Below are 72089 nucleotides of genomic sequence, written 5' to 3'. Positions count from 1 at the left end.
ATCGGAAGGGAGGGAGAAAAAGGTTGGTAGCATCTGAGGATAGGGGAAGGTTGGGGTGTTCGGGAACGGTCGGGTCAGAGGAAGTTAGAGTCTCCGAGGACCCGAGAGCTAGCGGTGGGATCTGAGAGACACGGGATTTCAGAGTGGTGGTGGGGGAAGGGTAGAGTGGGGTTCCAGCGGCAGCACATAAAGACCCAACCTGGAGGTGCTGTATCCAAGGTCTAAGCTGGAGTTGTGGTTGGAGGTTATGCAGTCAGCACTTCGAAGGTGTCCAGGGTTGTTGGAGCCTGCATTGATAGCGGTGGAGACTGGGCTCTGAATCAGCTCGGGATTGTTAAAACCGTTGAGGTCGGCAGCAGGAATCGTGATCTGAGGACATCCATGGCTGTGGCGTTGGAGACTGCAGGACCTGTAGTCTACGGACAGGCGATCTACCGATCCGCCGAGCACCAGAAAAAGCGGGATCTCCTGGTGGTCACCCATTTCAATACCACTTCCCATTCCGACATTCCAGTCTACTGCCGCGATGAGGCCACCACTCAAGTTGGAACAGCAACGCCTTATATTCCGTCTGGCTAGCCTCCAATCTGATGGAATGAACAGCGATTTCTTGAACTGCCGGTAATTATGCTCCCCCCTCTTCACCATAACCCTCTCTCACGTTATCGCCCTACCTGCCCAGAACCTCCCTTTGATGCTGTTCCCTCTTCCATTTCTTCTGTGGTCTTCTTTTCCTTTCCTATAAGATTTCTCCTGTATCTCTTTTACTATTCAACTTCTTTCCTCTTTGCTTTAGCCCTCCCCTTCTCCCGGACTCACCAATCACCTTGTATTTCTTCCTCTCCTCCTCTAACTTTCTTACTTTTACTTCTCTTCCTTTTTTTCTCCTGATGAAGGGTCTTGGCCCGACACATCGACTGATTACACTTTTCCATAGATGCTACCTGGCTTGTTGAGTTCTTCCAGCGTTTTTTGTGTATTGCTTGGATTTCCAGCATCTACATATGTTCTCCTGTTATAAATTAGGCTGAAGTTACCTTGTGTTTATATGCTTATTACTAAAGCTCCTGGACACTCAGATTGTTTAGGTCTGATCAATCCATCCATTACAGCTGCTAACATATCAGAGGATCTGTCTTGGGACCAGTGTAGAAGCACAAAGAAATTTGCTTAGATTTGGCATGTCAGCAAAGATTTGCTAGACATAATTCCTACAAAGCAAAACCCAATAGCATGAATGGCAGTGATGCTTCACTACCAAATGAGTTCAACGCCTTCTATGCCTGTTTTGAAAGAGAGAATATAACGACAGCTGTGAAGATCCCTGCTGCACCCCATGACCCTGTGATCTTTGTCTCAGAGGCTGATGTTATGCTGCCTTTAAAGAGGGTGATCCTCACAAGGCAGAAGGTCTGAATGGAGTACCTGGTAATATTCTGAATACCTGTGGCAACCAACTGGCAGGATTATTCAAGGATGTTTTCAACCTCTTACTTCTATGGGCGGAAGTTCCCACTTGCTTCAAGTAGGTAACAATTATACTGGTACTTAAGAAGAATAATGTGAGCTGCCTTAATGAGTATCCAGTAGCACTCACATCTAGAGTGATGAAATGCTTTGACAGGTTGGTCATGACTAGACTGAACTCTTGCCTCAGTGACGACCTGGACCCACTGCAATTTGTCTATCACCACAATAGGTCAACGGCAGATGCAGTGTCAATGGCTCCCTACATGGCTTTAGACCACCTGGACAATGCAAACACCTACGTTGATATCAGCATTTAATACCATCATTCCCACAATCCTGATTGAGAAGTTACAGAACCTGGGCCTCTATACATCCCTCTGCAATTGGATCCTCAACTTCCTAACCAGAAGACCACAATCTGTGCCGATTGGTGATAACATCTCCTCCTCTCTGATGATCAACACTGGTGCAGGAGTGTGTGCTTAGCCCACTGCTCTACTCTCTCTATACCCCTGACTGAGTGGCTAGGCATAGTTCAAATACAATCCATAAATCTGCTGATGATACAACCATTGTTGGTATCTCAGATGGAGTCAAGAAGGCATACAGGAGCGAGATATGCCAACTATTGGAGTGGTGTCACAGCAACATCCTTGCACTCAAAAGTCAGTAAGACAAAAGAGCTGGTTGTGGAAGGGTAAGAACATATATCAATCCTTATAGTGAGATCAGACGCGGAGAGAGTGAGCAGTTTCAAGTTCCTGGGTGTCAAGATCTCAGGAGCTAACCTTGTTCCAACATATCGATGCAGTTATAAAGAAGACAAGACAGTGACTATACTTCATTAGGAGTTTGAAGAGATTTCGTATGTCAACAAATACACTCAAAAATGTCTATAGATGTACCATGGAGAGCATTCTGACAGGCTGCATCACTGTCTGATAAGGGGGGTGGGGGGTTACTGCACAGGACAGAAAAAAGCTGCAGAGGGTTGTAAATTTAGTTGGTTCCATCTTGGGTACTAGCCTACAAAGTACCCAGGACATCTTCAAGGAGCAGTGTCTCAGAAAGGCAGCGTCCATTATTAAGGACCTCCAGCATCCAGGGCATGCCCTTTTCTCACTGTTACCATCAAGTTGGAGGTACAGAAGCCTAAAGGCACACACTCAGCGATTCAGGAACAGCTTCTTCCCATTTGCCATCTGATTCCTAAATGGGCATTGAACCCGTGAGCACTACCTCACTTTAAATATATATTATTTCTGTTTTTTGCATGATTTTTAATCAATTCAATATATATATACTGTAATTGATTTCCTATCAATTATTATTGTTATTTTATTTTTTTCTTCTTCTTCTTCTACATTATGTATTACATTGAACTGCTGCTGCTAAGTTAACAAATTTCACAACACATGCCAGTGATAATGAACCTGATTCTGATTTTTATCAGGCTCCCGATACAGAAAATAAAACTGTTTAAACCAAGTTACCTCCTTGTGTTTTTGAGGAAATTGGCAATTTATGCTTTTTACTTCTGGAAACATTACTTCAGATTCTATGCAATTTTTGTTTTACAACTGGATAAAACATCTCAGGCATCAGTGACACTATCAAATATATTGTATAGTAATCAGGACTGCAAAATACACAAAATAAACTTATTTACAAGTTATAGAATTTTGAGAAAAGTGGAAATGTATGCTCTGGTCTGGTACAATACCCTCATTTAGTTTACAGAATGAGCAGTTATGTTGTACAACTGCATGGAACCACAAAGATTTAAGATGCACATTCAAATAACTAAATCCAAAACACTCTACAGCATACATAAATTAAATCAAATTACCATTTTGTGATTTGAAAGCATTGGAAATATATGCTTATATGTTCTGAATATAATTAGATTAGATTATGAGGACACTCAGTCCTCATTTATTGTCATTTGGAAATGCTTGCATTAAAAAATGATACAACGTCCCTCCAGAATGATATCACAAGAAAACATGGGACAAACCAAGACTAAACTGACAAAACCACATAATTATAACATATAGTTACAACGGTGCAAAGATATACCGTAATTTGATAAAGAGCAGACCAGGGGCACGGTAAAAAAAAGTCTCAAAGTCCCGATAGACTCATCATCTCACACAGGTGGTAGAAGGGAGAAACTCTCCCCGCCATGAATCTCCAAGCACCACCAACTTGCTGATGCAGTACCATTGGAAGCACCCGACCGCAGCAGACTCTGAGTCCGTCTGAAAACTTCGAGCCTCCAACCAGCTCCTCCGACACAGCCTCTCCGAGCACCATCTTCTGCCGAGCGCTTCGACCCCACCCCGGCCGCCGAGCAACAAGCAAAGCCGAGGACTCAGGGCCTTCTCCTCCGGAGATTCCGGACCACACAGTAGCAGTAGCAGCAAAGCAGGCATTTCAGAAGTTTCACCAGATGTTCCTCCGTGCTCTCACGTCCGTCTCCATCAAATCAGGATTGTGCATGGTACCCTACTTGACAAATAACAGGCATCACCACTGGAGTGGCCGCTGCGAGCTGCATCGCACTGCCATCTTCTCCTCCCGTCAATACATTAAATTCTATACTTTTTTTGTTATGCAACTACATATACCTTCTCAGATACAAGTGCTACTATCACATCAATGGTTGCGGAATAATCAAGACCAGGGAATACATAAAATTTTTATAACAAGTTATCATATAGCATATTTGACAAAAGTGGCAATAAATGCGTTTTGCACTGAGAACACTAAATGTTCAATTTTGTGATACCATAAGACCACAAGGAGCAAAATTAGGCCATTCAGCCTATCAAGTCTGCTCCACCATTCCATCATGGCTGACCCCAGATCCCACTCCAACCCATACACCTGCCTCTTGCCGTATCGTTCGATACACTGACCAATCAGGAAACATCAACTTCCAGCTTAAATATACCCAAGGACTTGGCCTTCACCACAGTCTGTGGCAGAGCATTCCACAGATTCACCACTGTCTGGCTAAAAGCATTACTTCTTACCTCTTCTCTAAAACGCCACCCCTCAATGTTGATGTGTCCAAGGGTTGTGAATAGCCCTACCATAGAGGACATCATCTCCACATTGACCCTAGGTTGTCCTTTCAACATTCAGCAGGCTTCAATGAGACTCCCATGCATTCTTTGAAACTCCAGTGAATACAGGCCTAAAGCTGCCAAATGCTCCTTATCTGTTAACCTTTTCATTCCTGGAATCATCCTTGTGAACCTCCTCTGGACTCCCTCCAAAGACAACACATCCTCTCTGAGATATGGGGCCCAAAACTGTTGACAATACTCCAAGTGCAGCCTGACTAGTGTCTTATAAAGGCGCAGCATTATCTCCTTGCCTTTATACTCTATTCCTCTTGAATTAAATGTCAACATTACATTTGCCTTTTTTTTTACCATAAACTCAACCTGTAAGTTAACCTTCTTGGAGTCTTGCACAAGGACTCCAAAGTCTCTCTGCACCTCTGATGTTTGAACCTCTTCCCCATTGTTACAAGAATCACCCCCTGTATTAATGATCAGTGAGGTACAGAGAATCTGTATTTACTGAAAAGTAACTTTTAACTAAAAGCACGTGGGTTCACAAACTGTCTCTGTGTGCGCCCTACTAGAATTCCCTGACAGTCCACAAACGGTCAATGAAGGGAAAAGGTATTACCTGGGAAGGGAGTCTACGCTAGCCAGGCGTGACTCGTGGCCCCCGGTCTCCATATGTCCGTGGGATCCTCCTTATCCATGGTGGTTGGTCCCTGCCTGCTGGAGTGTTATTGCCTCTGTGAATTTGGAGCTCATGAGTCTTATAGCATTCCTGATCAATTAAACCATTGGATCTCCATCCCATTGGCTCAAGGTCACCTGAGCTACCTGTGTCACCTTCTTACTGGTCATTGTACAGGGCTACGACCAACATTGTTTCATGGTTCTGCCCGTCCCAGCCTTGTGTATTTGTGCCCTTACACTCTGACTGGTCCAAAACATGTACAGGTACTTAATTGGGGAATGGCAGGTCAGGTGGCAATTGGGAGCAGATGTTCTCAGAAAAATGCACAGCAGAAATGTAGAAGTTGTGTAGCGAACACTTATACAGCCTTCTAGATAGGTCTGTCCCACTGAGCGAGTGTAGCTAAATGATCAAGGGAAGTGGAACAGTTAGTCAAGAGGAAGAAGGAAGTATATTTAATGTTTAAAAGAAATAAAAATTAGACAGGGCTTTTGAGAATTATACATTGGTCAATAAAATATTTATGAGAGATAATTGAATTGAATTTATTTCTTACATCCTTCGCATACATGAGTAAAAGTCGTTATGGTACGTCTCCATCTAAATATGCCATGTGCAATCAAGGCAATTTATCATAATTTATAATAAATAGAACAGTCAATCTACTATAGAGTACACTCAAACCAGCGTGAGTTCATCAGTCTGATGGCCTGGTGGAAGAAGCTGTCCTGGAGCCTGTTGGTCCTGGCTTTTATGCTGTGGTACCGCTTCCCGGATGGTAGTAGCTGAAATAGATTGTGGTTGGGATGACATGGGTCTCCAGTGATCCTAAGGGCCCTTTTTTACACACCTGTCCTTGTCATGAAGCATGGGAAGTTCACAACGACAGATGTGCTAGGCTGTCCGCATCACTCTCTGCAGAGTCCTGCGATTAAGGGAGGTACAATTCCCATACCAGGCAGTAATGCAGCCAGTCAGGATGCTCTCAACTGTGCCCCTGTAGAACGTACTTAGGATTTGGGGGTGCATACCAAACTTCCTCAACTGTCTGAGGTGAAAGAGGCTCTGTTTGCCTTTTTCACTACACAGCTGGTGTGTACAGACCACATGAGGTCCTTGATAATGTGGATGCCGAGGAACTTGAAGCTGTTTACTCTCTGAACCACAGATCCATTGATTAGGGATTAGCTCATTTCCATTCCTCCTGTAATCCGCAACCAGTTGCTTTGTTTTTGCTACTTCGAGGGAGAGGTTGTCTTCTTGACACCACTGTGTCAGAGAGATGACTTCTTCCCCATAGGTTATCTTATTATTGTTTCAGATAAGGCCAATCAATGTAGCGTTGTTGGCAAATTTAATTAGCAGATTGGAGCTGTGGGTGGCGACACAGTCATGGGTATACAGGGGGTAAAGGAGTGGACTCAGTACGCAGCCCTGAGGGGCTCCTGTATTGAGAGGCAGAGGGTTGGAGGTAAGGGAACCCACTCTTACAAGCTGCTGACGATCTGACAGGAAGTCCAGGACCCAGATGCAGAAGGCAGGGTCAAGGCAGAGGTTTCTGAGCTTCTTGTCGAGCCCCGATGGAACTATGATGTTGAATGCTGAACTGTAGTCCAAGAGCAGCATTCACACATAAGCAACTTGCTTCACCATACGTGTAAGGACGGTATGTAGAGCTGTGGCTATTGTGTCATCTGTTGATCGGTTGCGAATTGTAGTGCGTCAGTTTGGGTGGTAGCAAGCTGCAGATGTAATCCTTGACCAGCCTCTCAAAGCATTTGATTATTATTAAGGTGAGTGAGGCAGGATGCCAGTTATTCAGGCATGTTACCTTGGTCTTTTTGGTACAGGTACAATGGTGGGTAATTCGAATCAGGAAGGCACTCTACATTGGGAGAGGGAGGGATTAAAAATATCAGTAAACACACCTGCCAGTTGTGCTGCGCACATTCTGAGTACTCGCCCTGGGATACTGACCGGTCCCACAGCCTTGCGACTGTCCACTCATTGGAAACATCTGTGTACCTCAGCCTCAGAGATGACCAGGTTGCAGGTTGTAGCATTGGCTTTCCTCGGAGCCTCAGACATTGAACCAAACATAAAAATGATTGAGCTCATCTGGGAGAGAGGCCACGATGTTGGTGGCCCCACAATGTTTGGCTTTGAAGTCTGCGATGGCATGCAGACCTCGCCACAAGTCACGCCTGCTATTCGTTGTGAATCTTGACGCAATCTTCTCCCTATATTGTTGATTTACAGCCTTCATAGCTTTGTGCAGATAATAGTTGCTTTTCTTGAGCTCTAGTTGATTGCCAGCTTGATGTCGCGCTGTAAGTGCTGTTCACACGGAACTATTGATCCAGGGTTTCTAGTTCAGGATAGACCCTGCTCGACTTCTGGAAAACAACATTGTCGATGCATTTCCGGAAGAAGCACATGACTCCATCAGTGAATTTGGAGACATCCTCATCATGGAAGATATTCCAGTCAATGTAATTGAAGCAGTCCTGCAGCGTGGAGGCATAATACAGCATAGGTTCAAGCCTTTCAGCCTAACTAGTCCATGCCAACCACATTCTCCAACCAGCTGGCTCAAATTTCCTACATTCAGCCCATTTCCCTCTATGTTAGTGGTTCTGAAAAGATGCTGTAGTAACTTCCTCAACCACTTCCTCTAGCAGCTTGTTTCGTATACTCACCATGTTCTATGTTCTATGTGAAAAAGATACTCCTCTGGTCCTTTTAGATCTTTCCCCTTGCACCTGAAACCTATGTCCCCTAGGGCTAGTCTCCCCAATCCCAGAGAAAAGATTATTACCATCCACATTATCTATACCTCTTATCCATGAAAACCTTTCTATAAAGTCACTCCTCATTCTCCCACATCCCAAGGAACAAAGACCTAGCCTGGCCAAGCCCTCCTTATAACTAGCAGCAACCTCACTCTTCCTGCATTCTTTCCAGTTTAACCCTGTCATTCTAAAAGAGGGTGCCAAAACTGTACTCTTTCTGAATTAATGATGTCTTTTCTTTCTGTAATGCAACAACCAAAGCTGAACACAATACTCGAAGTAATGTCTCACTAATATCTTGTACAACAGCAATATAACCTCTCAATTTCTATATGAAGTGACCTGACTAATGACTAATAGCCAGCTGGTTGTGTAGTGGCATCTGCAGTCAACTTCGAGGCGAGTGGTCCCAGGTTGATTCCGACCGGCTTGCACACTTACCATTCATGATGGGTTCAGCATTGAGCTAACAGCATGGCCCCATAAAAAGCAGACAAATGGTAAAGAAATGGCAAGATTGCCGCCTGATGCACCACAAGGTTGCAGAGAGGAAAAAAAAACTAATTCCAGAAGCCAGCTTCACCAACCAGTCTATCGGTGACCCCACACTCAGTGAACTATGTACCTGTGCCCCAAGGTTCCTATATTCTACGACACTCTCCAGAGTTCTGCTGTTCACTGTGAAAGTCACACCCTGGTTTGACTTCCCAAAATGCAACACTTATCCAAGTTGAAAGACATTTGTCATTGTTCGACCCAGCTGTTCAAGATGCCACTGTAATTTTTGATAACCTTTCTCACTCTCTACGATATTAGCTATTTTACTGTCATCCACAAACTTACTGATTGTGCCTTGGACGTTCACATCTATATCGTTTATATAAATAATGAAACACAGATGTCCCAGCACCAATCCGTGAGGAGCACCACTACTGACAGGCCTCTAATAGGAGAAACAACCTTTGACCATTTAGCCAATTACAAATTCAATTAGCTATCTATCCCTGGATTGTATGCAATCGAACCCCCCAGACTTGACTGACTTGCGGGACATTGTCAAGTGCTGTGCTAAACTGCTTTGAGATAATGTTCACTGCCCTATCCTCATCTATCCTCTTGCTTAACTTGAAAACTCCAAGACATTTGTCAGTCCCTACTTCCCATGCACAAAGTTGTACTCACTGTCCCTAATTAGACATTGCCTGTCCGAAAGCATCTTGTCCCTCAGAATCCCCTCAAGTACCTTACCTACTACTGATGTCACACTCATCTGTCTATACCTCTTGTCTTTGCTGCCATTCTTAAGTAACAGTACAACATTAGCCAGTCTCCAGTCTTCTTGTGACTACAGTCGAAGCAAGCATCTCTGAAAGGGCCTTCTCAATTTCATTTTAAGCTTTCCACAAGGTCCAAGGATACACTTGGTCAAGCTCTGGGGTTTATCCATTTTAATGCACCCCAAGGACTCCAATATCTACTCCTCAATAATTCAACTGTTGTCCAAGACATCAACATGCATATTCCTCATTTATTTCACACCAAACATTTTCTCCACAGTAAAAACTGTGATAAATATTAAATCTCATCAATTTCCTCTGGCTTCACACATACACAGCCATGATAATCCTCAAGAAGACCTATTCTCTCCCTAGCCACCCTTTTACTCTTAATATACCTTTTCAATCTCCTGGAATTTTCCTTAACCTTACCTTCCAGATTTATCTCATACCCTATTTTTGCCATCCCTATTTCCATCTAAAGTGTACTCCCAAACTTCTTATCGCTGAGGGATTTGCTTGTTTCCAATTGCCTAAGCGCAATGTATAACCAGAGCCTCAAGACCTCTTGTCATTTAGGGTTTTCTCAATAGTTCAGCCTTGCCCTGGATCTTGATATTGCAATTTTAAAAGCTTGCCACGTGCCAGTCATTCCTTTATCAGAAAACAGCCTCACCCAAGCAGATTCTGAAACAACTTGTGTAACAGCTCCAAAATTAGCCCCGTCCCAGGTTAATTTTAGCAGCATGCAAGGAATAGGGATCTGGTGACATAAGCCTATAGATCCCTCAAATTTGCTGCACAAGTTTGATTGGGTGGCTAAGAAGCCCTATGGTGTGTTGGTCTTCATTATTAGGTGGTCTGAGTTCAAACACTGAGTTCGACAAGGTAATTTTGCAGTCTTATAGAACTGTGGTTGGACCACAATTGCAGATATAGAATCATAAATCACTTCATTCCATTTAGTCCATGCTGGCCTGGTCTTTTGCATTGTCTCATTTACCTGCACCCAGACCATATCTCTCCATACTTCTCTCTCTTCCATGTACCTAATCAAACCTCTCTTCAATTTTAAAATTGAACCTTCATATACTTGCTGCTCGTTACATACTCACACCACCCTCTGAGTGAGGGAGATCCCCCTCACATTCCCTTTAAATATTTCACCTTTCACCCTAAACCTGTGACATCTAGTTCTAGTCTGATCCAACCAAAGGGGAAAATGCCCCCAAGCATTCAACCTATCTGTACCTCTCATAATTTTGTATTTCTCAAAATTTGAGATTGTTTAATTTTAATTTTTTCTCAGGTACACAGGTGTAAAGGGATATCATGATCCTCCCTCATCTTCCTCTCCCGCAAGTGCAAGAGAACGGAATAATTGTTACTCTAGATCTGATGCAACCCAAAAAGAACACAATAACGAATCGAATAATATATGAAAAGACACAATAAATATAAATACATCAGATAGCTTATATAAATAGCGCCCATAAAGAGATACTAGGCACAGGAGTGTCTGCACATCAGGTGATTCTGACAAAAAATGATAAAGTATTAGTGGTGGTGGGTGTGGAGGGGTGGATTAGTGGTTTGGTCATCTTTACTGCATGGGAAAAGTAACTGTTTTTGAATCTGATGGTCCTGGTGAAGATGCTACATATCCTCCTCCCTGATGGAACTGGGACAAACAGTCCATGAGCAGGGTTGGTGGGATCCTTCATAAAGTTATTGGCCCTTTGCCAGTACCTTTCTGTATGTATGTTCTTGTTGGCAGGTAGACTGGTGCCAATGATATGTTCAGGAGTTTTGACTATCCATTGTAGAGGCTTTCTGTCCACCACGGTACAGTTTCTGTACTATGTAGTGATGAAGCATGTTAGGATGCTTTCTATTGCACAACTGTAAAAGTCCGCAAGTGTACATGTGAATAGTCCAGCTCCCTTAAGTTTCCTCAGAAAGTAGAGGCATTATAATATGATCTGTCATCATTCTGTTGTCCCTCATGGAATAAAATCTGAACCCTTTCAACCTTTCCTTATAACTTGGGTCCTGAAGTCCCTGCAACATCCAAAGATTCAAAGGTTTAAAGTAAATTTATTATCAAAGTATGCATTCAATATAGAATCCTGAGATTTATCTTCCCACAGATGGCCTTGGGAAAAAAAACCCTTGAACCTGTTCAAAGAAAAACATCAAACCACACCCTCCATGTGAAAAAAAACAAATTGTGTGAACAGCAAAATCAGAAAATAAAAATGAGCAAAAAACACAGAATATAAAACACAAAATTGAAAAAGTCCAGGCAAATTCCATTCAGCTTCATTCGTCACCTGCAGGCCATCCCGATCAAAGTCACCCAAAACAGCAACAGGAAAGGAGTGACCAGAAACTAGAAATATATCATAACATGAACTACAGAGTCCAATCCACAACAGATCGATTAAATCTTGCCCAGGACCATGGTCTTCAGCAGAGTCCTTCAGCAGCATGAGAGGGAGAAATAAACCATTCGAACACAGGGACCTTCCGCCAACAGCAGTGAGCGAGAAGTTAGTAGAGGATGCTGGCCACCTTCGCCTTCTGCTCTTGTCCTCGACGTTTTCAATCTTTCTCAATGCTTTAGTCGATGAGAAATGGAGTCGATCATGAACTCTCATCCCGACTCTGGGCTTCGGGCCCTCAAGGCCACACACCTCACTGAAATCCCTCAATGACACCAAAGTGCCAGGTCACTCGATTGGCCCAAAACATGCCAGCAACATGCAGATGACAGGCTCCAGCAAAGTAGAACCACATTTGAAAGAAAAAGAAGACATAAAGAAGTGAAAGAAGCAGTTTCATGAACCTTCTGGAGATGTCGTCTTTGGTCATGATGTTCACTGGTGCCATCTTCTTCTTTGTAAATTTTCTCTATATTCTTTCAATCTTATTGATATCTTTCAAGTAGATAGGTGAAGAGAACTGCACAATTTACTCCAAATTCAACTTCACCAGCATCTTAAATACTGTAACATCATTACATTTGTTTTGTGTTGTTTCAATATAGGAAGGATGGGGAAGTTTCAGTGAGGGTGCAGAGGAAATGCTGCCTGGATTAGACAACAAGTCTTCTGAGTAATTTAGGGCTTTTCACTGGAGTGAAGGAAAATGAGAGGAAATTTGATATAGATGGAAAATATTATGAGAGGAATAGATAGAGTGGACAACCAGCATCTTTTTCTCAGGTCAGCAATGGTCAATGGAAGAGGACCCCCATTTAAGGTGAGTGGAGAAAGGTTTAAGGCAGATGTCAGAGAGAGGTATTTTTCACAGAGTGCGGTGCACATTGCTGGGGACAATGGTAGAGCCTGATACAATATGGATATTTCAGAGGCTCTTAGGCAAATCAATGTAAGAGAAATGGAGATGCCTGCATAAGCATGAACGTGACCTCAAATCTAGAGGGGATTAACATTGATTTTGAGTGTCTGGAGTGTGAAAGTGAAGAATGAGGGTGTTTGAATCTGTATGTAATGTAAAAGAGACATTGTAGGTACATTGTAACTATAGAATTATCCTGCTGTTACCTTTGATCATTAGTATAATAAATGTCATATAATATTACATCGAGCAGGCCTCTTCTTGCAAGAGTGTCTGAATACGATGCCTATTGTGTGATTTTGCTGAATAAAACTCTTCTATACCCATTAGCCAGTAGCTTCAGTGTCTCTCCAGGAACTGTTCACACGACAACATATGAAGACTCATTCAGGATACGCCCGTAACCCATCGTGTAGCCAGCAATTTCAGCAGTCAATGTGGGTGAGTATTTTTAAAGTTAGCACTCGCACTTGGATCCGTTCGGGTCAGTCACTATGGGGTCACAAAGTACCACCAACGTGTCAGAGAGCTGAACTGGTTATAATAGTAGTGTGAGTGTTTGCATGCATTTGTTGGTCAAATATCTGGAACAATCTCTGCTTAGAGTTTTCTAGGTAGCCATTAGAGATGATGGTGAAGATGTAGATCCACCATAGGGAAATGATAGGTAAATGGAGAAAGGGTTCCAAACTACAGGGCATTTTTGATGCCCAACTTGATTAGATCCTCCTTAAAGTTTGGCCTTTCCTGGGACAAGTTATTTTTTTCCAGGAAGGACAAGAAGGGACTGTTAGGAAGTTTTCTGGAGGTTTGTTCTACTGCCACCTTTCATGCCTGCTGCTCATTTTTGTTGAATAAAACACTTCTGTATTCACTAGTTTCAGTGTCTCTCTGGTGACATTGTCAACAATACCTCACCTCTATTTTGAGGCCATGCCATCTGGTCCTAGACTTTCTCCACCAAGGGAAATCTGTTCTAACTAGGCCTTCCAACATTGGATATATTTCAAAGAGATTCCCCCTACATTCTTCTAAATTCCAGCAAGTCCAGCCCAGTGCTTTCAATCACTGATCATATGTTAACTTTTTCATTTCTGGAATCGTTTTCATGAACTTCTCTGAACCCACTCCAATGTCAGTGCATCCTTTCTTAAACAAAGGCCCCAGAATTGCTCACAATATTCCAAGTAAGGCTTCACCAATGCCTTATACAGCCTCAGCATTACATCTCTGCTTTTATATTCTAATCCTCTTAAAATGAATGCTAACATTGCATTCCCCTTCCTCACCAGCATATCAAGCTGCAAATTAACCTTTCAGGAATCTTAACCATAACCATTTTAATCTTAACCATCCTATCCTTCTCAATATCTATTCAAAAATAAAAACTGAGTAATGGTCCCCATCCCAAAATGATCCCAAATGACACTTTAGTTACTTGTCCCATATCATTCCTTAAGAGGGATCCAGTATTGCACCCTCTCTGTATATTCATTAAGATTTCTGAGATAAATTTCACAAACTCCACCCATCCAAGCTCTTTGCACTTTGAGTTTTTTATTCCATGTGGCATCTGCCCTCATAATTCTTTCTGATACCAAACTCATAGTTGGCCAAAAAGGTGGCAAGCGAGGCAGGATTCAAACCAGGCTGAAGCGAAGGGGATGAGGCCTCCTCTTCCGAGCATCTTGTTGGAGAATGTAGTGTCACTTGAAAATAGGATTGACGATCTCAGGGCAAGACTGCTGTATCAGAGGCAGATCTCAGTTGTTTGTTGCATTGAGACTTGGTTAACGGCAAACACACCGGACGCAGCAATCCGACCAGAAGGTTTTACCATCTTCAGAATGGATCGAACCTCGAGTACTGGTAAGGAAATAGATGGCGGGAGGGCTTTTTAGTTAATTCTAGTTGGTGCACAGATGTTGGGGTTATGTCAGCTTCTTGTTCTCCTGATTAAATGTAGACCATTCTACTTGCCTCGGGAGTTCACATCCGAGATCCTGACCGCAGCTTACATCCCACCAGCGGCTGACCATAAGCAGGCATTCGTGAAACTGCTCGATGCTGTCTATAAACAAGAAATAGCCCATCCCAACGCATTTCAAACTATAGTCGGCGAATTTCACCAGGCCTGTTTGAAGAAAACCCTGCACATTTATCACCAGCACGTAACCTGTTGCAGCAGAGGTCCCAACACATTAGTGTACTGTTTTACACTACGATAAGGAAAGCGCATCGTTTCTTCCTGAGACCGCATTTCAGCATGTTGGATCGGTTGGCTGGATTCCTGATACCTGTATACAGACAGAGCCTAAAAAAGCAAGGCTCCAGATATGAAGTCGACTAATAGGTGGTCGTGGGAGACTGAGGAACAGTTACAGGATTGCTTGGGGTTAGTGGACTGAGCAATATTCAAGAACTCATCCTAGAATTTGAACCTTGATGACTACAATAGGGTCATTACAGACTTCATTAAAACTGATGTGGCTGAGTGTGTCCTCATGAAATTGTTCAGGGTTTTCCCCAGTCAGAAGCCCCGGATGAACAATGAAATCCAGAACTTGCTGAGAGCCAGATCAGAGGCATTCAAATCTGCAAATCAAGAATGCTACAAGAGGCGCAGATATAATCTCTGGAAAGTCCTCTCTCAGGTGAAGTGGATGTGTGCTTAGCTCCTGGCTCTACTAACTTTACACCTACGACAGCTCCAACGCCGAATACAAGTTTGCTGATGACACCACTGTCGTGGACTGTATCAAAGGGGGTGATGAATCAGCACACAGAAGGGAGATTGAAAACTTGACTGAGTGGTGTAATTACAACAACCTCTCATTCAATGTCAGTAAAAGCAAGGAAATGATTGTTGACTTCAGGAGAGGAAAACCAGAGGTCCATAAGCCAGTACTTAGCAGAGGATCAGAGGTGGGGAGAGTCAGTAACCTTAAATTGCTGGGTGTCACTACCTGAGAGGACTTGTCCTGGACCCATAATGTAAATATTATTTCGAAGAAAACACAACAGCACCTCTACTTCCTCAAGAGTCTGTGGATGTTGGGCATGTCACTGAAAACCGCTGCAAACTTGTATGGATGTATAGTGGAAAGTGAGCTGTCTGGCTGCATTACAGCCTGGTATGAGAACACCAATGGCTTTGAGCAGAAAATTCTACTCAAAAGGTAGTTGGTTCGGCCCAAGACATCACAGGCAAAATCCTCCCAACCATTGAGCACTTCTACATGAAATGTGGCTGTAGAAAAGCAGCATCCATCATCAAAGATCCTCACCACCCAGGCCATGCTCTTTTCTCGCTGCTGCCATCAGGCAGAAGGTACAGGTGCCTCAGGACTTGCACCACCATGTTGAAGAACAGTTACAACCCTGAACCGTCAAGGCCTTCACCAAAAGGGGATAGCTACACTCATTTAAGAACTCTATTATATTGTTATTTCATGTCTGTTATGTATTGCTATCTATTTATACCTGCATTTGCACAGTTTGTTTACAGTTAACAGCTCCTGATCTTTACAGTTTACAGTTACTGTTCTATAGATTAGCTATGTATGTCCGCAGCAAAATAATCTTGGGGTTGTATGTGATGACATGTATGTACCCTGATCATAAATTTTACTTTGAACTATCCTGATTAGTTTCTCTGTCCATTAACTAAACTGTCAAAATCTCTCAGCAATTAAATGTTTGTCTCATTTCTCTCACCATTCTATAGTCCAGCAGAAATAATACCCTCCACTCTGTTCTTCATGATTCGCATGCTTGAAGGTGAATGGTTAAAAGGAGTCACACATGCCTTTCCAGCTCCATGCAAGCTGGTTCTGGAATGGTTGAGTGATTTAGGGCTTTTCACTGGAGCAAAGGAGAATGAGAGGAAATTTGATATAGATAGATAATATTATAAGAGGAATAGATAGAGTGGACAACCAGTGTCTTTTTCCCAGGTCAGCAATGGTCAATGGAAGAGGACCCCCATTTAAGGTGAGTGGAGAAAGGTTTAAGGCAGATGTCAGAGAGAGGTATTTTTCACAGAGTGCGGTGCACATTGCTGGGGACAATGGTAGAGCCTGATACAATATGGATATTTCAGAGGCTCTTAGGCAAATCAATGTAAGAGAAATGGAGATGCCTGCATAAGCATGAACGTGACCTCAAATCTGGAGGGGATTAACATTGATTTTGAGTGTGATGAAGAATGAGGGTGTTTGAATCGATATGTAATGTAAAAGAAACATTGTAGGTACATTGTAACTATAGAATTATCCTGCTGTTACCTTTGATCATTAGCATAATAAATGTCATATAATATTAGATCGAGCAGGCCTCTTCTTGCAAGAGTGTCTGAATACGATGTCTATTTGATGATTTTGCTGAATAAAACTCTTCTATACCCATTAGCCAGTAGCTTCAGTGTCTCTTCAGGAACTGTTCACACTACAACATACAGGGGCTCATTCAGGATACGCCCGTAACCCATCTTGTAGCCAGCAATTTCAGCAGTCAATGTGGGTGAGTATTTTTAAAGTTAGCACTCACACTTGGATCCGTTCGGGTCAGTCACTATGGGGTCACAAAGTACCACCGACGTGGCAGAGAGCTGAACTGGTTATAATAGTAGTGTGAGTGTTTGCATTCATTTGTTGGTCAAATATCTGGAACAATCTCTGCTTAGAGTTTTCTAGGTAGCCATTAGAGATGATGGTGAAGATGTAAATCCACCATAGGGAAATGATAGGTAAATGGAGAAAGGGTTCCAAACTACAGGGCATTTTTGATGCCCAATTTGATTAGATCCTCCTTAAAGTTTGGCCTTTCCTGGGACAAGTTATTTTTTTTCCAGGAGGGACAAGAAGGGACTGTTTTCTGGAGGTTTGTTCTACAGTTACCTTTCATGCCTGCTGCTCATTTTTGTTGAATAAAACACTTCTGTATTCACTAGTTTCAGTGTCTCTCTGGTGACATTGTCAACAATACCTCACCTCTATTTTGAGGCTATGCCATCCGGTCCTAGACTTCCCCCACCAAGGGAAATCTGTTCTAACTAGGCCTTCCAACATTGGATGTGTTTCAATGAGATTCCCCCTACATTCTTCTAAATTCCAGCAAGTCCAGCCCAGTGCTTTCAATCACTGATCATATGTTAACTTTTTCATTTCTGGAATCATTTTCATGAACTTCTCTGAACCCACTCCAATGTCAGTGCATCCTTTCTGAAACAAAGGCCCCAGAATTGCTCACAATATTCCAAGTAAGACTTCACCAATGCCTTATACAGCCTCAGCATTACATCTCTGCTTTTATATTCTAATCCTCTTAAAATGAATGCTAACATTGCATTCCCCTTCCTCACCAGCATATCAAGCTGCAAATTAACCTTTCAGGAATCTTAACCGTAACCATCTTAATCTTAACCATCCTATCTTTCTCAATATCTATTCAAAAATAAAAACTGAGTAATGGTCCCCATCCCAAAATGCAAGTTTGTGAATTCAACCTTTTTGGATAAATTTAAGAGTTTTATTGGAACAAATTACTGGAACTCAATTTCCACATAACCCTATATTATTTTTATTAGGTGACGTTAAAGGGATAAAACCGAAACTTAAATTGAATAAATACCAGAAAGGATCCATAAAAATTGCATTGGCAGTAGCCAAGAAGGCTATTGCAGTTACTTGGAAATCAGATTCGTATTTAAGTATGGATCGTTGGAATAATGAAATTTTTAGCTGTATTCCACTAGAAAAAATAACTTGTAATTTAAGAGATAAATATGATACATTTTTGAATATTTGGCACCCTTATTTACAAAAGGTAGGATGGTATATATAGGTGCTCCGATGATAAAGGTGTTGGTCTTTTGGGGAAAAGAAACAAATAAATATATTAAATTTATTTCGAAATCCCATGGAGCATGTGGAGACCTTCCAATATCCAGGCAGTCTTTCTTTCTTTTTTTTTCTTTTTTTCTTTTTCTTTCTTTTCTTTTAGGTAAGGATATGTATCGGGAGGAAGGGTTAAGGGGAGGGGGGAGGGTAGATATTATTATTCCATGGAACCAAGTTTGAAAACATTAAAAAAAATTATTTTAAAAAATGACTTGTTTCACTTCCTTTGGTGGCGCCATCATGGTTCCCTAGCAAGTACAAATAAAAATAAGGCAGGGTCAAGCAAAGTGGTGATTGTGTGAGTGGCTGAGATGTTGGTATAGGGGGCAGCATTTCAAATTTCTGGATCATTGGAATCTCTTCTGGGGAAGTATGACCTGCAGAAAAGGGATGGGTTACACCTAAACCCGGAGGGACCAATGTTTTTGCAGGCAGGTTTGCTAGAGCTGTTGGGTGGGTTTAAACTAATTTGGCAGGGAAATGAGAATCTGAGTGATACAGCTGAGGATAGAGATGCTGGTTGCAAGCATAGGTGACTATCAGGAAGGACTAGCTGGTGATAGGGTAAAATCACAGTTAGTTTTGCTGTGTATTTAATACTTGAATATGCTATTGGCCCAGAACACAACAGGATGTGTGAATTCTTTAAAACAAGCGTCATTTACTGTGGTCATGCGATTGATGCACGGAGATTACACAAGGGTGCTGAGAAAATTCAAGCAGTGGTGGATGTCCCAAGGCCAAAGGACGCATCACAGTTGTGGTCCTTTAGGGATTTTTTTAAACTAACATAACAGTTTCCTGCCAAGCTTGTCTACTGTGCTTCACCCCTTAAACTCATTACTGCAGATCAGGAAGAAATGGCAATGAACAAAGCAATGTGAGATGGCTTTCAAAAAGGTAAAGGAAATGGTGACGTCAAACACTGTACTGACACATTATGATCCACATTGTTCTGAGAAGCTTGCTTGTGTCACCTCACCTTATGGTATAGGGGCAGTGGTGTCACATACTATGAGTGATGGAAGTGACCAGGCCATGGCCTTGGCATGATGTTCTCTTACCACTGCAGAGAAAAAATTATGCACAGATTGACAGGGGAGCCTTGGTTCTGGAGTTGCTTGGCTCGATTAATGCTTTAAAGTAGACGTAATGATGCTCCAGGTAATCTGCTAGACTAGGGATAATTTCCAAATAAGAAGTTACTTTTGAGATTTTCTTTGGTTAAGTATAGCTTGCAAGTTTGTGAATATGTTGGAGTCTTTGCCTGCTCTGAGTGATACAAGCTAGTTACTGGTTTAGTAACTGATTTAGAACAAAGAGCCATAAATTACCAGTTGTCATTTGTGGAATATGACTAAAAACATTCCTGGTAACCCTTTTTCTGAAGTAAATTGTGGTAAACTATCACCGCAAGCAGAGGCGATGCTGATTCAAAGGATGGGCCGTGCAGCTGCATTTCAAAGCTGAGGTGCAACTTATTCAAGACAAAGTCACAAATGGAGTTGGTATTGCTCTTGGAGTTGGAGTGAGCGATCTGGAGAGGAGTCATTGTGGAACAGTTTTGATGCCTGTCCACCTAACCCGGGTGCGCGTTTGGGTTGATCCAAGTGCCAAGGCGATTTGGTGAGATCGAGAACGGCTTTGAGCTGTGTGGCCCAAGTTTGTCGCCGTGCTGGGATCTGAGTCCTAGGCTGAGGCACTACCTGGTGCCTGTACAATGTAAACACCAGTCCAGATAGACGGGAAGTCCAAGTGTTAGGATCAGAGGTGAGGGTCGGGCTGGTTTTGCTCGCTCTCCTGCAGTGTTCATTCCTCTCTCCACGGCACCGAGGCTGTGAACTGCTCATTTCTGAGAATTGTGCAGTGTTTTTGCCCCATTAAGATGAAGAACTGAGACTGAGGCTTGGGCCTAATCTGGCTGCTCCAAGAAGTGGATCTAAGGACTCAATTTGGTTCGAAGTGCCATTGTTTGCTCCATTAGTTTCCATAATGTGTGGGTTTTATTTTCTCTTTCTCAGCACAGTGCTTATAGTCTTTTTGTTTTTAGTTGTGTTCTTCAGTTTTCTTGCATTGTGGCTGCCTGTAATCAATCAAATCTCACGGTGTAAAATTTATACGTAATTTGATAATTTATACGTAATAAATGCTCTTTGAATCTTTGACATGGATCAGAGCCAATAAGAGGGTGTTATAGGTCAGTCAGATGATCCATTGCCAATGACACTGAAATGCAACATCTGATAAGGAATGAATAAAAAAGCCGAGGCATTCAAAGGCAAACTAAAGATAACCGAAGATTAACCATCACAGAACAAGGGTGAGACACCCTATATGGAGCACACGGAGAGTGGATCGGGACAATAAGGAACAACTGGCCAGTGTAGACCTTTTCTATTCTTTGACTATTCAGGAGAGTCAGGGAAACAAAGTGTGTTTGTACACAGTTACTTGTTTGTTTGTTAGTTTTCACATGCCTGTTAGTTTAGACAATGAAGGTACTGTTGATAATCACAGATTCTCTCTGTGCCTCTCTGATCATTATTACAAGGGGTGATCCTTGTAACAGTGCAAATAGATGGAGACCAAAGATGAAGGAGTATTCTAAAGGGAGGATGACACATCCTAGGCTGACAAGGGAAGTCAAAGACAGAATAAAAGTAAACCAGATGTCTTATAATAAAAATTAGTGTGATTCTAGAGGAGTGGGAAGCTTTTGAAAACCAATAGAAGGGAACGGAAAAGGGAAGAGAAAAGATAAAATATGAAGGTAAGTGAGTCAATAATATAAAAAGAGGTTATCAATTTTTTCAGATATATAAAGAGTTAAAGAGTAAAAGAGAGCTGAGAGTGGACATCAGACTGTTGAAAAATGACACTGAGGATGCAGTAATGGAGTCAAAGAAAGGACTGACAAATTTACCAAATACTTTGTGTCAGTCTTCACTGTGCCAGAAATTAGAGAATGCCAGAGAGCGGAAATGAGTGCAGTTGCTGTTACTAAGGAGAAGTTGCTTGAGAAGATAAAAGGTGCACCAGTCACCTGGACCAGATGGACTACACCCCAGTGTTCTGAAGGAGGTAGTTGAAGAGATTGTGGAGCTATTAGTAATGATCTAATGACTAGTGGTGTTCTATAAGAGTTGATGTTGGGACTGCTTCTTTTCAAGTTATATGTTAATGATTTGAATGATAGAATTGTTGGTTTTATGGCCAAGTTAGCAGATGATACAAAGAAAAATGGAGGGCCAGTTGAAATGAGGAAGCAGGGAGTATGCAGAAAGACTTCACCGGGAGACATGGGCATAGAAGAGAATATAGTGGAGGGAAGTGTATGGTCATGCATTTTGTTTTCTTTCATGGTTATCTGGATAAGAAGAATCTCAGAGTTTTATACTGCATACATACTTTGATAACAAATGAACAATTGAACCAATAATCTACATTCTTGCCTACAAAGATACGGCCATCACATTCTCCCACTCCCGGAATGTTCTAAATACAATAGAGAACAACTTTCTGCTTCACACCAGACCTTTATTAAAGTTTCACAGATTTACCAGCATATACAAATATTTAAATCCACACTTCCATGTGGTGGGATGAAGATCCAATATCTAAGTTCATCCACACATATCTATCCTGATTCTTATTATTGCAGTTACATTGATTCGGCTAAAGGGAAGATTACTGATTTGTTCATTAAGTAATATTGTGGTTAAATGTAGCATCTATGTTACTTAACAAATCTATTAACTAAAACTATATAAAGCAATAACCTGCCGGAGGAACTCCGTGGATCAAACAGCATCTGTGGTAGGAAAGGAATTGTTGAAATTTTGGGCTGAGACTCTGTGCTGAGGACACCTCTATCAGTTCTAACACATGATCTTGACCCAGTGTCAACAATTCTTCTCCCCCATCCCCGCAAACAGATGCTGCTTGACTCACTGAAGTCTCCTCCATCTTCCTGTTTGGTGTTCCAGATTCCAGCACCTGCAGTCTCGCGTTTCTCTGCTGAATGTACATCTGTTCTTGCATTACAGCTTCCAATTGTTCATTGCTGGCGGTCAAATTTATTCCTTGGACAATTAGTGTGATCCAGTAATCACACTGATCGTGGATTGATGGTGGATGATGACAAGTTCCCCATCAGCCACTGGGAGGAAACTCTGCTGGTGAGAGAGATCCACAGAACATAGTGCAGAATGGAGGAGGGCCACATTATCAACACAGGGTCAGTATTGAATAGAGCTGACCGCTGAACCAGGAGAAAAGGAGCTTGTGGGAGCTGATGTTCTGTGCCAGGGTGAGATTGACGAGTTGCCTAAACAGTATAAAGTATAAACAGACCCCCATATAATTAAACAACAGATATTTTGGGTAATTGTGGTACAGTGTTGGACGGGTCAGTCAGTCAGTCAGTGGGTGTCGTCCGTCCCGAATCTGGAGTTGGCGGCTATGCACCTCCATCTTCTTTGATCCTGCGACAGCACCGAGTACAGCCCCTCCTCCAGTTTGTTCTCGCTGGCCACCTTGGCACCGCCCCCGCCGAATTTGAGCCTGAGGCCGTGTCGGCCTCCAGCCGTGGCCGCTTCTTCAAGCTCGGCCCTTACTTAGGCGGAGGCCTTGGGCAGGTCCAGGCACATGGTGCAGCGTCCAAGTTCATCATGTCTCTTCTGACCAGGTGCATAGCTTACGATTCGTAAATACGTGGTGAGGCTTTAATCTCTTCCACGGAAGATGGCCGTTGGCACACAAGGAGCTCATTCACCCTTTGTCAGGTCTTGTTTTTTACTGTCCTGCAAGGTATCCTCCACCCTCCTCACCAGACTAAGTCCGGTGAGGGAGCTGGCCAAGTCGCCGACCACTTGACCATGGCCCCCGGCCGAGCGCCAGGCACCCGCCCCCCGCCAAATCTCTCCGAGTGCCCAGCGCCCGACCGAAAACCATGATCAAGTGGCCGGCGACCAAACCGGAAGTTTGGTTGTTGGACAGGTATGAGAGGATTAAAGAAATACATACTCGTGTACTGTATCTCTATAATTAGCGACCAAAAACAAGACAGAGTCTGGAACCTCAATGCGGGAATGCAGAAAATGGACCTCAGGATATATTTTGGCAGCGGTAATTCCGGAGTCCAATAACTCCTGAAGAAATGTCCACGACCCTAGTTGGTGGGTGGGAGAGTCCAGGAGGAGATATAGTGTGTGAGGTGGGGGTGGGGGAGAGGTTGGTAATTGAACAAGGTGTCTATGAGCTGTGGGAGTGTGTTCGGTGGATGGTGGGAAAGTGCCCATAGGCTGTGGGTGGGGGATCAATGAGTGAGGACAGTCAGTGATGGAGCGAGTGTCCATGGATGGTGGTAAGGGATTTGATAGATGGGGAAAGTTGGTGATGGAGGAGAGTGTCTGTGGAAGGGGATTTAGTGAATGGGACATATTACACAAGGTCATGGGGAGATGATCTCATTCACATCTCTGTGGTTCTGAAATACACCAACTGGAATCTGTGCATAAACTAGGATGAAATCCTGACCCTGCTTTAAATGTTGCAGTGTGTGCAACCCAATAACAGGCTGGGGATTGGATGTAGAATGTGTGGAGTGAGGTCCAGTTCATTGATCAGACTGCTGTGGTGGTGGCCGGGAGGGTGGGGGGCGGGGGTGGTTAGAACCCTTTAGGGATGTCACAGGATAGGTGCTGTGGAGACATGTCTAAATGTACACCTTTTTTTAACTACTTTCTTGCTAAGCATAGACAAAGGAGAATCAGTTGATCTCATTAATTTGTATTTTTCAGAAGGTCTTTCACAATGTGCCACACATGAGGTTGCTAAACAAGCTATGAGCCCAAATTACAGGAAAGAGCCTAGCCTCAACAGAGCGGTGGCTGATTGGCAGGAAGTAAAGAGTGGAAATAAAGGGAGCCTTTTCTGGTTGGCTGTCGGTACCTAGTGGTTTTCCACCAGGATCTGTGTTGGGACTGATTCTTTTAACGTTATGTGATTTGAATGATAGAATTGATGGCTTTGTTGCAATGTTTGTAGACAGTATGAACAGAGGTGAAGAGGCAGGTAGTTTTGAAGTAGTACAGAGGCTACAGAAGAACTTAGGCAGATTAGGAGAATGAACAAAGAAGGGCAAGGAAGTGGCAGATGGAATACAGTGTGGGGAAGTGTATCACTTCTACTTTAGTAGAAGAAATGAAAGGGTTGGCTAGTTTCTAAATGGAGAGAAAATACAACCAACTGAAGCACAAGTGGACTTGGCAGTGCTTGTATAGGATTCCATAAAGGTTAATTTGCAGGTCAAGTCTGTGGTGAGGAAGGCAAGTGCAATGGTAGCATTTGTTTCAAAAGGACTAGAATATAAAAGGAAGGGTGTAATACTGAGACTTTATAAAGCACTGGTGAGGCCTCATTTGGAGTATTGAGAGCAATTTTAGCCCCTTTATCTTAGAAGCAATGTGCTGAAATTGGAAAGGGTTTAAAGGAGGTTCACGAAAATGATTCCATGTTTGATCAACTTGTCATATGAAGAGCATTTGATGGCTCTGGGCCTGTATTCATTGGATTTAAGAAGAATGAGGGGTAACCTCATTGAAATCTATTGAATGGTGAAAGGCCTTGGTGGAGAGGATGTTTCTGGTCGGAGAGTCGAAGACGAGAGGAAACAGCCTTGAAATAGAGGTGCATCCTTTTAGAATGAAGATGATGAGGAGGTTCTTCAGCCAAAGAATGGTGAATCGATGGAATTCATTACAACAGGCTACTGTGCAGGGCAAGTCTGTATGTAAATTTAAGGCAGAGGTTGATTGGTCAGGGCATGAAGGAATATGGGGAGAAGGCAGGAGAATAGGTCTGAGAGGGAAAAAAATGATCAGCCATGATAAAATGGTGGAGCAGACAATGCGCCAAATAGCCTAATTCTGCTCCTATTTCTTGTGGTCTTATGGTCTTATTATGGAGATATCTTTTTCAGTATGCTTTTGATGAAGTCACACAGAGATCTCATGAAATCTCCGAAAATCCGATTTCTTGCCTTCTCATATAACTTCTCCAGGTACTCATACATCTGCTGAGCCCTTCTTGCATCCTCCTTCCTGCCCTCGACTTCGTATTTCTCCAACTCACTCCTCATATGCTCCATGGCTTCCTTCAGCTCATCCACACTGTACTTTTTTCCCTCCTCAAATTTTTTCTCGATCTGCTCCATGATCTCCTTAGCCCTCTGTTCCTCAGCCGCCTTTCTCTCCTGCTCCTTTTTCTCCATCTCCTGTTTCATCTGTGAGAGCTTCTTTTCCAAATCTGACAAAAAAGAGCAGAGAATGAATTGGTTAGTCCATGCAGAGAGTGGCGAAGGTGTCATTTCCCCTAGGTTTGTGAGACAGAACATGGAGAGGGAGTTCACTCACTGTTCAATGTAAGACAACATGCATAAAATGTTGGAGGAACTCAACAGGTCAGGCAGCAACTATGGAAATGAATAGACAATCAACGTTTCAGCTGTGTCCCTATTTCAGGATTGAGGAGAAAAGGGGAAGATGGCAGAATAAAAAAGTGGGGGGAGGGGGAAGATACAAGCTAGAAGGTGATAGGTGAATCCAGGTAGGAGAGGAAGGTCAAGGACGGGAGAGGAAGCAATCTGATAGGAGAGAAGAGTGGACTATAGGAGATAGGGAAGGAGGAGGGAACTCAGGGAGTAGTAATAGGCAGGTGAGAAGGAGTAAAATGTCAGAGTGGGGAATAGAGGAAGGAGTGATGGGAACTTGTTTACAAGGAGAAATCAATACTCATGGCATCAATATAGAGGATTCCCAGATGGAATATAAGGTGTTGTTCCTCCACCCAGAGGATGGTCTCTTCTTGGCACAAGAGGAGGCCACGGACCAACATGTTTGAATGGGAATCGGAATTAAAATGTTTGGCTACCAGTAAGTCCCGCTTGTGGCAGATGGTGTGGAGGTGCTCGACAAAACGGTCCCCCAATTTACTATGGGTCTCACCAATGTAGTGGAGGCCGCATTGGTAACAACAGACAAAATAGACAACCCCAGCAGACTTGCAGGTGAAATGTCTCACCTGGAAGGTCTGAATGGGGCCCTGAAAGGAGATGATGGAGGAGGTGTACGGGCAAGTGAGCACTTAGGCTGCTTGCCGGGATAAGTGCCGGAGGGTGTTTATTTGGGAGGGGGCTGGTGGGGACGTATGGATAAGGGAATCCCTGCAGAATGCAGAGTGTGGGAGGTAAAGGTATATTTAGTGGTCGGACCCCTTTGGAGATGGTGGGAGTTCTGGAGAATGATGTGTTAGGGGACCATGGGATGGTAGGTAAGGACAAGAGGAATTTATCACTGTGAAGGTTGTGGAAAGATGGGGTAAATGCAGATGTTTTGGAAATGGAAGATATGTGAGTGAGGTCAGCATCAATAATAGAGGGTGAGAATTCCCATTCTTTAAAGAGGGACATCACTGTTCAACCTGTTCTTCTTTTTCCAGAAAGTAATCTTTTAGATATTTCTCAGATTATTCTTTACAAATATATATGCAATCAACAACAACATATTTAAGGTCTCATCTTTGTCCTCTTTCTCAAATCTCCGCTCCTTGTTTGTCCCCTAAATATACTCCTGAAGAGATAAATGTGAGCTTTGCCCATGAACCTTGGAGAGGGGAAACTCCCCTGCTCCTCTCTACATCTCTCACAACAGTCAGAGCAAATCATAGAAATGGGCTGTCCTCTAGCCTGTTAAAGTGCTAGTTGTTAAAGTGCCAGTAAGTGGACCCTGCTCACATGTGATAGAATGAGCTCTGCCCACAACAGGTGGTGGTCCGAGCACAGCACCAGGTGTATTGAAGCACAGCACAGCACCAGGTGCACAGACACACCTCATGAACTGTGCCATTTCCAACTGAGAAGTCAATAGCCAGTGGTGTCTTTTTGAAGGGAGTAGGATGAGGAGAATCATTGTACAGGACACACAGCAGTCCATCTTCTCACTGTCAGTGGATACTAGTCCCCCACAGCACAACTACCTGTCCCCCTCCAGTCAGAAGCCACTTATAGCTGACACGTGCATTCCTCTCTCTGCCATGGATCTCCAAAACTACCAGCTTGTTCCATCTCCAAGACAATCCTAAACCCATGATCAGTTGCGGAGGAATCCTCATACACCTCAGGGGAATCTGGGCCTGTTGGTAGCCACTGGGATAGACCCTCTGCACATCAGGTATCAGACTGAAGGATGGCCTCATTGTTTCTGGGTCTGGAAGTCCATCCAGAGCCACGTCCCGAGGTAGAGAGGAGCAAGTGTCCTCATCTCAACCCTTCACACAATCCCTGAAGCCTGGTAAACAAGTCCAGGGAAAATATTCCTTGTTCAGAAATAGGCAGCTCTTGGCCTAGCCTGAGGCCTGAACATAAAATAGAACATTTATAGTCTGTGTCCTTGTTACCGAGTTCACTGCCCCAGCAGCAATACTGGGAGGTCTCCCAACCACTGGAGCACCCTTTTTCTGCCTACAAGAGGGGTCGGTGTCCCACGGCATTTTTCCTTTCCCATCACCCACAGCCACGATCAGTATAAATACTGGGGTCTCCCTCCTGCTGCCACTGTCCCACCATGTAGCCTGTGCTTCTAATCTACACTATCTAATTCCTCTCTCATCTCGTTGTTTTCTCCTTTGCTTTGGTATAATACACTGGGTTTTGGATCAAACTATTGACTCTCCATTTGTATGAGAAATTCAATTATACTCTAATCACCCTTTCCTAGATGATCTCTATCTACAAGATCGGTAGTCTCTCTCATTACCCATGATGAGAAAAAGATAACACATTCCCTTGTAGGTTCAGTAACACATTGTTTTGGAAAGCTAAGTCCTCCTCAAGATTGCCTTGACCAATTTGATATGTCCACTCAATGAGCAAGTCCCCATTACACCTGTTGATCTATTCTAACATGTATTGAATATTTTTGTTTATTGCCTCTGCCATTGTAATATTATTTCATGCCATCCCTGGGTCGTACTGCTCCTCATCTTCTACCAAATTTTCCCACTCACTCCTGGTATCTCATGCCTCCCAGTATGCCTCAACCCCTTCAACCCACTGAGCCTTCTGCTTTTTGCCTCCCTACTTCCTACAATCCTTCCGACCCTCTACCCACCCCTGACCCCAACTCCACCTCCTGCCATGTCTTCAATAATCTGTCTGATCTTCCTTTCTCTGAAGTGGAGAGTTCTGTCCTAGCCAGGGCTTTCCCTTCTTCTCCATGTGTTGACACCTCAATGAGCTCAGAATTCAGAATCAGGTTTATTATCACCAACATATGATGAGAATTTGTTGCTGGGTGGCAGCAGTACAGTAGAAGGCAAAGACATTTAGTATATTCATTTCAGACATAAATGACAAATGCACAATAAAGGGTTAATGAGCTGGTATCATATGACATCATATGCCAAGCCCCTTTGTTGTCTCTGCACCTATATCTCTTCAACAAGGACTAACCACTCCTCACTGATAACTCCTACTCCTGCCTCAAATCTACCTCCTCTTCTTCAGCACCCCACTCTGGCCTTCTGTTTATGTTCTTCAAGAGACAGAACACCAACCTCTTCTTAGTATGAACATGTCCAAGAACATAAGCACACCCCTCCCTGATCTCAGTATGTTTCTGATGAACACTGAGGTGAAATACCCAGCAGAATTGTCTCACATTTTCAGTTTTCAGACTCAAAGAGTTAATTTAAAATCTACAGATGCACCTTGACCTGAATATTTTGAGCATTTTGTTTATTTTCTCACCAGAGACACGCTTTTGTTCCTCCGTCAGCTTGCTGTCTATTTCCTGTACATGGTCTAGACGAGGTTTTTCCTCTTCCAGGAAGTGGGTGAGGACAGCACACCACTACAGAGAAAAGAAGATACAATTATTCAAGTCCAGCTCTCTCCCACCACACCAGTCCACAAGGGACCAGAGACAGGCTCGCACCATCAAATATCTAGTGCTGGGGATTGATACACAATTTGGAAATTCCTCTTACCAATCTAGAGGAAATTGGTAAAACCGCAACTGAAAACTATGTGCAATTTATATTGTGGCCTTGGATGAAAGCAAATTTTTTTGCCAATTGACACAAGGATAAGTTGTAAGAATGACACACAGAGGTGATGTAGAGAGATATTTTCTGTGAATTGACAAGGATCAGGCAAGTCGAGCACAATGTGGGATAATGCAAAATATCCATTATGGCAGAAAGATAAATAGAAGCATATTATCCAAATGGGAGAGTTTGTGAAGTCTGAGATATAGAGGGATCTGGGTGCCCTAGTACAAGATTTGCAAAATGTTTGTGTGCAGGTAGTTGGGAGAAATCAAGTGCGTAACAATAGTGGAAGGATAATACTTCAGTTATATCAGGTTTTGGTAAGATTATATCTGGAATATGGTCAGTATAGGTCTCCTTTAACACTAACACACCGGAAGCAGTTCAGAGATGGGTTCCTGGACTGATACCTGGAAGGACAGATTACATTATTAGAGAAAGTAAGACAGGCTGGGTCTAGACACTTCTGTGGGAAAACCCAGAATCAGCACATGGACTGGATGGTGAATGTATGGGAAGTGGTCATGAATCGCAAAGCTGAGTTAGATAAACAGGTAACTTGATCAACAGAGATATGAGACATACATTTTTCCCTCAATGCAGGATTGGCTTCTGGAACTCTCTCCACTGAAGCACAGTTAAGATTTTTTAAGGGAGAAATTGGAAGGCTTTGAAAACCAGCGTTAAAAGATAATTCTCACAGCCCATGGGTATTCTGCCCCATTACTGACTCCCTGCTCACTGAATCTCCTCCCACAGGCCCAAAGGCTCTCACCCCATCATTGACAAATCCTACCCACTGAAACTCTTCCCACAGCCTAGCATAACTGGTTTCCCGATCACAAACCTAATCTATCCAGTTAAACCCATTCCAGATATACGGAAAGTTCATTTTTGTTGGGTGAAAGGGAGGAGGCAGATGAGGGAGTTTTCTGAATTCATGCAAGGCAGAGGAACGAAAAGCCATGAGAATTGAAAAGTAAATGCCTTGCTGTAAAATATTGAACACACCTCCATTTTGTTCTTAGTCTTTTCTTCATACTCCTTGATGGCCTTATCAAGATCCTTCTTCAGCTCCTGGAAACCACCAGGTCTCTGGTAATGTTTAGATGTCAGGTTTGCTTTTAGTGATGACATTACTTTTTGTAGATGTGTCTCACATTCCTCTTTTGAATTTTTCTTGATCTTGGCCTCGAGAGACTCGTAACTAGAATGCATTGTTTCCTGGGAGTGAAGGAAAGATGTATGGTAAACTAGGAAATAAAATATTGTACACTGACCGGTGTCTCCCAGTCCCTCTCTCTCAGTGGTATATCTGCACACCAACTATATCTCTGAGTTGCTCTCTCTCAGGCAGAGATCCGTACACTGACCAGTGTCTCTCAGTGAAAGATCTGTGCGCTAACTATATTACTGAGTCACTCTCTCTCTCAGAGAGAGATATGTACACTGATTGGGAGTAACCTATATAGAAACCAGTGTCTTGCTGCCACTGTCACTCAGGGAGTGAACTATACTATCCGGTGTCTCTCAGTCCCTCACGTTCAGGATGATATCTATGCTCTCTGTCTCTCAGTCTATGTCTGTATGGGTTGGGTCCAGGTCTGTTGTACAGTTGAGACAGTTGGTAATCACTGAACTTTAGAAGCTCACCTCCAGCTGTTGGATGTATTTGCCACTGTTGTTGTTCATAGATCTTTTGTGGAAGATATTGAATGCCTCTTTGCTCCTCTTATTGTAATATTCTATGAGTTTTCTCATAGTAAGATCGTCATATTCTGAGATTTTTTTCATTTCATCATTATAGAATTTCAGGGCTTCATCTAATGCTGCTTGGTTTTCCACCTCCGCTAGTTTGGTGACACAGCCTTCCACACATGGTAGGAATCCATCCGCCATCATGCCCACGTATGCCTTGATCAATTCAACAAATCCTGTGTGGGATGTTTCTGGAGGTCAGTGCCTGGGGATCTGATCAGAACCTCAATTCCCACTCTCCATATCCCAATGTACCCAACCCATTCTCATTCACTTCCAATGGGATCACACCCCCTTCAATTCTCCCATCATTCATCCTCTCAATGAGATCCCACCCCTTTCCCATTCAATCCCACAGTCCATGATCCCAACTCTTCCCATTCAATACCACAGTTGATATTCCGAATGGGTCCACACACTTTCCCATTCATTCGCAGTGGACTTTATCTCTTCCCATTCATTTTTGCCCTCTACGCTTATGCTGGTATCCCACACCATCCCACTCATTCCCATTATCTGTATTCCCAATCGGATCTCTACCTATTCATATTCATTTCCATTGTACTCACTTCCAATGGGATCCCAACTTCTTCCCATAAATTTCCACCATACTCACTTCCAATGGGATCCCAACCCCTTCTCTTTCACTTCCATTTAACACAATTACAATCGTCCCTACTCCTTCTCATTCAATTCCAGTATACACACTTCCAATTGGACCCCGTCACAAACAAGAGAAAATCTGCAGATGCTAGAAATCTGAGCAACACACACAAAATTCTGGAGGAAGGTTGCAGGCCAGGCTGCATCTATGGAAAAGAGTACAGTTGATGTTTCCGGCCAAAACCCTTCTGCAGGACTGGAGAAAAAAAAGCTGCAGAGTAGATATAAACGGTGGGGGAGAGGAAATAGAAACACAAGGTGAGTGGGCCCGGGTAAACACGCGGTCAAAGTGTTGGACAGCAGCAGGGATCACAGAAGGGAGCAGTGAGAGAAGGTTTCACTGAACTCCCATCGAAGGGAAGTTTAAAATTCCTTCAGGGTAGGCATCCATGGAAGAGACTTCACAGTGTAGTAATCAAATTACAAACAAAAGAAAATATGCAGACACTAGAAATCTTACTTTGTATGTGTTACTTCAATCGGATCCAACCTGCTTTCCATTCACATCTGTTATACACACATCGAGTCGATGTCCATGCCATCAGTTTGGAGGCTACCCAGATGGTTGGTACTGCTCCTCCAACCTGAGTGTGGCCTCATCGTGGCAGTAGACAATGCCACACAACGACATGTTGGAATGGCAATGGAAAGTAGAATTGAAATGGTGGGTGGGGGCACCAGGAAATATCGCGTTTTGTGGTGCTTTAGAGAGAAGGTGCTCAGCCTAATGGCATGAAGGTTGATTTCTAGAACATCCAGTCATTTACCAACCTCACCTTCTTCACCATTACCCATTCTTGTTTCACTCTCATACCTTCTCTTCTTACCTGCCCATCACCTCCCTCTGGTGATCCTCCCCCTTTCCCTTCTTCCATTCTCTTCTGCCCTCTCCTATCAGATTCCCCCATCTCCAGCATTGTATCTCTTTCACTAATCAACTTCCCAGCTCCTTTCTTCACCACCTCTCCCCTCCTAGTTTCACCTATCACCTGTCACCTTATACTTTTCCCCCCTTTCCCCACCTTCTCATTCTGAGTTTTTGCCTTCCTTCCAGTCCTGATGAAGAGTCGTGGTGCAAAATGTCGACTTTACTCTTTCCCATAGATGTTGCCTGGCCTGCTGAGATCCTGCAGCATTTTGTGTGTGTTGTTTTGGATGTTCAGCATCTACAGATCTTCTCATGCCAGGTTAGTGTGTTATGCTGAAGAGAGGTGATGAGGTTTTGCCCGGTTACTCACTCCTGCCAGTGACCAGCTGACCCCCAAGAACTCTCTTGACTTTCTTGTGGGTGTGAATGTAATTGATGAGATCCTGCCGCTCCTTGACGAAATTCTCATCCAGATCCTTGTCCTCCTGTTCCTGGAGTTGCTCGAGTATCTTCGGATTTGTGGTGGGAGGTGGAAGTGCAAAGCAGCAACGTGAGGGAAAATGATTGCGGATACACCTGCGGAGTTCATTATATTCCTTGTCCAGCTCTCTGATCTCATCTGTAAAAAAGAACCAGGAATCAGGCAGGAATCACCCTCACTGGGTCTGTTCTCCCATTCCCAACATGATGACCGTTACCCACAGGGCCATGGAGAGGAATAGGGGAAGGACAGGAAGGAAACAGAGGGGAGCAGTTTGCGAGATGTGATGGCGAGGGACAGAATGTGTGGGAGGGGCATCAAGTGCATTGTAGTTGGGTCAGGTGACTTGGCATGGAGGGTAATGATGTGACATTGGTGTCATACAGTGTAGTTGAGGGTCATACTGATTGAGAGGTGTGTGTGTGTATGGGAGAGCGGCGCCAAGCCAATCAGATGAAACTCTGATGGGAAGGAGGTGACAGATGGGTGGGAGTGTAGCATTTATACCATCAAACCAGAGGACGCTGTACATTGGTATCAAGTCAATGCAGGGAATTGTGAGGTAATGTGAATGTTAATGTGAACAGGGCAAAGGAATGCAGAGTAAGTGGGGAATGAGAGATGTGAAGGGGCTGGGAGACCCTGGACTATATGTGTGCACAGATTCTCAAAGGTAACAGGTTGTCCCTTCCTCCACCACCCCCTGACACACTGACTTCAACCCTGCTCCCTCCCTTCTCTGGCCCCTTTCCAAGTTCACCCTATCTCCTCAGAGACTGGCACTGCCACATACTCACTGTCCCTTAGTTTCAGACTGTGCTCCAGGTACTCATTCGGAGTCACAAGTTTTCTATCAATCTTCATACGCAGTGTCAAATCACGGATCACCCAGACAAATTCAGGGAAGAAACGGACAAAATCCCAACTGTCAGAGACATCGGGCTGGGACCTCATCTGGATTCGCTTAGAGAGTTCAGTCACAAATCTGGGAGCAACATCAAGGATAAAGGGATAAAGGGTTGGCAGGAAAATTGTGAGGAATGTCAGTGTCAGTCACTGTACAGATCTGCCCCTGAGAGAGAGTTACTGATAGACACTGGTCATTGTACAGATCTCCCGTTGAGAGAGAGACAGACAGACAGACAGACAGAGTGGTTCCAGTCAGAGTACAGATCTCCACCTTAGAGAGGGGTACGGAGAGACACTGGTCAGTGTACAGATCTCCCTCTCAGAGAAAGTTTGTCTAAGAGACACCAGTGATTGTGGAGATATGTACCCAAGAGAGAAGGACTTGATGAGTAAAAGGCAAAGCTGTTGGTGTATGAGAACCCTGGATGACAAAGATTATTGTAACTCTGGTCGTGTAAAGAGGAAATGTCTTGATTCAGAAACAGGTAGGTGAGATCATCAAAGAATAATTGAATATATATAGATGATGCCAGAGTACACTCAAGATGGAAATTTGGAGGGCAGAAGGGAGCATGAGGTGAAAGAAGAGTAACATGGGGCGAATTGGGCCCCTGAAAGAGCAAGATGGAAATGTATTTGTGGAAGTGCTGGAGATGGGCACAGTTCCCAAGCATTATTTCACTGTCACAGTGGACAGTGAAGAGGAGTACCAGCAAGTGCAGTGGGATCTTGGTCAGCTGGTCAGCTGGGCTCAGGAATGGCAAATGGAATTCAGATAAGTGTGCAGAGTTACATTTTGGAAGGACTAATCATTGTAGGAGTTTTGCATGGAATGCAAGGGATCTAGATACTTTTGTACATCAGAAGCACCTTGGAGTGAAGAAACACACATAAAAGTTGCTGGTGAACGCAGCAGGCCAGGCAGCATCTCTAGGAAGAGGTGCAGAGATGCTGCCTGGCCTGCTGCGTTCACCAGCAACTTTTATGTGTGTTGCTTGAATTTCCAGCATCTGCAGAATTCCTGTTGTTGTAGTGAAGAAGGTGGTTCTGTTAAAGGGAAGTCGCAAATAGAGAGAACAGGGATGTGAATAAAGATTTTAGTATACTGGCCTTCATCAGTTAGTGCACTAAGTTTGAAGTGGGTGGTTACACTACATTTGTATAAAGCAATAGTGTGGTCACACTTGGAGTACTATGTACAGTTTCAGACATGCAGTTGTAGAAAAGATGTGATTAAACCAGAAAGAGGGCAAAGAAGCATTTAGAAGGATGTTGCCAGGAGTCATGGAACTGAGAGGTTAGACACCTTGACCTTTATTCTTTGGAGCATAGAAGATAGAGTGGTGATCTCATAGCTGTAAAATCAAAATCACGAAGGGTATTGATAGAGTCAGTGGTCTTTGTTTGCAAGGTTGGGGAAATGAAAACTAAAGGATATAGTATTATGGTTAGGGTGAAATGATTAATAAGAACCTGAGATGTCATTTTTTTTATACATAAAGGGTGGTGATTATATTGAACTAGTCAGCAGAGGAAGTGGGTGAAGCACATACATTAGACACACGTATGAAGTACGTGGACGGGTCTGAAGATGATGAGAAATCAGAGGGATATGGGAATGTGCTGGAAAATGGAATGAGCTTGAGAATACACTTTAGTCGGAATGGACAAACATGGCTGAAGGAATGCTTTCCCTGCTGTTTAACTCAATGACTCTGTGATTGAGAGACAATGGTCAGTGTACAGATATATGTCAAAAGAAAGAGGCAGAGAAAAGTAATTCTGTGCCCAGATATCCTACTGAGAGAGACAGAGGCTGAGATTAACTGGTCAGTGTAAAATCTCTGTCTAAGAGATTGGATTGAGAGACATCAGTCACTGTGTAGATATTCCCAAGAGAGAGGAACTGAGAGACATTGGTCACTGGAAAGATATCTCCCTGAAAGAGAAGGACTGGGAGACACCAGTGAAGGATACTGTAGGTCTTTCAGGGCTTGCTGGTCTATGTTTCTTTGACCATTGTAAATGAGGATGCTGCTCAGAAGGATAGCCAATGAATAGATGGAATTATCATTATCGATGTCTCCCTGCAGGTAGAACAAATGAGCAGTTAGTGGGAGCTCTTGCTCAGAGATCAGTCGAATAGATAAGCATCCCATTTCTGGACATTTCTTGCACAGTGTGTGCAGAGATTGGTAGGTGAGGCTTCCCTCCACAGCATCCTTCCTGTCAATGCCACCAGTGGCAGGTGTATGGCCAAGGGAAGCCTTACAGACCAAGTCTCAGCCAGTGCTCACCAATACAGTGCAGGGGGAGAGCACACTGTCATGGTACCTTAATGTTCTTTTCATTTGGGAGGATGGGCATGGGAAATTGTGTGAGTGGGACAGGAAACTTGGAATAGGTAATGGTCTTGGACCACATACAGTTCCAATGGAAAATACAGCAGAATTCCTCCCTGAAGCTCAGCAGGAACCTTAAATGGCAATGTTAGTTAATTAAGAAATTAATTAAGCTTTATAATCTAGATTGTAAAGAGAATTTAAACGTCCCCATTGCCTGTGGTGGGATTTGAACTCTGGTCTGTGGATCATTCCTCTGTCTGTGGGTGACCCATTTGGTAATGAAACCACTGTTCTGAGGAGGGGGATAGTTGAGAGGGAGGGACTGACCTTCTCAGGATCTCCCAGACCCTCGGTGTCCAACAGCAGGAGGACCTCATTGGGTCTGTGAGGGAGGGATCGACACCACATCCAGATTCCTTTGGTGTGAGCTTGCATGTCTGAATCCACTGAGAATCCTGCAGAGGGAGAGAGATAAAGAGAGATAGAGAAGTAAACTTTGCAAGAACATACGTAGATCTATCACCTTCCATAGCCCAAAGATATGCAGGTTGTGAGTACCCTATCCCTAGTTTGTGAGTGAGAGTTAGGGCTTGGGAGGACTCGGTGGGAACATGGGAAGAATAAAATGGGATTGTTGTAGAATTTGTGTAAAAGGACAATTGATGGTCAACACAGAGTTGGTTTTGCAGCAAGTAACTCTGGTCTCCATTAACGAGACCAGTGTGCTCTCTGCATCCAAGATATGAAGCAAAAATGCAGTTTAAATTCCCCAGATCTCTCTGGATTCATTGTCCAAAACCATGATGGAAAAACCAACATGACATCTCAGTACATCTCCCACTACTGACAGCTTCACAATGCAAGTGTGCCCTGTGTGTCTCAGGTCTCGGGATAATTTTTGCAAGACAGATAGTAAACAGAGGTGAAAGGTTAGAGGTGGAAGTTTACTGCCACTGCCCTTACCCTTCTTTTTTCCAGCGAGACAGTTCATGAGGTAGGACTTCCCTGTACGAGCAGCACCAACCACAGCCACAACAACCATTGGATCCTCGATGGACTGGAGGATCCTCAGAGCATCTGAGTTCAGCTGCAGCTTCCCGTCTATGTTATAAACCAGCTGCAAGGGTTTCTCCATCTCCTGATTGTTGCCACTTGACTGTCCTTGCCAGGAATGTCTACAAAGTCAGAGCAAGGGCATCACACACTGATTGAATGACAGTAAATGGAAAAGACAAACACAGAGCACATCACCAAAACACCTGCATCTTAATCCTGAGCCCCAGGAGAAGATCCCAAACTGTAATTTACTCAATAGGATCTGTTACCTGCAGTATATGCCAATCACTGATTCCATGGATTTTATCCCAGCCTCGACATCATTACTAGGGATCTGTTATTTTATATATACTCCCTCTGAACACCTGGAATAGATTATGACCTATAATTCAGTCTTGGGAATCTGTTATTGAACATAAAATTTCCCCTAAATCCCTGCATTAGATCCAAGCCTCTAAAGCACTCCCAGTGATCTGTTTATTTTTAATATAGAAACCTCCAAACCCCTGGATTAGGTCTCTGCCTGTAGCTCACTCCTGGGATTCTATTGTTGTTTTACATAACACCACAAAAAACCCTTCTGAGGGGGAGTCACGTGGGCACTGGGCAAGATGGCCACACGTTAGCGGAGCTCCGACAACCCACCATGAAATTCTACTAATTATTAGATTAGATTAGATTATGAGGACACACAGTCCTCCTTTATTGTCATTTAGTAATGCATGCATTAAAAAGAGATACAATATATTCCTCTGGTTTGATATCACAGAAACTCAGGACAGACCAAAACTGAAAAAACTAACAAAACCACATAATTATAACATATAGTTACAACAGTGCAGCAATACCATAACTTGATGAAGAACAGTCCATGGAACAGTAAAAAAGTTCAAAGTCTCTCGAATGTCCCACATCTCACACAGACAGGAGAAGGAAGAAAACTCTCCCTGCCATGCCTGACCACAGTCCGACTCTGAGTCGTCGGAAAACTTTGAGCCTCCGATCAGCCCTCTGACACCAAGTACCGAGCACCATCTCTGCCGAACGCTTCGACCCCAGCCTCAGTTGCCAGAAGCAGGCAAAGCTGGGGATCTTGGGGCCTTGCCTCCGGAGATTCTCGATCGCACAGTAGCAGCGGCAGCGAACCGGGCATTTCAGAAATTTCTCCAGATGTTCCTCTGTGCCTTCTCATGTCTGTCTCCATCAAATCAGAATTGTGCACAGCATCCTACTTACAAATACGATATAATTTCACTGGAGAGCTGCGCGCGCTGCATCGCACCACCATCTTCTCCTCCCGCCTTATACCTTAGAGCATATTTATCCCGCCTTATCCATATACAGCTGTCCCGCAGTTAGAAACTGTTTGTTTTCTTCACTAAAACTGCTAATAACAACTTTATGAGATAACTCTGTATGATGTCGAGACCTTCTAAGAATGCTACAACGAGCCGCGTGGCTACAAGACAGAGCCCACAATCCGAAGTTCAGGCCACACTAACGACACAGACGGACCAAGGCTCCACCATGGAGAATTTACTGGCTGAGGTTAGTCGTATGAGTTCCACTCTACTCGTGGTGGCTGCTGATGTATCTACAATTAAGGAAATGACAACGGAGTTGAAGAACTCCGTCAATGCCATTCAAGAGAGGCTGGCAGAAATCAAGGGCCGCCTCTCTAGTGTGCAGGACACCACTGTGCAACTGGTGGGTGCCAGCGAGCAGAATAATAAACGCTTGTACCTGCTGTGAAACCGTATCGAGGAGCTTGAGAATTGGAGCAGACATAACAACGTCAAGCTGATCGGTCTAAAGGAGGGTGCAGAAACCAGCGGTCTGATTAAGTGTGTGCAAAGAATCATGTCCGAAGGATCTGGGATTGAACTGAAAGCAGAGTTTGAGATTGAGAGGGCACATCGGGCCTCAGCTCCTAGGCCGGGCGAGAATCACCCTCCCAAGCTGGTCCTAATACGATTCTTACGCTCTTCGGCCAGAGAGAAAGTGCAGCAAGCAGCCAAAGCAAAGAGGGGAGTTGAGTGGGAGGGATGCAAAGTTTCCTTCTTTCCAGATATGTCCAGAGAATTGGCTGAAAAATGGCGGGCATTTACTACGGCTCGAAAAATGCTGCAAAAAGTCAACGTGAGGTATGCACTTGCTTATCCAGCAGTTCTACGCTTCACGTGGAAGGAAGAAACAAGTTCTTTACTATCGCTGCAGAAGCAGAGAAAATCATTCAGGAAATCTGTGGCGCTGGCACTGACTGAGAGACAGGATATGATTGCAGTAATAGGTAGAGATAACTTTTTAGGTACTGTATAACAAGGTGGGTGGGGAGCTGGTTAAAGTAGTCTGATTAGGGCTAGGCTTACTAGCTGGCTCGGCACTTTGCAGACCATATCATGTGTCCTTTTCTTTTCTGTTTCTTTGTGGAGTTTATCCTGCCTGTTTGTTTTTATTTGTTAGTTAATCTGGCAGGAATATATTGTTTCTATGTTTTTGGGTTATGTTGTTTGAGAGCACAGCATTTGCAGTGTTTGTTGGTAATAACTGAGCATGGGGATAGAGTACAGCAGGTTTTTTTGGGAGTTTTCATTTTATTGCATTCCAGACTCAGCCATCCGGGTAAATGTATATTTTTGCACATGTGTGCATGAAGTTTAGGACAAAAAAGTGGTTAATTTCATATCATGGAACATTAATGGGTGTGGAAACCCAATCAAGAGGAAAAAGATTTTATCATACCTTAAAGGTAGACAAATTGATGTTGCATTTGTCCAGGAAATACATTTTCAAGATGTTGAAGCACTGAAATTTAGAAGAGATTGGGTGGGCCAGGTATTCTATTCATCACTTAATAGCAAACAAAATGGGACAATGATTTTAGTTAACAAAAAACTTAGTTTTGTATTGCTTGGGGAATCTAAAGACAAGGAAGGCAGGATAATTTGTATAGATGCACTTATTAATGGGGTGAAAGTAGTACTTTGTAACATATATGCACCTAATATATGCACCGAGGGTGAGGGAGGAGAAGATGGCGGCATGACACAGCGCACGCGGCCACTCCGAATGATATCTGTATTTGTAAATTCTGATTTGATGGAGACGGATGTGAGAGAACGGAGGAACATCTGGAGAAACTTCTGAAATGCCCGCTTCGCTGCCACTGCTACTGTGTGGTCCGGAATCTCTGGAGGAGAAGGCCCCTGAGTCCTCGGCTTTGCTTGTTTCGGCGGCCAGGACGAGGTCGAAGGCGCTCGGCAGAGGATGGCGCTCGGGAGGCTGTATTGGAGGGGCTGGTCAGAGGCTCGAAGTTTTCGGACAGACTCAGAGTCGGCTGTGGTGGGGTGCTTCCAATGCATCGGTAGTTGTTGGTGCCTGGAGGTTTATGACGGGGAGAATTTCTCCCTTTTTGCCACCTGCTATTGGGGACTATCAGAGTCAACCAGGATTTGAGACTTTTTTTTACCACGCCCATGGTCTGCTCTTTATCAAATTATGGTATTGCTTTGCACCGCTGTAACTATATATTAGAATTGTGTTTTTGTCAGTGTTAGTCTTTGGTTTGTCCTGTTTTTTTTTGTGATATCGCTCTGGAGGAACATTGTATCATTTCTTAATGCATTCTAAATGACAATAAACAAGGACTGAGTGTCCTCATAATCTAATCTAATAAGGAAGACCTAGACTTCCTTAACAAGGTGAACGAAATTTTAGGTACCAAGGAAGGAAAAACAATTTTAGCAGGGAACTTTAACCAAGACAGGACCCTGTTATTGATAAAAGCAAATTTCAAGCATCACCAGTACCTACGGACAGGGCTGCCTTACATCAGTTTATTGAGGATATCAGTCTGGTGGACATATGGTGATTGGTGAATCCATCCAGAAAAGAATATACATTTTTCTGTCATCGACATAAATCCTACTCTAGAATAGATCTTTTTCTAATATCCAACTCCATTATAGAACAGGTGTTAGACTGTAAAATTGGCCCAATAGCATTATCAGATCATGCACCAGTTGAAATTCAAATGGATTTAAATACTGAAAGGGGAAGGATGGTAGACGCTGTTAAAAGATGAGGATTTCAGCGACAAGTTGGCTGAGGATCTGACTACGTTTTTTGAATTGAACGCAGGGACCACAGTAAAACTGTCCTCGGTATGGGAGGCATCCAAGGCATATATAAGAAGAAAATTAATAGCACAAACATCTAAAAGGAAGAAGGAAAGTATGGAGCAAAAAAAAATCTGGAAGCAGAAATAACCACATTGGAAAAGGTCTTATCAAGACAATATACTGATGACTTATAGAAAGACCTGTGCAATTTGAAATTCCAGCTAAATAACATATATAACAAAGAAGCAGAATATGCATTATTTAGATTAAAAATAAGTTTCTACGAAGGTGGTGACAAAGCTGGTAAGCTGCTGGCACGATGTTTAAAGCAGCAGAATACGAATAGTGTTATACCTGTAATTAAGAAAGGGGATACATTAGTGTCATCATCTAAAGAAATAAACAGTCTTTCTACAATTCTATGAACATTTATATGTATCACCGTTTAACCATGACCAGGAGGAGCTGAACCAGTTTTTTGCTAACATAAAATTGCCTACATTATCCCCATAACAAGCTGAATCCTTGGATGCCCCAATTACTGTGGGTGAGGTCAGGCGAGCTATTGCGGCTATGAAAATGGGGAAATCTCCAGCTATGGATGGCTTCCCATTTGAATATTATAAGAAATTTCTGGACATATTGGCTCTTATTCTAACAAAAATCTGTTCAGAAGCTTTTAATTTGGAATCTTTATTTAATACATTTAATGAAGCATTAATATCGTTGATCCCAAAAAAAGACAGGGATGCAATAGATCCATCCAATTATAAGCCTATAAGCTTAATTAATGTGGACTGTAAGATACTGACTAAATTACTGGCTTCGTGATTAGAGAAAGTATTGCTATCTATAATTAATACTGACCAGGTTGGCTTCATTAAAGGCAGATCCCCAACTGACAATTTAAGGAGATTGCTGCACTTAATATGGCTGAGCTCCCCAAGTAGTATCCCAGATACTACCATCTCCCTGAATGCCGAAAAGGCCTTTGACAGGGTTGAGTGGAGATTTTTAACCACAGCCTTGTCATTCTTCGGGTTTGGCTCTATCTTTAAATCATGGATTAGAATTTTGTATAAAAACCCTAAGGCTGCAGTTATTACAAATGGTATCATATCCCCATTTTTCAACATCACATTGGGTACACGCCAAGGCTGTTTCTTCTCCCCACTGTTATTTACGATTTTTTTGGAACCATTGACAATCATAATTAGAGCAGATCCAAATATTAGAGGGGTGAAGGGAGGCGGAAAGGAGCATAAGCTGATGCTATATGCTGACGATATTTTGTTACTGATTAGTGACCCTCCTAATTCCTTATCCTCACTAATGAAAACAATTCAATTATATTCTGAGGTATCTGTTATAAAATCGACTGCAATAAATCTGAGGCTATGCCAATGTCGAAATTGTGTTATTCAAATTCAGCATCTCAGTTTAATTTCAGATGGGTGCCAGTTGGAATGAAGTATCTAGGGGTCAAACTCAGTCAGAATTTGGATGAAATAATTACTTTAAATTATGATCCATTATTGAGTAGGATAAGAAATAGTCTGGATAAGTGGGGGACACTGAGATTGTCACTCTGGGGTAAAGTAAATGTAGATAAAATAGTTTAATTATCTTTCTATGATGCTTCCTTTAAATATGTCAGATTTGATCTACAAGCAATACAACAAAATCATCAGTGATTTTCTATGGGGTAAGAAGAAGCCCAGAATTAAAATGAGTAAGATGTGTATGTTCAGGGACATGGGTGGGCTCAGTCTACCAGACATCAGGGCATATAAATTATCCTTTGAAATGACCAAATTTGCGAAACATTGGGACAGGGCTGATGTTGATTTAGATTGGGTAATTATAGAACAGAGCCTGGCTGCACCACATTCTCCCCTTAACATCCTCTCACAACATGTGGAAAACAACACTCACATCACGCTGGAGGAACTCAGCAGGTCGGGCAGCATCCGTGGAAACGATGAGTCAACGTTTCGGGCCGGAACCCATTGTCAGTACTGTAAAGGGAAGGGGAAGAGGCCCTATAAAGAAGGTGGAGGGAGGGTGGGAAGGAGAAGGCTGGTAGGTTCCAGGTGAAAAACCAGTAAGGGGAAAGATAAAGGGGTGGGGGAGGGGAGGCAGGGAGGTGATAGGCAGGAAAGGTGAAGAAAGAATAGGGGAAAACAATGGGTAGTAGAAGGAGGCGGAACCATGAGGGAGGTGATAGGCAGCTGGGGGAGGGGGCAGAGTGACATAGGGATACAGGAAGGGAGGGGGAGGGAATTACCGGAAGTTGGAGAATTCTATGTTCATACCAAGGGGCTAGAGACTACCTAGACGGTATATGAAGTGTTTCTCCTCCAACCTGAGTTTAGCCTCATCATGGCAGTAGAGGAGGCCATGTATGGACATATCGGAATGGGAATGGAAAGCAGAGTTGAAGTGGGTGGCTACTGGGAGATCCTGTCTGCTTTGCGGACAGAGCGGAGGTGCTCGACGAAGCGGTCCCCCAATCTTCGTCGGGTTTCACCGATGTAGAGGAGGCCGCACCAGGAGCACCGGATACAATAGATGACCCCAACAGACTGACAAGTGAAGTGTTGCCTCACTTGGAAGGACTGTTTGGGGCCCTGAATGGTGGCAAGAGAGGAGATGTAGGGACAGGTGTAGCACTTGCGCTTACAGGGATAAGTGCCAGGTGGGAGATCCGTGGGGAGGGACGCATGGACCAGGGACTCACGGAGGGACCGATCCCTGCGGAAAGCAGAGAGGGGTGGAGAGGGAAAGATGTGTTTAGTGGTAGGGTCCTGTTGAAGGTGGCAGAAGTTGCAGAGGATAATGTGCTGGATCCGGAGGCTGGTGGGGTGGTAGGTGAGGACAAGGGGAACTCTGTCCCTGTTGTGGCGGCGGGAGGATGGGGTGAGGGCCGAAGTGTGGGAAATGGAGGAGATTTGGGTGAGGGCATCGTTGATGACAGCAGAAGGGAAACCACGATCCTTAAAGAAAGAGGACATTTGAGATGTTCTGGAACGGAAAACCTCATCCTCGGAGCAGATGCGGCAGAGACGGAGGAACTGGTAATAGGGAATGGCATTTTTGCGTGGTGGCGGGGTGGGCAGAGGTATAGTCGAGGTAGTTATGAGAGTCAGTGGGCTTGTAGAAGATGTCAGTGGACAGTCTGTCTCCAGAGATGGAGACCGAGAGATCGAGAAAGGGGAGAGAAGTGTCCGAGTTAGACCAAGTGAATTTGAGGGCTGAGTGGAAGTTAGAAGTAAAGTGGATGAAATTGACGAGCTCAGCATGGGTGCAGGAAGCAGCACCAATGTAGTCGTCAATGTACCGAAGGAAAAGTTGTGGAGCAGTACCAGAATAGGTTTGGAGCACAGACTGTTCCACATAACCAACGAAGAGGCAGGCATAGCTAGGGCCCATGTGAGTTGCAAAAGCTACACCCTTAGTCTGAAGAAAGTGCGAAGAGCCAAAAGAGAAGTTATTGAGTGTGAGAACCAGTTCCGCCAACCGGAGGAGGGTAGTGGTGGTGGGGAACTGGTGAGGTCTATTATCCAGAAAGTAGCGGAGGGCTTTGAGACCTTCTTGATGGGGAATGGTGTATAGAGATTAGACATCCAAACCTTCATCTTTCCTGCCTATCACCTCCCTGCTTCCCCTCCCCCACCCCTTTATCTTTCCCCTTACTGGTTTTTCACCTGGAACCTACCAGTCTTCTCCTTCCTATCATCCCCCCACCTTCTTTATAGGGCCTCTGCCCCTTCCCTCTGCAGTCCTAATGAAGGGTTCCGGCCCGAAACGTTGACTCATCATTTGCACGGATGCTGCCTGACCTGCTGAGTTCCTCCAGCGTGTTGTGAGTGTTGCTTTGATCCCAGCATCTGCAGATTATTATGTGGAAAATAAGACTAATCTAAATTCTATACTATTTCACTAAAGGAGTGTGTGGAGTACAATTCATAAAGCTTGTAGAATGTCACATTTAAACCAGTTATACTCCTCGCTCTGCAATAACCCTGAGATATGCGTTGGGAAGAATGGAAGATTAAAGGTGTAAATACAGTAGGTGATCTCTATGAGAATGGGATTTTTATGTCATATGTGGATTTGCAAAGGAAATATAACTTTGTAGATAAAGAGAGTTTTTGGAAGTATTTACAAATAAGGCATTGCATTAGTAGCATATTTAAGAACAATGACCCACAAAGTAACTCTTTAACTGAATACTTTACATTACCACAGGGAGTTCATAAAGCATCGGTGTTTTATAAAATGTTCAAGCACTCTGTGGGTGAATCGTGTAGCAATTTCAAAGCAGTATGGTAGAGGGATCTTGGAAGTGATACTGAAGATGATGAGTGGTCAAATATTTTATCAAGTGTGGGTAGACATATTAGGAAAGCGAGAGGGAAATTTATTCAGTATTATTGGACACCAACTAGATCCCACAAAATGGGGATTGCTGATAATAATTTATGCTGGAAATGTAAAAATGAGGTGGGCACATATTTTCACATGATTTGGGAGTGTTCCATGATTCGTCCATTTTGGTGTAAAGTTCTTGACTTGTTGGGGAATTGGTCGGGTTCCACACTGCCCTTGTGTCCACGGCTTTGTCTCCTGGGTGATAGGACAATGATACCTAATGTAAACAATGACACATTACTATTTTAAAGGTGGGTCTCATCACAGTTGCAAGAATTACAAAGCAAAACTGGAAAAAAACCCAGATGTCCCACTGTGAAGTAATGGACTGAGGAAATGATTAAGATTTCGTCATATGAACACATGTAGGGAAGTATTAACAGTGAGGGAAAAGAGCAGGATGCGTGGGATCAATTTTGGTTGTAAGTTAATTTAAACTTAAATCAGAACTTCTTTCTAAGTTTTATTTGTTTTCCTGTCATGGGATGGCTGTGTAAATATGCTGTACTGTATCTGCTCTATGATATGCTGTGCTGCTTTGTAAAATAAGAATAAATAATAATAATAACTTGAATTATGAAAAAAGAACCCTTTTGTTACTCACTCCAAGGGATCTGTTGTGATATTGTCATGGTCCTGACTGAACAGCGGCAGACATCCGAGATCCAGCACTCCAATACTTCAGAGTATGGTTAGCTGCCACTGTCCCTCAGAGACTTAGACTGCCAATTATTTCCTGCCACATTCCGTTGTGGAACGCCTGAACTTAAAGGCCTCATGCTGAGCACTCTGTGCTCAATCATAAGAGTTCAATTTCTAGTACTACTCTTTGTGATTTTGTCTTTGGATTTTGTTTGTATCATCTTGTTAATTTTGAGTCTGAATTAATTCTGGACCTTACTCTGCACTTGGGTTAACCACCATCAATAGGTCTCTTGTTACAGCACGATTGAGCCATCATGACGTCAGCAGAGTACGAAGGTCTGCAAACTACACTGGCCTACCAGGGAGCAACTGTAGGCAGACCTGACAACATGCTTCAGGAGATCCTCACCACTCTACAGAAACTTTCATACCCCAGTCGGCAGGATCCAAGTTCGGCTAGAGTGGCTGCCAGTTCCAGGCATGTTCAAGCTGGAGACTCTGTCAATAATCGTCCGTCCCCCATCAGGAAGGCGTCAAAGCCCTCTACATCTTTCTTGACAAAAGAACCAACCAATTCTCCTGCACCATCTCCCTCCTCTGTCTGACAGAACTGGTCCTCACCCTGAACTTATTTCCTTCAGCTCCTTCAGCTTACAGTTCCTGATGCTTACAGTGCTCCATGTGACCACACTAATGCTTTATACAAATGTAGTGTAACCACCCACTTCAAACTTAGTACACTAACTGATGAAGGCCAGCTTGCTAAAAACTTCTGATTTGCTAAGTATGCCCGCAGGAAAATAATCTCAGAGTTGTATGAGGTGATATCTATATACACTGATAATACATTTACTTTGAACTTCGAATGCCCACTTTCTGTGAACCTAGGGGGTAGCTATGGACACTCACATGGGCCCAAGCTATGCCTGCCTCTTTGTCGGCTCGGTAGAACAGTTTATGTTCGAAACCTTGCCCAGTTTTACTCCCCAACTCTTCCTCTGCTACTTTGCTGACTGCGTTGGTGCTGCTTCGTGCACCCATGCTGAGCTCATCAATTTTAACAATTTCACCTTTAACTTCCACACTGCGCTTAAATTCACTTGGTCCATCTCTGACGTCTCCCTCCATCACTGGAGAGAAACTGTCAACTGATATCTTTTATAAACCGAAACGTTCTTTTCTCAACGATACTTTTTCAGCAGCTCAGGCGCGGTGAGTGTCACGGTCAGAGTCCTATGGAAGTCACAGAGAGAGAGTATATAGCAACAGATTCGGGTAAGGCCAGTCTCTTTTTTGCTTTGCAGGCCTAAACTCAGTGGCAAATTAAGGAAGATAGGGTCAAGCTGATTGGACTGTGCCAGTGATAGAGTAGGAAGGCTTTGGCTTTACGGGCAAGAGAAAACCTGCAGACGCTGGAAATCAAAGCAATAGACACAAAATGCTGAAGGAACACATCAGGCCAGGCAGCATCTATGGAAAAGAGTAAACAGTCAATATTAAGGTCAGCCAGTGTGATAGTGATAGGTGTCACATTAATTAGGAGTCAGAAAGCAGGTACTGTGGCCATAAAAGAGACAACAGTATGGTGTGTTGCCTCCTGGCTGCTAGAGTCCAGGATGTATTGGAGCTGCTGCAGGACATTATTTAGGGGGAATGTGAACAGCCAGAGCTCGTGGTGCATATCGGCATCAATGACAGAGGCAGAAAATGGGAAGATAGTGAGTATATAGAGTTAGGAAAGAGTCTGAAGAGAAGGAATCCAAGGTAGTGATCTCCAGATTACTGGCGGTGTCATGCCCAGAGCAGGTAGGAATGGGGTAATAGGACGGATCAATGAGTGGCTGAGGAGGTGGTGCAGGGGGCAGGGTTACAAGTTTTGGATCACTGGAACATTTTCTAATGAAGGAGTGACCTGTATAACAGGACTGGGTTGCTCCTGAACTGGAGGGGAAACAATATCATACTTGGATGCGGAGAGTGTGAGTGAGGTACTTAATGAGTACTTTGCTTCGGTATTTACCAAGGAACAGCACACAGAGGACCAGGACATCAGAGCTGAGTACATAAATATGTTAGGGCATTTATAGGTCAAGGATGAGGAAGTGTTGGGTCCCCTGATGAGCATTAAGGTGGTAAGTCCTCAGGATCTGTTGGGATTTATCACAGGTTATTGAAGGAGGCAAGAGGTGAGATTGATGGGGCCTCAACCAGAATCTTCATGTCATCTCTAGCCACTGTTGAGATCCCAGAGGACTGACGAGTGATTAATGCCGTACCTCTATTTAAGAAGGGAACAAAGGAAAATCCTGGGAACTATAGACTGGTGAGTCTCATGCAGTTGTAGGGAAGTTGCTAGAGAAAATTCTTAGGGATAGGATTTATGAGCATTTGGAAACTCATGGCATAATTAGAGAGAGCCAGGCACCAAACACAAAATGCTGGAGGAACTCAGCAGGCCGGGCAGCATCTATGGAAAAAAATACAGTCGATGTTTCAGGCTGAAACCCTTTGGCAGGACCGGAGGGAAAAAAAGGATGAGGAGTAGATGTAAAAAGTGGGGGAGGAGAGAGAGAAACACAAGGTGATAAGTAAAACTGGGAGCAGGAGGGATGAAGTAAATAGCTGGGAAGTTGATTGGTGAAAGGACTGGAGAAGGAATTCTGATAAGATAGGATAGAAGGCCATGGAAGAAAGAAAAAGGTGAAGGAGCACTAGAGGGAGGTGATGGGCAGGGAATATGAGCGAGGGAAAAGGGCATGGAGACTGGTGAAGGAGAGAGCTGGGGTGTGGGGACATTACTGGAAGTTTGAGAAATTAATGTTCATGCCATCAGTTTGAAGACTACCTAGACGGAATATAATGTGTTGTTCCTCCAACCTGAGTCTGGCCTCAACGCGACTGTTGAGGAGGCCATGAATTGACATATAGGAATGGGAATAGGAAGTGGAATTAAATGGGTGGCCACTGGGAGATCCCACATCTTCTGGCAGATGGAGTGTATGTGCTCAGCAAAACAGTGTGGCCTCTTGTATATTGGTGAGACCCGATGTAGATGTGGCAAGTATTTGGCCAAGCACCTACACTCTATCCGCCAGAAGTGGGATCTCCCAGTAGCCACCCATTTTAATTCCACTTCCCATTCCCATTCTGATATGTCCATCCATGGCCTCCACCTCTGTCATGATGAGGCCACACTTAGGTTGGAGGAACAACAATTATATTTCGTTTGCGTAGCCTCAAACTTGATGTCATGAACATCGGTTTCTCAAACTTCCAGCAATGCACCCCCCCTTTACCATTTCCCATCCCCTTTTCTTTCCCTCACCATGTCTCCTTGCCGGCCCATTGCCTCCACTTGGTGCTCCTCCCCCATTTTTCTTTCTTCCATTTCCTTCTGCCTCTTTCACCTAAGCTCTTTGCTTCATCTTTCCCCGTCCTTCACCAGTCCCCAACCCCTTTTTCCTCTCTCACTTTATCTCCAGTCGCCTCTCCCTGTTGCTCTTCCACCCTTTCTTCCATGACCTCTATCCTCACCTATCAGACTCCCCGTTCTTCAGCCCAGTATCTCTTTTGCCAATCAACTTCCTGGCTCTTTACTTCATCCCTCCCCCTTTGGTTATCATCTGTGTTTCTCTTCCCCTCCCCCACAATTTCAATCTACTCTTCATTTTCTTTTCCAGTCCTGCCGAAGGGTCTTGGCCTGAAACGTCGACTATACTTTTTTTCCACAGATGCTGCCTGACCTGCTGAGTTCCTCTAGCATTTTGTGTGTGTGTTGTTTGGATATTCAGCATCTGCTGATTTTCACTTGTTGGAGGGAGGCAGGTATGACTTTGTGCAGCACCCACAAAATGCTGGTGGAACGCAACAGGCCAGGCAGCATCTATAGGAAGAAGTACAGTCGACGTTCCGGGCCGAGACCCTCCCCCTCCTGGTTATCATCTGTGTTTCTCTTCCCCCTCCCCCACAATTTAAATCTACTCTTCATTGTCTTTTCCGGTCCTGACGATCGAGCTAACTGGAATAGTGTAAAGGTGGCTTGCCGAACATCAGTTCTATTCCGACTAACGTTCAGATTCCAATCTGTGAGCGTTATTTTCGTTGATGTGATCGTCTTCATCTTTGCCTCGCCGTTCCTTTGATAACATCATTCTATTCGTGTGAACTCGCTGCCATCATCAACATCCGATAGGTTTCCCAGTTTGGCTTTATTTTTAAAATTTTAATTTAGTCTCGTTAATGATGGATAAAGATGTTCGGCGCGATCTCTACAAGTCTGAAGGCAGTGAAGCCTTAAATTCTAATCCTGTTCAGAAACAGAAACTACAGAAAGTGCGTCAAACAATATTACATACCTGGAGTATGGTTATAGTCCGTTCCCGTCAGATCAACAACGCTCCATATGTGTAATTTGTAATACTGTACTTCTAAAGAAGCCATGAAACCATCAAGATTGCAGGAACACTTCCATAAAAGACACCCTGAAAAGGCTACTTAATGGTATTACTCAGTTCCCGAAGATGGAAAAAAAAGCATTTGAAAAGCGTTGCACACTCCAGTCAATTGCCAAGAAAGCTTTAAAAAAAACCCTTGATCGTGGTCTCATTGCTTCATCTAATATTTCCAAAGTGTGGAAAATCTCATACAATTGATGAAAAATTATAAATGCCTACTGTATGAGAAGTTTTCGCCACTGTTCTCAAATGAGTACGAGTATTTTAAAATCATTTCCTCTGAGTAATTACTGTAGCTTGTCGTATTGATGAAATGAGTGAAGATATTGAGTATCAACTATGAGCAGACTACAAAAAACAGAATTTGGGATACGACTGAATGAGTCAACTGTGCTATGCTGGTTTAGTGGCATTTATGAAAAAAAAAAGAAATTCCAAGTCTCTTTGCAAACCATTGTGTAATTCATCGTCAACATCTTGCAGGTAAAAATCTCAGCCAGCTACTTTTTCAAACAGGAAGTGTAGATGCAAAACATTGAATCTGGCCAAAAGATGCAGTGGCCATTTTTATTGGAAAACAGGAAATATATGAGCAAAACATTGGGAGAAAATGTTATCAGTTTCCCTGCGTGGAAAGTGTGGCACTCACTCTCACAGACGCTGATTTGCAACGTTACTGTTTGCACCTGCAGTCACTGAAGAAGAATTTTCAGAATTGATTCAAGGATTTGAACCATCTGAAAATTCGATTGGGTAATTAACCAGTTTCTTTGCAAGATGAAATAACAGGAAGAGAGCTTGCAAGAAGTAATTATCGAAATTCGGAATGACGAAGAATCAAAAATGCTTTTCAAAAATGTTTTTTTGTGGTGTGTGGCTGCACTGGAACAGGAAGTTTCCTGGTCTTTGGAGAAGAGCCAAACAGCTCTCCATTGCTCTCCGACCTTGTTGAAAGAGACTCAGTACAGTGAACCGCATACTCATAAAAACAAATAGAAACCGCTTGGTCATTGTTAGGCGTGGTGACTCAAGGCTCATGCCGTCACAAATTGAACCAGATATTTCAAATCTTTCTAAAAACTATGAAGCTCAAGAATCACATCGATATTGAAGTTGCTATACAACGTACAGGTACCATGTAAGCTCGGTTTAAAGACAAAAAAAAGCAGAATAATTTTTCTCATGCTAACATATGGTAAGCATGCTTTTACACTATAGGGTCCCGGAAAGTAAATTATGCCTAAGAGGGGCGTTAGCAAGCATGGAAGTGCTTTAGGGGGACGTTAGGCTAAAAAAGGTTAGGAAACATTGACTTAGATTATCCATAAAATAATTTTTCGTGCTTCTCTCACCTGGCTAACATCGAGACTAATAGCTTCCCTGCCGACTGCAACTCTCCGTCGGAACCTAATGTCGAGAGTCAACTGAAAGGGGAATATAGGGCTGATAATTTGTATATCGGCTCTTCCGTCTTGTGTTGTTATTGGTGTAGACATACTCTGGGCACTGATTGGTTGAGTGTGAGTGTGAGTGTGAGACTGTAAGAAGAAACTTTGGTTGCAGCGTTTGATTTGTTCTTTTTTTCAGTTGTTCAGTTTTAAATTTTGGACGCGGCTACTTTTATAACTTGTAATTGGTCGCCTTAAACTGGGGTTGCAAAGGACGGCCGTTTTGGATTTCGCCTTTGCATAAGCTGTTCACCAGCTCTAGTGGTAATAGAGGCGCTTAGCTTGTTTTCCACGAAAAATCGAGCCGATATTAAGATAGCAGGGAAGTTGTTGTGAGCTTAACATGGCGGGACCAAGAGTCGCTTCAGGGTATAGTTTTCCGGCTGAGAATATGAATCGATTGGGGACACAAATCTAGAAGGTCCGGAGAAGGTCCAAGCACTCGGTAGGCGTTCGACATTATCTGGTACATCGGGAGCAAAGTAGGAATAGTAGTACAAATAGTAATTTACTTTTAAGAATTTAAATAAATACAAACACTAATCCTCAGTAGTTCTTCCCCCCAAATTATAATAATGCAGCGTCTGCAATGTCAGTCTTGCCCTGTGTTCGGACTCACGGACAGTTGCTTTCTGGAGTATTCATATGCGAGAAATGTCAGCTAATCCAACACCTCGGGAACAAGGTTTGGCTGAACGTGAGAAGCGGGTAGCTGACCTGCGATGTTGTAGAGAATTGGCAGATGTCCTGTAGGGAGGTAGTGTGTACCCCAAGCGAACACGGGTTGAGACTCAGACCAGAGAGAGAGGTAGGTGACCGTGGGAAGGAAGCGCAGGGTACGAGGTGCAAACTGTCCGAGGGCATCATCTCCAGACTTGGAAATGCTCAAACATTCTGAACATCTAGCAATGCTAGACAAACCGGCAAGAGACCTCTCTGGGCGAGTAGATAAGCCCCTGGCCAGAGCTGGGGTGGATCCAGTAGTCATTGTCCACATCGGGACAAATGACATCAGGAAGGGCAGGCAAATTTAAAGAGTTGGGTGGGAAACTTAGGGACAGACTGACAAGGTGGTCTTCTCGGAAGTTCTTCCTGTGCATTGCGCTAGTGCAGGTAAAATGGAGGAGATTATAAGATTTAACGTGTGGCTCAAATCATGCTGTAGGTTAGAGGGGCATTGGTTTATGCGATATTGGGGTGCCATTTGAGGACATAAGAAAATAAGGAAGAGAAGATGGCGGCGTGAGAGCAGCACACGCGGCCGCTTCGGTGGTGATGTCTGTTATTTGTCAAGTAGGGGACCGTGCACAATCCTGATTTGATGGAGATAGACGTGAGAGTACGGGGGATCATCTGGAAAACTTATGAAATGGCCGCTTCGCTGCCGCTGCTACTGTGGTAACCGGTACCTCCGGAGCAGAAGGCCCCGAATCCTCGGCTTTGCTTGTTTCAGCGGCCGGGGCGATGTCGGAGGCGCTCGGGAGGCTGTATCGGAGAGGCTGGTCGGAGGCTCGAAGTTTTCGGACGGATGGACTCAGTGTCGGCTGGGGTCGGCTGCTTCCAAGGCATCGGCAAGTTGACGGTGCCTGGAGGTTTATGGCAGGGAGTTTCTCCCTTTTGCCGCCTGCTATCGGGGACTCGGGAGTCGATTGACTCGGGGACTTCTGAGACTTTATTTACCGTGCCCATGGTTTGTTCTTCATCAAATTACGGAATCGCTTTGCACTGCTGTAACTATGTTATAATTATGTGGTTCTGTCAGTGTTTGTCTTTGGTCTGTCCTGTTTTCTGTGATATCACTCCGGAGAAACATTGTATCATTTCTTAATGCACGTATGTATTTCTAAATGACAATAAAAGAGGACTGAGTGTTCTCATAATCTAATTTGGGTTAGGTGGAACCTGTACTGGTGGGACGAGTTGCATTTGAAGCAGAGGGGCTAATGTACTGGGCAGGTTTATGCTTCAATGGGTTGAGGACTGTTTAAACCAGGGGATAGGATGGAACAGGGAACACAGAACAGGCCAGGCTCAATTGTTTAAACTCCTTAGTAGAGAATAGCATATTAGGACACAAACCAATCTTCAAAACATCAATAGTAGACTAAGGATGGCCTGTATAAATGCAAGACACACTAAGAATAAAATAAATGAGCTAGAAAAAATATATATGTGTATAAGTATGATATAATAGCAATAACTGAAACCTGTCTGAACTCAAAGGGTGGTGATAAATATAGTATTAAAGGATATACTTTACTTAATAAAGATAGGCAGGATCGTAAAGATGGAGGAGTGGCCATATACATAATTTAAACATGAGGCTGCTTTATGATAGGAGATGAATCGAGACTTAGTGAAGATATCTGGGGGAGAATTGAAGCTGCAATGATAAAGGAATAACATTGGGTGTATGTTATAGACGCCCCAATGCTGACAGTGATTTTGATAAACAACTCTATCAGAATATTAGAAAAGCAAGTTCTGAGAGTAATGTTATAGTTATGGGTGACTTTAATTTCCCAGGTATTGAGTGGGAGAACCCAGTAACTAATGGATTACAGGGAAGAGAATTAATTGAGTTATTGAATGATTGTTTTTGACCCAGTATGTTAATGCACCAACAAGAGAGGAGGCCTGTCTAGATATGTTATTCTGTAAGAATCAGGATAGAATTTTGAGTATGGAAGTCATTGAGCCTTGAGGAACAATTGATCATCATATTGTTCGTCTTGAAGTTTTTTTTGGGGAGAGTATATCAGTAAAAAGCAAAGCCATTAAATTGAATTTCAGAAAGGCAAAGTTTGTGCAGATGTGACAAAGCCTTCAGAAGGTAAAGGGGAAAGAAGCGTTGACATTGAGTCAGTTGGGAGAGAAAGGAGTTAACTTAGAGAGGTAATACACAGTGAAGGAAATGTTCATACCCAAGGTTAGGAGAAGCTATGAAAACAATAGATCAACTATATGGATAAATAAAGATATACGTAAAAAATAATTGAAGAAAATACAGCTATACAGTGTAAAGAATACAGAAAAAATAATAATGATGTTAACTGTAGGGTATATGAAAATATGAGAGCTATAGTCAAGAGGGAAATCCAGATTGCCAAAAGGCAGGTTGAGAAGGATGTTGCTGATAATGCTAAGGTTGATCCAAGGGATTTTTTCAATATTTTGCAGTAAAAGAAAGGTCAAGGTGGAAATTAAGTGCATTAGGAATAATAGTGAGGTGATAAATTATGCAGAGAAGGATATAGCAGATATTCTGAACATATTTTGCAGAAATATTCACCTGCAAAGATATTCACACTGTGCCAGTAAGGGTAGAGAAAATAGTTTATTTTAAGTGACTTAGAGATCTTAGAGTGAGATCCTGCTTCAACTGAAAAGGCTGAAAGTTAATAAATCTCCAGGGCCAGGCAACTTATATCCAAGGGTACTTTAAGAGGTCTATGATTTTATATACAAATACTTAACATTTATTTTTCAAAAGTCATTGAAGACTGGGCTAACATCCAGCATACAAGAAGGGTGACCGCACTGACACAATTAAGCATAACATGTATCATAGGTATGATAATGGAAACAATAATAAAGAATGCGTCGGGAAAGCAGGTGATAAGGACAGGCATGTTTGGAGAAAGCCAGCATGGATTCAGAAAGGGGAAATACTGTTTTCTAAATATGCTGAATTTCTATGTAGACGCAACTGAAGTATATGATAACAATAGAGCAGTTGATACATTTACTTTGACTTTCAGAAGGCTTTTGACAAGGTATCCCATGAGAGGTTAGTAATCAAATTACAGGAGATAGGAATTCAGGGTAAAGTGTGTGAATGGGTGCAGAATTGGTTCAAAAACAGAAAACAACAAGATATGGTGAGATGATCATTTTCACACCTGGAAGATGTTAAAAGTAGGGTTCTACAGGGATTAATTTTGGGGTCACTGCTGTTCTAATTTACAGTAATTATTTGGATAACCATAACAAATAAACTAGTAAAGTTTGCCAATGACACAAAATTAGAGGGATGGCTGATCACATTCAGGCAGGAGAATCAATTCAGTTAGATCTAAACAAAATCCAGATGTGGGCAGATCAATAGCAGGTGAAATTTAAAGTATTACATACAGGAAGTAGAAATATTGGATATAAATATACAATGGGGGGTCTTGACATAGAAAGAGCTCTGTATGAGAAGGATTTGGGTGTCCTGGTAGACTCATCACTATCAACATCTAGACAATACACAGAAGCAGTTAGGAAGGCTAATAGAATGTTGGGCTCTATAATGTGCTCAGTGGAGTTCAAGACGTTCTCCTTAAGCTGCATAATGTGCTTGTGAGGCAACTCCTTGAATACGGTGTACAATTCTGGTCTCCATATTGTGTGAGGGATGTGAACGCACTGGACATAGTTCAGAGAAGGGCAACTAGACTCACTCCAGATCTGAAGGGTATGAATCATGAAGAAAAATTGAAAGAGTTAGATCTTTTCAGCCTCAGTAGACACAGAATGAGAGGAGACATGACAGAAGTGTTCAAAATCATTAAGGAAATAAGTAATGAATGCCAGTTGCAACTTCAAAATTAGTCCATCATCAAGGTCACGGGGCCAGAGATGGAGACTGACTAAAGGCAGATTTTAGGCTAGCTAGAAGCTATTTAGGCTATTGGGAAGCATTACTTTACACAGTGAGAAATAGCTTAGAGACTTTCAAATCTAAACTTGATAGTTATTTTAACACACTATGTGAATAGAGACGGGGAGGTGTGACAGGGCTGGAGGAGTTTACAAATATGTGAAGGAGTTTTAATGCCTGAGGGTATTACTTTCCTAAGGAGGAGTGTAAGAGCTGGTGGTAATTTCAGAGAGAAGGGTACGTCTGGGTGGTTATAACGATGGGGAAAAGAACAAGGCCCTGAGAGAGTTACAACGAAAAGGAACTGGTGGAGTTACAGTGAAAGTTTCAGTGCCCTTCCATACATTCTCGCAAGAGGTGGACTGCACTGAAGATTCACCAGACAGGTTCCAGCAATGGTAAGTCTTGCACATGAGAATTGATTTCATTTCCAAGACCGTATAGACTCAAATTCAGAAAAACAAAAGGAGACTTTATTTATTCTCAAAAATCTCTGACTGGCATTGATGGTAAGAAGATGGGCGGGGCTGAGCCACTCCTTGATCTTCTGCCACTTTATTAGGTACACTTCTACACCTTCTTGTTAATGCAAATAAAGTTCAAAATTTCAAAGTATATTTAATATCAGAGTACAGTGGACAACCTGAAATTCATCCTCTTCACAGGCATCCATGAAACAAAGTCACCCCATAGAATAACCCTGAAGCTAACCCTCCCCCCCCAATTTGCACAAGCAGTAGCAAATGCATCAAAATTCCCTAAGCCCCCACCCACACCAGCAGAATCACTGACAAAACCCCGAAGACCGCCACCATGTGAGCAGCAGCAGAAGCACCCAAAGTGTCCTTGATTCAGAGTCCATCAAACTACTGATCACAAACCAGAACTTCAGTATCTCAGACAGACTCTCACTCTCCAGTGAGAGAAAGAGGTCGCTCCTGCAACAATGAGGGTGGAGACAAGCAACTCACTGTCTTCCAAATCACTACCCTGGAGGACGATAGTCTCTCTGTCTCTCGCTCTCTCTCTCCATCCAGAGTGAGACAGATCACTCGGGTACAGTTGCCTTCCTCCAACAGGAGCCGGTGGGGAATTGCGTCACCCACAGGGCTACCCCCTGACTTCCAGGCCATTCCTGGAGATAGTGAAGCGCCTGGCCACACAGTTGGGCTGGAAACCCACTGCTTGTGAATAATATCTAATCAAGCAATTATGTGGTAGCAATTCAATGCATAAAATCATAGAGACATGGTAAATAGGTTCAGTTGTTGTTCACACCAAATTTCAGAAAAGTGACCTAAATGAATTTGACCACAAAGTGATAGTTGGTGCCAGACAGAATGATTTCAGTGTCTCAGAAAATGCTGATCTCCTAGGAGTTTCACACACAACAATCTCTAGAATTTAAAGGGAATATTGTGAAAAACAGAAATAACATCCAGTTATTTTGAGTGGCAGTTCTGTGGCCAAAAAAAGCTTCATTCATGAGGAAGGTCAGAAGAGAACGGTCGGACTGGTTCAAGCTGACAGGAAGGTGACAGTAAATCAAACCACCACACGATCCAACAGAGGTGTGCACAAGAACATCTCTGAACACATAGAAATGTGCATCTTGAAGTGAATGGGCTACAGCAGCCAAACACCATGGACATACACCTCCTGAACCTAATATAGTGGCCACTGAGTGTATATCCAAGTCAGTATGAGCTAGGAATTGGTGGGTGAGCCAGGAACCCCTTCTACCTGCTGCCTTTGTCCTGGTTGAGAGAGAGGTGTTGTGTGTGTTAGATGCTGCTGGAGTAACATGGACAAACACTGTGGTAAATTAAATTGTGATAAAGGGTGTTGATGTGCACACAACAGCCACTGTGTGTCACTGTTGGACACCAATTGTGTTTCGGGTGGATGGGGAGCAGATCAGATGGGTTGGTTTGTTCTGGATGGCACTGGCGCGCTCTCGCCCAGGGAAGTGGAGAGTGTTCCAGCACTCTGCTGACTTGTAGGGGGGAGTGAGGTCGTGGTGAATGTGAATTGCATGGACTGATCCCACCCAGAGAAGTGGGAGTATCCCATCACACTCCTTATCTGTAGATAGGAGAGAGATAAGGAGGCAGATGTGGAGTGCATGGACTGACCCCACCCAGAGAAGAGGGAAGTGCCTCATCACACTGCTGTCTTGTAGATGGGGGGAACAGGTAATACAGGAGATGTTGAATACAGCCACTAACTCCACAATATTTACCAGGATACTGCCTGGATTAGAAGGAAGCTATATAAAAAAAACCAGACACACAAAAAAAAACAAGGAACACAGCAGATCAGACAGCAACTATAGAGGAAAATGGACAGCCCATGTTCTGGGTTGAGACCCTTCATTTGGACTGGATGGAAAGAGAGCAGATAGCCAGTAGGGGTAAAGGGCTACCCCGTAGGTGGAAATGCTGAAGTGTTGAAGAAGGTGAAATCTGATAGGAGAGGACAATGAATGAATGAACAAAGGGATGGAGGTGAAGAGGGGAATCGAGTGAAGAATATGTAGGTGATGGGGAGATCGAAAGGGCATGAGAGGGGAAAGAAAGGGTGTTGGGGCTCTGAATATGAGAGATAAAAGAGGGGGAACAGTCAGGAATGGTTACTGGAAGTTAGAGAAATTGATATTCATGCCATCAGGTTGGACACTACCAAGGTAGAATATGAGGCACTGTTCCTCGAATCTGTGTGAAACGCCAACTCAGCAATTGAGAAGGCTGTGGAAAAATATGTCAAGGTGGGAATGGAAATTGGAATATGGCCATCAGTTGATCCAAGCTGGTGTGTGAATGTGATTACTGATACAATTCTCCAACCTGCATCAAGCCTCATTGATATAGAGGAGACTGCACTGGGAGCAATAAGTAATACAAGTGGATCCTCACTTGGAAAGTTTATTTAGGGCCCTGTATGGAGGTGTTTGGTCAGGTGTAACACTGAACACAGTTGTAGGGATAAGTACCTGGAGGGGGATTGTTGGGAAAGGACAGGCAGACAAGGGAATCATGGAAAGAATAATACCTCCAGAGGGGCTGCAAGAAGGGGGAGATGAGCCTGCTGGTAGGATCCCATTAGAGATGGCGGAAGTTGCAGAGGATGATAGTCGGATGCATATGCTTGTTTGGTGGTAGATGAGGATGAGTGAAATTCTATACCTCCAATTCTGGGAACATGGCGAGGTTGAACATATGGGAAACATAAGTGATGAAGGTGAGGGCTACAGTGATAACATTAGGGGATGCACTTTCCTGGAAAAAGGAGGACATCTTGGATGTCCTAGAATGGAATGCCTCATCGGAGACCAGCTGTGGCAAAGATGAGAAAAGGGAATAGCATCCTCATGAGTGAGATCTGATGCTATAAAGAGGCTGGACAAACTTGGGTTGTTTTCTCTGGTACAGTGGCGGCTGCTGGGAGAGCTCACTGAGATTTATAAGATTATGATAGGTAAAAATAGAGTAGATAGCTGATAAAGAGGTATGCAAAAGTTTGGGCACCCCTGGTCAAAATTTCTGTTATTGTGAATAGTTAAGTGAGTAGCAGATGAACTGATCTCCAAAAGTAATAAAGTTAAAGATGAAACATTCTTTTCAACATTTTAAGCAAGATTAGTGTATTACTTTTGTTTTGTACAATTTTAGAGTGAAAAAAAGGAAAGGAGCACCATGCAAAAGTTTGGGCACCCCAAGAGATTTCAAGTCAAGTCAAGTCACGTCATTTTTTATTGTCATTTCGACTATAACTGCTAGTACAGTACACGGTAAAAATAAGACAACATTTTTCAGGACCATGGTGCTACATGAAACAATACAAAAACTACACTGAACTACGTAAAAAAAACACAAAACCACACTAGACTACAGACCTACCCAGGACTGCATAAAGTACAGTACACAGAACAGTGCAGGCATTACAGTAAATAATAAACAAGACATAGGCACAGTAGAGGGCAGTAGGTTGGTAGTCTGATGGCTTGGGGGAAAACTGTTCCATAAATAAACAGCTGAATGGCGGCATCCGGGATCACGTCCGTTTCTGTATTCCCGCCGAGTATTTCGTTGGAGTCGGATGTAGTCCAATTTAATGTCCATTGGAGAGCAGAGTGGACGGGAAAGCCAGACGGCTAGGGCTTGCTTTTTTCCTGGCACGGATTTCTGCCTGCTCGCCTCGCTTCCACTTCCTCGCACACCGCTTATGATGTCTCCAACTCTGGCCACTGCCATCTCCGAGGGCTGCGGGCCCGATTCCCTCAGCAAGCCCAGGCCATGCAATTTAACTAGCAGATCTTCATGAAGGTTTGGTTTTGGGTGATCTCTGTACTGTAGCAGTATCTGGCGATGTTTGATAGTCGCTCTGTTATCCATTTCCCTGATCAGAAAAAAATTGGGCCTTAAATTAAATTTAAAAACTAAATTGAAGTAGCACCAGATCTGAAAGGCCGCTGCTGCCATGCCGTGCCACCTCCCCCGGAGTTGTTTGAGCTCTCAGATAACTTTTACCTAGGTTTCAGACCTTAATTAGCTTGTTAGGTCTATGGCTTGTTCACAATCATCATTAGAAAAGGTCAGGTTATGCAAATTTCAAAGCTTTATAAATACCCTAACCCCTCAAATCTTGTCCCAACAATCAACAGCCATGGGCTCCTCTAAGCAGCTGCCTAACACTCTGAAAATTAAAATAATTGATGCCCACAAAGCAGGAGAAGGCTATAAGAAGATAGCAAAGCATTTTCAGGTAGCTGTTTCCTCATTTTGTAACGTAATTAAGAAATGGCAGTTAACAGGGATGGTGGAGGTCAAGTTGTGGTCTGGAAGATCAAGAAAACTTTCTGAGAACTGCTAGTAGGATTGCTAGAAAGGCAAATCAAAACCCCCGTTTGACTGCAAAAGACCTTCAGGAAGATTTGGCAGACTCTGGAGTGGTGGGGCACTGTTCTACTGTGCAGTGACACCTGCACAAATATGACCTTCATGGATGAGTCATCAGAAGAAAACCTTTCTTGCGTCCTCACCACAAAATTCAGCGTCAGAAGTTTGCAAAGGAACATCTAAACAAGCCTGATGCATTTTGGAAACAAGCCCTCTGGACTGATGAAGTTAAAATAGAACTTTTTGGCTGCAATGAACAAAGGTATGTTTGGAGAAAAAAGGGTGCAGAATTTCAAGAAAAGAACACCTCTCCAACTGTTAAGCATGGGAGTGGATCGATCATGCTTTGGGCTTGTGTTGCAGCCAGCAGCACAGGGAACATTTCACTGGTAGAGGGAAGAATGAATTCAATTAAATACCAGCAAATTCTGGAAGCAAACATCACACTGTCTGTAAAAAAACTGAAGGTGAAAAGAGGATGGCTTCTACAACAGGATAATGAACCTAAACACACCTTAAAATCCACAATGGACTACCTCAAGAGGCACAAACTGAAGGTTTTGCCATGGCCCCCACAGTCCCCTGACCTAAACATCATCGAAAATCTGTGGATAGAGCTCAAAGGAGCCACTGTAAGTTTTACCCCAGAGTAGAAAGGTCCAATACCAGAGGACATGCATTTAAAATAAGAGGGGGTAAGTTCGAAGGAGATATGCAGGATATGTCTTTACACAGTGAATGATGGGTGCTGGGAATGCACTTGGTGGAGACATTACAATGGACATGTTTAAGGCACTCTTAGATATATGAAATCCCTCCACATTCCTAACCACCAGTCACTTGACATACAAACAGTCTTTAGCCTAGTTTCACTTTATGGACATACAATCCATTTATCTCTGTAAGATATCTTACATATTTATATTTATTGTGTTTTTCTTTATTATTATTGTGTTCCTTATCTTATTGTGATTTTTTGTGCTACATTGGATCCAGAGTAACAATTATTGTATTCTCCTTAACACTTGTGTGCAGGAAATGACATTAAACAATCTTGACTCTTGACCATGTAGAGAATCGAAGGAGATGGCATTGTGTAGGCAGAAAGCTTGAGGTGTCATTAGTGAGACACTGCATTGTGGGCCAAAGGGCCTGTTCCTGTGCTGTACTCACAGTCACAGAGTCATGGAGCACTACAGCACAGAAACAGGCCGTTTGGACCATCTAGTTGGTTTCGTCCCATCGACCCACACTTGGACCATTCTCTTCCCATCCAGGTACTTATTCAATTTCTCTTAAATGTTGAGATCGAACCTGCAACCAGCACTTCCACTAGTAACTCATTCCACACAATCACCACCTTCTAAGAAAAGAAGTTCCTCCTTCGGTGCCCCTTAAATATTTCACTTTTTACCCTTAACGTATGACCTGCCGTCTCACCCACCATCAGTTGAAAATGCGTGCTTAAACTTACCTTATTTATGCCCTCATCATTTTGTATTCCTCTATAAAATCACCGCTCATTCTCCTTGTGCAATAGGGTAGAAGTCTCAACCTATTTAACCTTTGCTGATAAAAGGTCCTCAAGTCCTGGCAACATCCTTATGGTTGTTCTCTGTACTCTTTCAGTCTCGTTGATATCTTTTCTGTAGGTAAGCGGCCAGAGGTGTACATAATACCCCAAACTTGGCCTCACCAACATCTTACACAACTTGAACATAACATCCCAATTTCTGTACTCAGTACTATGGTTTATGAAGGCCAATCTGCCAAAAATGCTATCTTAATGATCCTAAATTCGTGTGATGCCACTTTCAAGGAATTATGGATCAGTATTCCCAAATCCTGTGTTCCACCATGCTCCTCAGTTTGCTACAATTCACTGTGGACGTCCAACCCTAGTCTGTCTTCCCAAAGTGCAACACCTCGGATTTGATACAGGAAATTCCATCTGCCATTTTTCAGCCCATTTTTCCAGCTGGTCCAGATCCTGCTGTCAGATATGATCATTTTCTTCGCTATTAGGTATGGCCCCCATCTGCAAAGTTGCTGATCTACATTATCATTGATATAGATGACAAACAACAACTGACCCAACATCGATCCCTGCCGCACCCCACTAGTCACAGATCTCAGTTGGAATATATTGAATTGAACTAGTAGAAGAGGTAAAAATGAGCCAGTGGATGTGATGCATTTGCATTTTCAGCTGCTATTTGATAAGGTCTCATATATGAAGTTGGTCAGCGAGATTAGACCATGTAGGATAGGTGGGTCTAATGCTGTGACATGGATTGAGAATTGGTTATTGGATACAAAACAAATGAATGAGCAAATGAGAACAAGGAAATGGGAGCAGGCATAGATCACACATCCTATCAAGCCGATCCCACTGTTTATGGCAGCTCTGCACCAGGCCTCAAGTCCAGTGTCGATCCAGTATTTCCCAGTGGGGGCAGCCCTGGCCCTGAGCTGAGCAAGTATCCAAAGCGGCTCCTTGTAGGGTGGTACTGCACAGAAAACAAGCCCTTCACGCTGGAATCTAATTGTGAGTTAGGGGTGATGAGATGGAATATACATTACTGAGCAGAAGTCTTAGGCACATACAATATAAAGCTCGGGAGCCAAGGACTTTTGCACAGTACCATAGGGATTTTATGTGTTGCCTGCACTGCTGCTGCTGCAAATACAAATCATGACATGTGAGTGTTGATGTCTCATCGGCAGTTAGCTAGGAAAAGATCCAGAGTAGGCAAAGGACCAGAGCGGGGTGTCCGGGAAGTGGAAGAGGGCTGGAGTTGAGGGAAGGGGTCATCGGTGCAGGCTGGAGAGTTCTTGGCAAAGAAGTAGGAACGGAGACGGAAGCAGTGGAAAAAGAGCTCAGCGTCATGGTGACGTGTAGGTGCAGGGGGACAAAGGTGAGACCTTTACTGATAACATAACGCCCTGCCTCAGAGAGGGGATTGTCAGAGGGGATGGTGAAGACCTGGCACAGGTGAGAGCTAACAGGGGGAAGAGGGCTTAGGGATGGTAGGGTGAGAAGAAGGTGGAGTCTCCGAGGACCTAGGAGCTGGCAGTGGGACCTGAGGGACACGGGATTGCAGAGTGGTGGTGCGGGAAGGGTAGAGTGGGGTTCCAGCAGCAGCACATAAAGACCGGGACTGGAGGTGCTGTCAGTGAAGATCCAGAGTGGAATTGTGGTTGGAGGTTATGCAGTCAGCATTTCAAAGGTGTCCGGAATCACTGAAGCCTGCATTGATGGTGGTGGAGTCCAGGTTCTGAATCAGCTCTGGATAGTTAGAACCATTGAGGTCAGCAGGAGGGATCGTGATCTGAGGACATCTGTTTCAATTCCTCTTCCCATTCCAACATGTCAGTCTACTGCCATGATGAGGCCATACTCAAGTTGGAGGAGCAACTTGGAGTAAGTTGGAGTACCCTCCAATATGATGGAATGAACATCGATTTCTTTAACTGCCGGTAATGCCCCCCTTTCCCATTCCCCTCTCTCACATTATCTCCTACCTGCCCATGACCTCCCTTGATGCTCCTCACCCTTTTCTTTCTTCCATGGCCTTCTTTTCCTCTCCTATCAGATTTCACGCTCCTCCAGCCATTTATCTCTTTCACGAATCAAATTTCCAGCTCTTTACTTCAGCCCTCCCCCTCTCTCTGTTTCACCCATCACCTTCTATTTCTTCCTCGCATCCTCCCACTTTCTTACTCTGACTTCTCATCCTTTTTTCTCCAGTCCTGATGAAGGGTCTCATCAGCATTCCTCCAGCATTTTGTGTGTGTTGCTTGGATTTTCAGCATCTGCAGATGTTCTGTTGTTGTAAATTAGGCTGAAGTTACCTTGTTGTGTTTATATGCTTATTACTGAAGCTCCTGGACACTCAGATTGTTTGGGTCTGATCAACCCAGCCCATTAGAGCTGTTAACATATCAGAGGATCTGTCAGTGTAGAAACACAAAGAAATGTGCTCAGATTTGGCATGTCACCACAAATATTGACAAACCTCTATAAATGCAGAGTTGATTATTCTAATTAGTTGCATCATGGCATGGTATGGAAACAGCAATGCCCAGGAATGGGAAAAAATCACTATAGGAATTGATGGATACAAGAAAGCAGCATCGATCCTTCCCATTGGGCAGGAGGCAAAGATGCCTTCGGTCCCACACTATTAGGTACAGGAAAATGTATTGCTGTACAACCATCAGGCCCCTGAGACAGAAAATAAAACCGTTTAAACCAAGTTCCATCCTTGTGTTTTGAGGAAATTGGAATTTTATGCTTTTTACTTCTGGAAACTCTTCTCTAGATTCTATATAATTTTTGTTTTACAACTGGATAAAACAATCACAGGCATAAGTGTCACTATCCAATATATCGTAAGTGATCAGGACCATAGAATACACAAAAGAAAGTTATTTACAACAAGTTATCACATAGCATTTTTGAGGAAAGTGGAAATATACGCTTTGGTCTGGAGCAATACCCTCATTTAGTTTACACTGCAGAATGAGTAGTTTTGTCATACAACTTCATGGAACTACTAAGATTTAAGATGCACATTCACATAACTGATTCCAAAACACTCTACAGCATGCAATACATAAATTTAAACTGATTAAAACCGATTACCACTTTGTATTTTGAGGACATTGGAAACATATACTTATTTGCGCTGAAAAAATTACATTTGATTCTGCACTTTTTGTATGCAACTACAAATAACTTCTGAGACGTAAGTGCCACTATCAAATCAATGGCTGTCAAATAATCAAGACCATGGAATACATAAAATTGTTTCTAACAAATTATCACATAGCAACTTTGTGGAAAGTGGCAATAGTTGTGTTTTGCACTGGGAACACTAAATGTACAACTTTATGATACCATAAAACTATAAGGAGAAGAATTGGGCCATTCAGCCCATCAAGTCTTCTCCCCCATTGCATCATGGCTAATCCTAGATCCCACTCAACCCGATACACCTGCCTTCTCGTCATATCTTTTGATGCCCTGACCGATCAGGAAATGATCAAATTCCACCTTAAATATACCAACGGACCTGACCTTTACCACAGTCTGTGGCAGAGCATTCCATAGATACACTACTCTCTGGCTAAAAGCATTCCTTCTGTCGTGCAAATTTAACCTTAGTCAGTTGAAAAGAATGCTCAACTCCGGAGTCTCATTTTGGGACCTTTATTTTACTTGGTACCAAGGAGAGAGAGAGAGAAAGAGAGAGCGAGGGCTGGTGGAGACCAGCTCCTGACTCTGCTCTCCTGTTACAATAGCATCATTTTATACAGTTCAGCATATTAACAGCAGACTTATTTTTCCAGTCATTGTGTAAAAATATTACCACACCCCAACAATATGTTACCGTTCACTAAAAGACTTAGAGAGAAAGGAGCAGTTACAAGTTAAACGATCTTGCAGAGCTCAGCACATTAGTTTCTGTTTCTGTGGTTGCAGCAGATTAGATCCATACCTTACCTCGCAAGAGTTAGCACATAATGTTCTTCTATTTGCACACAAGGGTATTTTATTTGCAGTCTCCTTGCGCCACTCATGTACGTTATTGATCCTTTTAATCCTTTTACTCCACACCTCCTTACCTCTTTTCTAAAAGGTTGCCCCACAATTTTGATGCTGTGCCTTCTAGCTCTGGATACCTTGACATAGGAAACATTCTCTACTTATCCACCATATCTAGTCCTTTCAACATTCGGTAAGTTTCAATGAGATCCCCATGCATTCTAAATTCCAGTGAGTACAGGCTGAAAGCTGCTAAATGCTCCTCATATGTTAACCCTTTCATTGCTGGAATCATCCTTGTGAACTTCCTTTGGACTCTCTCCAATGACAACACATCCTCTCGGAGATATGGGGCCCAGAACTTTTGACAATACTGCAAGTGCGACCTGACTAGTGTCTTATAAAGGCTCAGCATTATCTCCTTGCTTTTATACTCTATTCCCCTTGAAATAAATGCCAAGATTGCATTTGCCTTCTTTACTACAGACTCAACCTGCAAATTAACCTACTGGGAGTCTTGCACGAGGACTCCAAAGTTCATCTGCACCTCCTATCTTTGAACCTATTCCCCATTTAAATAATAGTTTGCACTATTGTTCCTTTTACCAAAATGTAATATCATACATTTCCCAACACTGTATTCTATCTGCCACTTTTTTACCCATTCTTCCAATTTGTGTAAATTGTGCTGCAATCGCATTGCATCCTCAGCACTTGTTACTCCTCTGCCCATCTTTGCATCAGCCGCAAACTTTGCCATAAAGCCATCAATTCCATTATCCAAGTCATTGATAACCAATGTGAAAAGCAGTGGTCCCAGTACTGACCCTGAGGAACACCACTAGTCACTGGCAGCCAACCAGAAAAGGCACCTTTTATTCCCACTTACTGCCTCCCGCCTGTCAATCATTCCTCTATCCATGCAAGTATCTTTCCTGTAACACCATAGGATTTTATCTTGTTAAGCAGCCTCATGTGTGGCATGTTATCAAATGCCTTGTGAAAATCCAAGTAAATATTATCCACTGCCTCTCCTTTGACAACCCTGCTTGTTACTTCCTTGAGGAACTCTAACAGATTTGTCAGGCAAGATTTTCCTTCATAGAAACCATGCTGAATTTGACTTATTATCTTAATACAGAAACCTCATCTTTAATAATAGACTCCAACACTTTCCTAACCACTGAGGTTAGGTTAACTAGCCTATAATTTCCTTTCTTTTGCTTTCCTCTTATCTTAAATAGTGGAGTGACATTTGCAATCTTCCAGTTCTCATACAGCTTCATATATCTTCCAAGAATGAAGTTATAAATTCAAATAACTGATTTCTAAGCACTCCAGCATGAAATGCACTAAATAAAACTGTTTTAAACAAAGTACAGTACCTGTTTGTGATTTTGAGGACATTGGAAATGTATGCTCCCTTTCCGCTGGAAACACTACTTTAGATTCAGTGCACATTTTGCTATACAACTGGATGTACGGTACCTTCACAGGCTTCAGTGCCACTGTCAAATAAACCCTTGCACAGTAATCAGACTGTGGAATGCATAATAGAAAGTTGCTTACAACAGGTTACCACATGACTTTTGAGGAATGTAGCAATATATGCTTTTTGCTCTGGTAAAACTCATTTAGCGTGTATAAACACAAGACATTCTGCAGATGCTGGAAATCTACAGCAGCACACATATAATGCTGGAGGAACTCAGCAGGTCAGGCAGCATCTATGGATGCAGCTGACTTAGAGACAAGTGGTCCTGGATTTGAATTTGGCTGACTCACAGCATGCTTTCCATCCATGCTGGGTTGTCAGTACCTCCAACTGAATTCTGTCTTTTTGTGTATTTTCCCCCTATCTGTCATTCTGTGGTTTTGTATTGCCATATGCTCTTGTTTCCATGCCCGATGTGCTCCTGTTCCTGCCCCTGCTCTACTCCGGCCCCTGTATCTCTGAGTACTCCGCCTCTCACCTATTTCCCATTATTACTTGTTTTGCTGCCACTTGTGTCTCATTGTGCTCCAGCCAGCACCTGCTTCTCTGTTTATTGCTCAGTGTATTTCAGTCCTGTGTTTTCACCTGTCTGTTGTCAGATTGTGCCAGTGAATTTTCCTGAGCCTTTCCAGCATTCGTATCTGTACTCTGCCTGTTTCCCAATTCTGGTTTTTGGATTTCTCTGGATTTTTATGATCTCTGCCTGAACTTTGACGCTGACTTTGTTGCCCCTTTGGATTTGCTACTCAATAAATATCACAGTGTGCACAGTACCTGGTTGGTTGTTCGTCCATTGTTGACGTCGATGAGGACCTCGACACCATTATGATGGTGTCGAGACTAGCGCGTGATTTGGATTTAAGTGAGGGAGAGTTGTGCAGCGTCAGCCTCACTCTCTCTTCCCAATTCCCATCTGGATCCAGTGTCAAGACAGAGTCTAGACGGCTGGAGATGGGACTAGGTGCAGTGGATGACCAGGACGTCTTCTGTGTCTTGTCCAGCTCTACACGTTCCATGACGCTTGCAGAGACCGCCTTCTTGACCGTTGGACCTTCCATAGGTCTCGTCTGCTCAATCCACCGGAGTCTGTCTTCACATGCTGGGATAGACAACTCCCTATCACACCGAGGGTTTGAGACCCGTCGACTACCCTCACCTGGTTTAGCCGGCTTGTCAAAGCCGTTGCCCGGAGTGTGGCCGCTGTCGCATGCAAACAGCTACGGGGAGCCACAGGTGAGAGCTGAGTGGGGACCAAAGGTGGACTAACCGCCCTGAAAAGGACGTGACATGTTCCCCCATCAGAGGTGCTACCCCTCCTTGACATCCCAGACACCCCCTAGTACCTAGTCTGCGATTGGGTCTCTGCTTCAGCATCCTGACAGTACAATCTGGCCAGAATGGATCCAGTAGACCCTGGTCATCCGAAAGCTGTCCTGAAACAACAGGGAGTGATGCTGGGGAGACACCAGAACTAGCTGGAGTCCGTGTTCAGGGCAGTGGAGTCACTTTCTGCCAATATAACCAATCTTGGGACCCTGAGTAAGTCACTCCAGCTGTCCCAGAGCACCCAGCAACATTCTGCGACTACATCTTCTGCCCCGCCCTCAGCGTTCTCGCTTACTCCTCTCTTCCAAGAGCCCCAAATGCCTCCTCCAGAAGGGTATTCAGGTGAGCCCGGTACCTGCCACTCTTTTCTTTCCCACTGCGCCCTCATTTTTGAATCACAGCCAAGAACATTTCCGACTGATTGAATCAAGGTAGCCTACGTCATCACCCAACTGTCCGGTCGGGCGAGAGAATGTGGACCAGCCGTCTGGTAACAGTAGGCTCACTTTTCTGCATCAGTTTTCAGTTATTTTCTGAGGAGATGAGAAAAGTGTTGGACGTTCCAAACATGGGAGAGAGGCTGTCTGTGAAATGCTGCACATGCACCAGGGGTGCAGATCTGTGTCAGATTATGCCATAGAGTTCTGGACCCTAACTACCTCCAGCGGCTGGAGCTCGGAGGCACAGTACGACACCTTCCTGAATGGCCACTCCAAAGATATAAATGTTGAGATGGTCACCCAGGACCTTCCTGCCACCTTTGAAGCCCTGGTGGGTTTGGCTATCGGTATTGATGTTCGCCTTCAGCAGCACCATGGTGGGGGGGGGGGGTTCAGAGGGTCCCTGGGGGCACTGGGTGAGTTCCCAGCTCCTTGTCAGTCTATATTGCCCTGTCATTTTCCACCATCTGCAGTTCCCGTTCCAGAACCCGAGGCTATGCATGTTGACTATACCCGACTGAAAGTCAAATGAGAATCAATACCCGCTCCTCTCTGTACTGTGGCCAAGCAGGCCACTTCATCTCCACCCGTCCAGTAAAAGCCAAGCACTCACCAGTAGGACGAGGAGTACTGGTGAGCGTGACCCCTGTCCTGCCCTCCTAGACACCACTCACTTTCTTACCTGCTTCTCTGGAGTGGGGCATCCTACGGCGAGCAGTCTCCATCCTGGTCGATTCTGGTGCGGAGGGGTGTTTTATCGATTCCGGGTTGGCTGCTCAGTGGGGGTTACCCACATCTGCTCTCCAGTCACTATTAATGGCCAACACCTTGAATGGTCAGAGACTGGCTGACAACACACATGTCATGGCCCCC

At 43.5% G+C, this 72089-nt stretch overlaps 1 protein-coding gene across 2 annotated transcripts; it reads right to left on the bottom strand.

Annotated features, from left to right (window-relative positions):
* Nucleotides 1–23776: 23776 nt before the first annotated feature.
* LOC140204959 (guanylate-binding protein 1-like) lies at nt 23777–52868 on the bottom strand. Of its 2 annotated transcripts, none has more exons than XM_072271981.1 (10): nt 52766–52868; nt 37667–37878; nt 37031–37158; nt 36336–36445; nt 34247–34434; nt 33339–33587; nt 31333–31613; nt 30691–30903; nt 29378–29480; nt 23777–25878 (listed from the first exon to the last, which is right to left on the bottom strand). In XM_072271981.1, exons 1-10 carry the CDS (start codon nt 52774–52776, stop codon nt 25532–25534), a joined length of 1842 nt encoding a protein of 613 aa, XP_072128082.1. In that variant the 5' UTR covers nt 52777–52868; the 3' UTR covers nt 23777–25531. The 2 variants fall into 2 exon arrangements, with proteins under 2 accessions (XP_072128082.1, XP_072128083.1); XM_072271982.1 differs by lacking the exon at nt 52766–52868 and adding an exon at nt 51315–51404.
* Nucleotides 52869–72089: the final 19221 nt, after the last annotated feature.

Source organism: Mobula birostris, chromosome 11, assembly GCF_030028105.1.
Source record: "Mobula birostris isolate sMobBir1 chromosome 11, sMobBir1.hap1, whole genome shotgun sequence".
Taxonomy (NCBI): Eukaryota; Metazoa; Chordata; class Chondrichthyes; order Myliobatiformes; family Myliobatidae; genus Mobula; species Mobula birostris.
The sequence above is the reverse complement of the archived record's forward strand: the minus strand, read 5'-3'. Positions and strand labels throughout refer to the sequence as shown.

What these genes read in the sequence shown, in the direction of transcription:
- LOC140204959 (XM_072271981.1), bottom strand. An exon ending in CAGTCTGAAACTAAGGGACA is followed by an intron (nt 33,588 to 34,246) that starts GTGAGTATGTGG and finishes TCTTTTTTACAG; the next exon opens with ATGAGATCAGAGAGCTGGAC. An exon ending in AATACATCCAACAGCTGGAG is followed by an intron (nt 30,904 to 31,332) that starts GTGAGCTTCTAA and finishes CTTCACTCCCAG; the next exon opens with GAAACAATGCATTCTAGTTA.